The 59,234-nt window shown below is 53.6% G+C and overlaps 2 protein-coding genes across 2 annotated transcripts; both read left to right on the top strand.

Annotated features, from left to right (window-relative positions):
- The first annotated feature begins 5,419 nt into the window (after positions 1–5,419).
- Positions 5,420–18,952, top strand: WNT6 (Wnt family member 6). The gene is made up of 4 exons (XM_032355610.1): positions 5,420–5,889; positions 15,726–15,946; positions 16,172–16,506; positions 18,153–18,952. The coding sequence occupies exons 1-4, from the start codon at positions 5,810–5,812 to the stop codon at positions 18,612–18,614; spliced, it is 1,098 nt and encodes a 365-aa protein (XP_032211501.1). The 5' UTR covers positions 5,420–5,809; the 3' UTR covers positions 18,615–18,952.
- A 6,469-nt stretch (positions 18,953–25,421) lies between these two features.
- WNT10A (Wnt family member 10A) lies at positions 25,422–38,297 on the top strand. The gene is made up of 4 exons (XM_032354830.1): positions 25,422–26,008; positions 27,040–27,302; positions 34,147–34,526; positions 37,056–38,297. The coding sequence occupies exons 1-4, from the start codon at positions 25,896–25,898 to the stop codon at positions 37,551–37,553; spliced, it is 1,254 nt and encodes a 417-aa protein (XP_032210721.1). The 5' UTR covers positions 25,422–25,895; the 3' UTR covers positions 37,554–38,297.
- Positions 38,298–59,234: the final 20,937 nt, after the last annotated feature.

The raw sequence follows: 59,234 nt of genomic DNA on the forward strand, positions 1-59,234 counted from the left end.
AGCCCGGGCCTCCCCTCCGAGCTCTAGAGCCATATATCCATCTGCTACTCAACGGCTGAATATTTCGGAAGCATCTTTAATTCATGTTCCAAACTCCCCACCCTGCCTTGCTGGTCCTTGCTGGTCTTCCTGGCTGAAACTTGCTGGTCTTCCTTACCCCCTCTTCCAGCCTCCCTCCAAGTCCACCTGACCCTACTTCCTCAACAGGGACCGGAACTGTTCACTCTATCTATCATCGCTTCCATTCACCCAGCTTAAGGCTGCCGTGGCCTTTCACGAGGGCCCCTGCCAAGCCTCCCCTGAGCTCGGCCTCCCCTGCCATCTCCCCTGCACACCATGGCCAGGGCCATCTTTTCCCAATGTACAACTGATCATGTCACTCACTGTCCCAGGGGGGAGGGGGAGGGGGGATGGAGATCCCAACTATGGTGGCTTCCCGCTCATGCTCAAAGGGAGTAGTTTTTTCCTTAACCCTTTTATTGTTAAGAAAATGAATACAGAAAAGAGCATAGAACAAATGTACAATTGAACACCCTCAAAGCCAACTGCTGTGAAAGGAGAGAGAACCTTGCCTGCTATCCCATTCCAGCTGCTCCTCCAAACAGGACTGCCTCCCTCCCCCACCCCTAGGAACTCTCTCCTGACTTTCATGGGAAGCATCTACTTATTTTTGTCATCTGACCACAAGTCTCTAACTACTGTAGTTCAACTTTGCCTGGTTTTGTTTTTTTTTTTTTTAATATGTCTGTTAGTTCTCCTTTAATCCAGAGGCCCCCACATCTTTTCTTCCCTCCTGTGGTGTATTTGTCTTGTAGAGTTCCCACTGCTTTTAAAATAAGAAAAATACTCCCATGCCTGTAAGGCTTTACTTGGTTTGATCCCCCTAAATCTCTCTAGGCTCATCTTCCACTGCTGCTTTTCACTCTCTTTCAACCCATGCCAACCTTAGCGCAGTGCCCCATGCCTTCTCCCTACCCCTGTGGGCCTTTTGCAAAGACTGTTCCCTCTGCCTAAAATATTCTTCCTTCTTTTGGGTCCCCCAGCTAACCCCAACTGGGTTTTGTATCTCTGAAGGAGCAAGCTGTCCTCCGAGAAGCCTGCTCCTCCTTCCCTGACTCTGTGAATCCCCGCAGCCACAGCCTCAGGGCCCTTCCCTTCTTCTGGACAACATAGGTCAAGCTTGTGGTATTCCATTTGTTTGTAAGAGCGTATGATTAATGACCAGGAGTTTCATGAGGGTAGGGATTAGGTCTGTATTTGTTCACCCTTGTTTCTCCACTACGTGGTTGGGTGCCTGGCACATAGTAGGTGTTCAATTAAAAACGTGGTGGCAGCTGCCCAGCAGACACAATGAGGAGAAACAGACCTGAGACTTGAAAGCCATGATCCCCTCTGAGATGGGAGCAGAAGCAGTGTGGAGAAGGATGGAGAAGAGGGTGGAGGCTCCTCCCGGAATACCTGAGGCCATGCCAGGGTCCTTCTGCCCACCCCCAGGCCCAACGCAGGAGCCAGGCCTTGACTGGGACCACTGCAGAGGCTCCTGGGGCCAACCACTCCCACTCAGGGCCACTGGGGCTGAGCTAAGTGGAAACAAATGTTCTCTGGCCAGTTCTTAGTCCAGGCCTGGCGAGCAGCCCCTCCCTCTCAGCCCCTGTTCCCCTTCTCCTCCTTAGGGCCCCTCCCCATCTCCCCTCCAGTTCTTTCTCCCTGACTGATGGGGTGATTGGAAGCTTAGGGCATAGGTAGGGTTGAGAACTATGGAAAATGTGGGGAAGGTGGGCTCTGTGGGGAACTGGGACCTGGGGTGGGGGGGATCCCTTGGACAAAGGCCCAGAGGGGATCTCAGAGGAAACTTGGCTTGTAAGGCAGGGATCCCCTGGGCGCAAGTGGGAACCAGTCCTTTGAGCTCCTACCCTTGGCTGGAAAGGCATCCTCTCCTGACTTCAGGTGGGCTGGGGAAAGCTGGAGTACAGTGATACAGAAGGGAGAGGAAAGTGACCATTTTCTTTCTCCTTCCCTCCATCTCTCTAGAGGGCTAGGCTTTCCTCTCCCTGTTCCCTGGGGACTAGAGATAGAGGCCCTTAGGAATTCTCAAGACCCAGTCACCACCCAGAAGGAATGGCAGTCAGGTCCCCTTGCTGGGGAGAGGGGAGGGAAGACGGTGCCGAGGGAGAGAGGGAGGTTACTGGGAGGGGAAGGGTCACAGGCCCAAATTCCTGGGCTCCTGCAGCTTCAGTCATTCTGAGAAACAAAGAAGCAGAGAAAGTGATTTAGAGACAGACACAAATAGAAACCGAACTATGGAGATGGGCGAGACGTGAAAAGACACAGAAAGACAGCAAGAGAGGATCCAACAGACAGAGGGCTCTGCTCTCCCCTGCAGGGACTCCGATGTTATCTCTCTCCAGCTGCCTCTCTCCCCCTCCCCAGTCCCCACCTCTGCTCCTCCTCCCTCTCCCATCCCACAGCCAGACATCCCCGGGCTCCTTCTCCCTCCTTCTTCTGCACCAGGGCCCCCACATGGAGTTAAAGGGTTCTCAGCACTAAAAGGCAGAGCAACAGAGGAAGAAGTGGTGGGGGCCCAGTGCCCAGAGAACAGACAGAGCCTGGGTCTGAGTGGCAACACTGCTCTCCATGCTGCCCCCTTCTGGGCTGCCGAGTTCCAGTCTTCTGTGATGGTCCCTCCACAAGTGTGTCTGAGCAGAGGTGGTGTGAGTCCGGTGGGGGGTGGGGGGGGTGCGCGTGTAATCTCCTTGAAAGCAGGCACGCGTCTCAGCCGGAGCCAGCCCATCTGTGTCTATCTGTACCTGCGCATGAAAAATGACTCAGCGTTGTCTAGGGCAAGGGTGTCCTATGGTTTCTATGGGGTCATCTGGACGCCAGTTGCCCAGGTGTGGGTGTATGCAAACGTGCACATGTGTGCACGCATCTTGATCTGTGTGTACCTCCGTCTCTGTCCCCCAGCCCCGCTCCGTGAAAAGTCTTCTAGGGTGATAGTGGGGGACCGAAGCCTCAGGAACATCTGAACTCGTCTCTCTAAAGGTTTGGAACACGTAAGGACAGAAGTCATTGCTCTGGTTTCTGCCCAATGCCAGCCAACCCCTAAGTGAAGGTGCAGAGAAGGCAAAAGAGAGTGAGCAGAGGAACCGTCATCTCACGGAGGGCAGGGCCCATGGATTCTGCAACAGGACCCTGGGGGATGGGGAGGTGAGGGCTTGGTGGAATCGAGGGATCGCCAAATATTCTGAAAGATTTGGCCAGAGAGAGGGCTGCAGGAGGGGTGGGGCGATCTGTGTGTGTTTGTAGGAAAGGTGGGGGGTGGGGTCAGAAGGGCCGCCTGCGGGGGAGAAGGCTTCTTGGCAAACGCCCCAGTTTCCTGCGCTGATCCCCGCTCCCTGCCACTGCTCCCAATTCTGTTGTTTCAATAACATCATTTTTATCCACCCCACAGAGAGACTGTGTCTTTGGAGAGGGAGGCGAGGGGCCGGGCCAGGGCATGAGGGGGTGGTAATGGAAAGAGGCTGGGGTCTGGAGACAGCAGGGACTAGATTTGGGGCGCTCCCTCCTCAGGCAGAGGCAGGGCGGTCCCAGAGCCCTGGTCCCCTGATGACAAAGACAAATACATTAAAATTCTTGCCTCGGAGAAGAATGCAGGACAGGGAGAGCATTTCATAATCTGCAATAACAGTAGCAGGGTGGGGGCAGGGGTGGGTAGGGGACTCAGAACCCAGGCAGTGGTTCCCAGGGGTCTGGTCACTGGCCACCTGCAGCCTATAGGAACCCCCAAACTCTCCAGATGCCTGTTTAGTACCATCCGGCCTGAGTGTGTGTCCAACCTGGGTATGTCTTTGAGTGTGCTGTGTCCAGAGTTGGCCTTGCCCTGCAGAAGCAGTAACTGTGTACACAGTTGAGGTGCAGAGGCCACGGGTGACAGCCGGATGCCAAGAAAGGCCAAAATGGGAGGGGGCGACACCTGGGCCCCATGCTCCTCATTGGCTCGCTCCCGCCACTAGGGTGCTTCAGCTCCCTCACCAAAATTCTCTGTCCCCAGTACAGGGGATTAGACTGACACAGCCAGGACACCTCAGGCCTTGGGGCTGGACTCACAGAAAACCTAGGAGCTTCCCCAGGTGCTCATCCACCCTTCCCCAGGTCAGCCTCACCTCCTGGGTTAGGGTATCTAAGATCTTCTGTGACATCCCCTTTGTCCCCCAGCTTCATCACTATTCACTTGTCCTCACTCTCTGGGGGACTCAATCTTGCTTCCTCTCTGCTCACCAAGGATGTTTATCTCTCAGGGCAGCAGCCTCACTCTCAGAGTTCAGGTGCCATCTCCACCCCCAAAAGACCAGGAGCTTTCCTCTGTGTGCCTAAAGTTTCTACCGCTTAGGAGATCCACCCCACCCCGCCCCCCTTAAAGGTTGATGCTACTCTAGATGTTGGCAATAGGGAGACTGGCCCTTGCTGTGGAATGTCCTGCACCACCTGTCCCTCGGCACCCTTGGGGCAAGCAGGCGGAGGGGCGGAGCAGGGACTGCAGCCATGGCCAGTCCGCTGGGTGTGATGAATAGAGCTGTCCCTCCTCCCCACGGGGCCTTTGATCTCCCCCCCTCGTTGGGGGGGGGGGCAGGGGCATCAAAGACATTTTTGTGGCATTAGAGAATCAGATAAACGCCATCTCACCTGCAGCTGGCTCTTCCACCCTTTCTGGCCCCGGCCAAGTTGGGGAAAGAACGCGAGGCAGGCTATGCGCGGACACGCGAGGGCCGGCTGTAGCGAGATCTGCCCTCCTACTCTCTTGTAAGTCTGCAACCTCAGCTCTATCACTCGCTCACACGTGCGAGCGCTGGAGCGCAGACCATTCAGGAGGTTCCTCTGGCTGTCTAATCTCCCCCTTCGCAGCCCTCCCCCGAACGCGGGCTTGAAGAGGCGGGGTGGCTGGGGAGCGAGAGTGGAGGCCTAGGGCTTCCTCCTTTCCTCGAGGAAAGACTGAGAAAGGGGCGTGCAGCGCGGAGGCGGGGCCGGTAAGGGGTGACCCCTCCTGGGTCCGCTGGTCCAAGGATCGAGTTCGGCACCCCTCCCTGGAGCACCCAGCGACCCAGGAGGACTTCCTCTCCCGGCCCCCGCTCCAGCATCTCCCTCCGAACCTCCCCCCCCCCCAACTCCCTCATTCCTGGGAAGTTTTCTCTCTTTACAGTCAACAAACCTGTCAAACGTCTCCCTTCCAGCCCGTCCCCCATTCCCCAGCTCCTCTCCACCACCCCCCACTCCTCTCCACCCTGCTTCCCCGCCCCTCCTTGCCCCCGACTCTGGGCGGCGGCGGGGGGCTCCCAGTCCGCGAGAGGGGAAGGAAAGGGGCAAGGCAGGCGGGTCCCGCAGCCACGGGCGCTCTCGGGCCCCGCCCCGGGACCTCGCACCCTCCCTCAGCAGAGCTCCGCGCCTGCAGCCCCGGGGCGCACGGCTCTCTCCCGAGAGTCCCGCCGCCTGACTGTCGCAACTGCCACCCCACGGCCCCCCTGCCCCCCGCCCCCGCCCGGGCCCCGCTCCCCTCCCACCCCCGCCCCCGGCTCTGATTTCTTCTCCCGAGCGAGCTCGGCGGGAGACACAGGCGCTGGCTGCCCCGTCCGCTCTCCGCCTCCGCCGCGCCCTCCTCGCCCGCGATGGGCCCCCCCGCCGCCGCCGGAGCCATCGCCTCCCGGCCGCCGCAGCCGCCACCGCCGCGCTCGCCCTGAAGCCCGCGCCCCCGCGCGCACCGGCTGGCCCCGCAGCCTCGCCCCCTACCGTACCGGCCGGCGGCAGAGTGCTCAAGATGCTGCCGCCCGCGCCCTCCCTCCTCGGGCTGCTGCTGCTGCTGCTCCTGTGTCCCGCGCACGTCGGTGGACTGTGGTGGTGAGTGCTGCGTCGGGCTGTCTGTCCCCGCGCGGCTCCCGAAGCTCAAGGGTGGGAGCTTCGGGACTGACTGGGGGGTGGGGGGAGGCTCGGAAGCGGGCTCCAGCTGCCTCCGGATCTACCTGTGAGCGGAGCCCAGCTCCTGGCAGGGGAGGTGCGTGCCGCTTTCCTGCCGGCCCCTGCCTGGGTCATTTCTAAACTGCCACTCAAACGTTCCTCAACCTCTACTCCGCACATTCTGTTGTTATTTCCTCCTACCTTTGCCACACACCCTTTCCCATCCTTCCCTTTCCCCCTCCGGTTATGCGCTCAATCCAGGTCCTCAAGGAACTGGCACGTGGGTAGGAAAGAGCTACCGAGCAGACAGGGGAAAGATCTGTAGTCAGAGATCCGAAGAAAAGAATGTGTAAGGAAGGCCCTGGATTTAGGGGAGGAGGACTGGATTTGTGGGAAAGAGAGGAACAAGGTGGGAAGCCACGAGGCAAGGAGGGTCAAACAGCTGTCTCTTCCCCGCCTTACTTTGCTCAACAACCCACCAGCTTCTGAGTGCTACTTCAAAGTGGACAGTAGTGGCGGGAAAAAACGTAAAGGGAAACTGAGTCAGGGCCCCCGCCTTTCTCTACATCCTCCTTCCGGAGCAAAGAAGAGGAAGAAAGACAGGAAAGGGACCCGGGCTCCCGGTCCTTCCAGATGTGGGGGTCACGAATGAGAAAATACAGCCTCGGAGGTACCGGAATCGTGAAGGGTCCTCGTGGAAGTGAGGGAGGCCTGGCCAACTAGGGAATGGGGACGTAGCCTCCAGACCTGGCCCTACCTAGAGCAGACACCTACGGAGCTAAGGTCTCGGGAACTTTGAGTCTTGGGGATGGAGAGCAACTAGGAAAGTGGGTGCCGGGTCGGGACCTCTCAGAGATCTGGAGTCCGTAGACCTTTTTTTTTTTTTTTTTTTTTTTTTCCTTCCCGGTTTTTCCAGAGCTGCAAAGACCCGCCCGGAATAGCTGGGTGTTTAAAGAGGGGGGACTTGGACAATATCACTGGTGCATCAGCCAATCCTAAGAAAGCAGGGTCTGGCCTATTTGCATAGCGCCATATCATTGGCTGGATTCTCTATCCTCCACTCCTCCCCCACCCCCCGATTTCGAAGGAGGGGTGGGGCAGGCAGATCCTTCTCTTCCAGTGAGATAGGGAGCTGGATGCCCACACAGGGAGCTGCTGGCTGCGATCCCTGTTTCGTGATGCGGGAGAGATGTCCCTCGGGGGTGTCAGGGAAGGAGCAAATCGAGGATGACCCAGGTCCGGGCTAGGGGACTTGCAGCTTTAGATCCTGGCTTAGCATAATTTAGCATAATGATAGTATCGGTCTTGAAATAGCTCTGAGATCCAATCTCGGCCATTTGTTAAATCTGTGACCTTGGATAAGTCAGTTCTCCCTACACCTCAGCGTCTCAACTATAAAAGTGAGAAACAATCCCCAAATGGGACGGAATAGGAGGATTTGATGCGGGGACCTACAAAATGATCTGACGTTGGGAGGTGTTCTGTAAATATTAAGTCCTCTCCTTCACTCTGCGGGTTCTCCTGGCCAGAGTCTGTAGGGGTGAAAAGGAGGATTAATTTAAATTTAAAAATCCAGTGGCTCTTGGGTGGTTCAGTCGTTAAGCATCTGCCTTCCGCTCAGGTCTAGATCCCAGGGACCTGGGAAGGAGCCCCTCCTAGGGCTCCCTGCTCCGCGGGGAGGCCTGCTGCTCCCTCTCCCACTCCCCCTGCTTGTGTTCCTTCTCGCTGTCTCTGTCACTCTCTCTGTCAAATAAATAAATAAAACTTTAAAAACAATCAATTTAAAATCCAGAGTCCCAAGCAAAACTTTGTTAAGGGATCTCTGTCTAGTGTCACAGACTCATACTTTCTCATTTTGCCGTTTCTCAAGGCATGGAGACCGGTCTCTCCCTGATGGTGGTTGTCCTCCTACTCCTTTTCCACTTCTCCAAATCATTCTTATTCTTCCAGGTAAAATACCACATCCTCCATAACACTGTCTCTTTGTCTTTCCTCTTTTGCCTTCTGTGTGCTCCCACTGCGCGCACGCAATGGGTAACTATGCTAGTTACTTCATTTTACTGACAACCATCCCCTCTGTGGTCCTTCTTCCCTGCTCCTGGAAGGCAGAGTCTTTGTCTTTGGGCCCTGGAGGCTAAAGGGGCTGGGGAAGTTGCGGAGTGTTGCTGAATTGGTTGATTCCCTGAGACTTGTGTCTGTGGGGGTTCCTTTGTTCAGGAGGGGCTGCTGCAGGGGTGACAAGCCAGAGGAAGAGAGGCCTGGTCCCTTGGAGACTGACCCTGGAGCTAGGAAGCCAGGAGTGGGGGAGGAGGTGAGGAGGGCAGGTGTAGGAGAACACAGGGGCCTTCATGGCTGCAGCTGCAGGGCGAGCTGGGTGAAGAGTGAGGGGCTGGGGTGATAAGGTGTCCAGCAACTGCCACTCTCAGCTGCTTCTCAGAGTGAACCTGCCTCTCCCACCTGCACAGGCCCCCTCACTCTCTTCTGTCTGTTTCTTACACTTCATTCCTTTGGTCTGATCCCAGATTACTTTCTCAGGATCTTTGACTCTACTTGCTTCTCTCTTGTCCCCACCCCACCATCACTCTCCAAGATCTGGTTTGGGCTGGAGGGGTGGACCCAGCATCCCCAGTGGCCTAAGGCTCCTGCCACTCCTTGCACACCCCTCACCCCCCCCCCAGCACTGCCCCCCATACCAGCTTTACTTTAGCTAGGAATTTTATCAGGCCTGGGGCTTCCAGGCTGTTCCCTGATGTCTAGGATCTAACTGCTGGCCCTCTTGTCCTTGCTTCTCAGAGAATGCTAGCCAGACCGGAGCTCTAGCAGACAGAAAGGCGGCAGCCATTGTAGTGCACTCGGACATTCTGGTAGCAACCAGGCTGGGGACAGAGAGGACCCCAGGAACTCTGAGTGACTGGACTGCCCAGTTAGGAAAGGCAGGTCCTGTAGGGGAGTGATCCAGGTCCTGGAATAGGCTTAGGTACCCAGCTCTGGATTCCAGAAAAGTTTCCCTTCCACCTTGTTTCCCCTCCTTCTTCCCGCTCCATGCAATGCATGCTTTTTAAACTCTGCCTCCAGCGTCTCAGTCTGTGTCTTTCCCATCTGTAACCATATCTTTGTAAATCGCAGAATCCTAGATTCCAAGACACTGGCCAGGCTCTCTTGAGGTCATCTTGTCCAGCCCACTGCCTCCAGGCCATCCAGCCTGTGGTCTGGCCCTGACGGATCCCATTCTGAGAGTGAGGCAGAGAGGGAAAGTCTGGCTTCCGGGGGCACCCTTCCAGCCTGCTCTGAGCCCCTCCCACCCTCCCCCAGGAAGTTCTTCTCAATGTCTGACCCATCTTTATTTATGCCTTCAATCAGTGGTTGTGGAAAATAGCTCACAGAATAGCCATATCAGTCTCCCTTCTTCTCCCTTCCTCTTTCTGTTTTATATTTTCTTTGAAAGAAACCAACCCTCCCCCTTGTTCCACAAGCAAAACAGCACCCAGTCTCACTCCCTTCCGCCATCTCATCTTGCCTTTCTCCCCCTCCCACCCCTTATGGAAAGGAAATAGGAGCCAGAAGCCTAGGACAGTCTCATCTCTGGCCCCACAGGGAGTCAGGGAAAGGACCCAGGCTTCCTCCTGACACCCAGGTTTTCCAGCTGAGAGCCCCCCACCAACAGCTCCAGGCTGGGCTTGGCCACCCTCTTCCACTGCATCTTTAACTGACCCTTTGTGGGCAGTCCAGTAGCTGGCCCCCATTGAGCTCAGGGTGGGGTGGAGAATGGGGGTGGGGTGGCCATCCAGTACCCCCCTCCAGCCTCCCGCCTTGGCAGCTTCCCCTGGAAGGAGACAATGGGGCTGTGAGCAGAAAAGGGCAGGGGCAAAAGGAGGCTGACTTGATTCGGCCCAGAGCCCACCAGAGGGCTGGCACTGGGGCATTTCCTGGGTGTGGGGGGGGCAGCCCCCTCCTGCCCCATTCTCATCAGAAGCCAGGAGTTGGTGGGGGGAGAGGTCAGTGGGAGGTTTGATCACCAGGGCCCAGTAAGGGGGGATTCCAGAATGTGTACTTTGATGGAGAAATGCAGCTGTGGACGGGATGAAGCGAGGGCGGGGGGGTGTGGGCAGCGAGGCCCTGGTCAGTCTGGCAGCAGGGCTCCCAGCCAGCAGAGGGGCGGGGGCGCCAGGGGACACAGTATCCTGTGCCTGGGGACTGGGCAGAGCGCCCTCTAGCCTGTGTCCTCCTTCCTGCCCGGGGCAGGGTGGGGGGAGACCTTGGGTGCTTCCCCTGATGTGCCTGAGGTGGAGCTGAGGGAGGGAAAGGTCGCTGGGAGGGATCTTCTGTTTTCCACCTGGCCTCCAAAGATGTTTCCTCTCGTTCCAAGCCCCTGATTTAAGCCAGAAATGAGATCGAGGAAGGACTTGGAGATCATCTAAGCCAATCTTCTCACTTATGTTTAGAAGTCCAGCAAAGTCCAGGGACAGGAGGGGACTTGCCTCGGGCCACCCAGGAGCAGCAGTGAGGATCGGGGCTGGGAGTCGGCCACCTGCGCAGTAGCTCTTCCCTGCACTCATTCAGTGAGGGGTGGGGGTCAGGAGAAGGGTATAGGGCCATTCTTCCCATGCTTATTCCCCACCTCAGCATGGGAGAGCAGAGGGACATGACAGATTCTCCTCAGAGAACCCACTGGAGGGTCAGTGTGTCCATTCCGTCTCCTTCCACGGCCCTGACCCGCAGGAAGCCCTCTTGGTGGGTGAAGGCCTTCAGGGAAGGGAGAGCCCCTGCCTCTCCCAAGAGCTACAAGAAGGGGAGCGGTGTGAGGAGCCGGGAAGGGCAGTGTCCAGGATGGGGCAGTGGGAACCAGATTGTGGGAGAGGGGTGGCATGGGGTGTCTGGTGGAAGGGGCGGTGGGGAGGTAGGGGTTAAAAAGGAGCTGGGGCATCACTGGCTTTGATGTGGGGGTGGGGGTAGGGGCTGGGGGAGAGGGAGCAGTAATTACCGAGTTAGACAGAGCAGGACAGGACGGGCGGGCGGGCACAGGCCCGGGCCCAGCCGCCTCAAGCAGCCGTCAGGCAACATTTTTCTGCCCCTTCTCCACCAACCACCTCCTCCACCCCCGTGCAGCCCCCACCCACAGCCCCAGGGCTCAGGGCTCCCTCTGCTGGCTTCTAGGAGGTGGGGGTCAGACTAGGGACCCTGAGGGTGAGTGTGAGGAAATGGGGGGGAGGCATGAGGCTCTTCAGAGGAGGCTGGGCATAAAAAGGGTCTGTGATCTCCTCAGCCTTAATAACCCACACAGGATTGCTCTCTGGGGGAAAGGGAGGGGTCCTGGTGGGTGCTTCTGGTCCAGGGGCACAGCCGGCAAAAAAGGACATAAGTCAGGGAACCTAGCTGAGGATTAAGGGCAGAGAGTTGGTGAAAAGGGTGTTCTCAGGAGCCCACAAAAGCTGCCTGGGCTTCGACTCCTTGTCCTGCACTGGGCAGGCTCAAGAGATGAACCCAGGTGTGGCCGGGAAGGTGACACCCTCTTGCTGGAGCTCACGGTTGGGACAGACCCCTTCCCTGTGTACCAGAGAAACAGGCAGGTGTCATTTATTTCCATTTCATAGTTGTGGAAACTGAGGTTCAGAAGGTTAGGACTCATTCATTCACCAAATATTAAGTTCCAGCTTCACGTGTGAGGGACTCGCTAACATCTTAGAACAAGCAAATGTCAGAGCCCAGATCCAATCCCCAATCGCAGACTCCCCAAACTCTGAAGGTGTGCTATTGATGACATTATACGACCAGAAAACAAGACAAAATAGTCAAATGAGCGACACCGGGGTGATACCAGAGGGCTGGCACTGGGGCATTTCCTGGGTGTGTGGGGGGGCAGCCCCCTCCTGCCCCATTCTCATCAGAAGCCAGGAGTTGGTGGGGGGAGAGGTCAGTGGGAGGTTTGATCACCAGGTGCAGGAGAGGGAGGTCAGTGAGGGCTGGGGCTCAGGGGTGGCTCCTTGAGGCAGTAAGATCTGAAGTGAGCTTGGAGACATGGTTTCAATGACTGCAGGGTTGGAAGGGCGTGGCTCTGAGTCCAGAAAGTTAGAGGTGTAATCTGGGATGAATGCAGAGTTAGCCAACCCTGCTAAGAGTGAGGAAGGGCAGCAGGGAAGAGGACAGGTGAGGGCCCCTGAGGTCTTCTGATAATCTCATGTGCTCATCACCCTCCAGCCCCTTTGGTTTCAAAAATATTCACCTCGGGCCACCTGGGCGGCTCAGTCGGTTAAGCACTTGCCTTCAGCTCAGGTCTTGATCCTGGGGTCCTAGGATGGAACCCCGGACATGCTGGGCTCCTCGTTCAGCATGCTCCTCCCCCTGCTCATCCTTTTTCTCTCTCTCTTTCTTGCAAACAAATAAATATTTAAAAATTTTTTTTTAAAAATATTCACCTGAATTCCTTGCAGTAAGGATCTGTCCATTGAGTGGCCTGAGTCTCACCTCCCTCCTTGGATGTCTGTCTGTAAAATGGGGGGTGAGGTGGTTAGAAGAGGGCTAGGTGGTTTCCGGCGTTCCCTTTGGCCCTCTGAATCTGGGCATGAGAAGGTAGTTTAGGCCAGAATCTGGGGCCCCCAGGGCTTAGATCTACAGATGTTGCCAGTAGGAACTGGCTGGTCCCCTAAAGCCACCTCACTTGGCTATTGATTCTACCAATCAAGGTCCCTGGGAGGGATATCTTGGCACCAGCCAAGCCAGTTAGAATGGCCAACCCTAGGCTTGTCCCTTCTTGTCTGCATACTGATTTCTCTTGGGATTAGCCTCATTTTTTTCTATGCCCAGGAATGGCTATTTGATTAGGATCTCAGATCCTACATACTACACATTCTCTGTTTCCTACCACCACTGGGCTCCAGCCCCGCAAACATCCAGACGCTCCCATATGGGCCCATCTTCCCTGGGCTGACCCAGGGCCGATGCCGACTCCAAGACCAAAAAAGCAGAGTGGATTCCCTAAGGTAGCAAAAGGGAAGAAAGGAGGATAAAGGAAGAGGGGAGATGGGGAGATTCCCCCCCCCACACACACACTCTTCTGGACTTTTCTTTCCTGTGACTTGGGGATGGGAGCGAGGACAGCAGGGCAGGGAGGAAGCTGGTCCCTTGGGATTCTAGCTGCTACTATTGCCCATCCCTCCTCCTGACCAGCTCGTAAACAAGCTTCTTTCCCAGGCAGCCAGCCAGCCCGGGGAGCCAGACCCGGACCAGCAGCTAACTCTGGGGCAGCCCCTCAAAGGGCTGGCCCCGCCTCCTGGAGGGCCCTACCCTTCCTGCTCCTCCGGATCCTCTCCTATCTCTAGCCCCTGGCAAGCAGACAAGGTCTGGAGCTTTTTGCTTTTCTCCTGGCATACCCCCACCCTCTCTTGCTTCCCCAGGGTAGGAGGAGTGAGAGGAGAGGGATGGGGTCAGAGTAACCTTGAGAGGATAAGGCCAGTCAACCTTGGGAAAGTAGGGAGTTAGCAGAGGGCAGGGTTGGGATGGGGAGGCTGGGGAGCTTGGTGGCATGGGGTGGGGGGGGGGGCATGTGGAGGGGAGGGAAGATGAGTTTGCAGAGCTCCAGACTCCCAGGTGGCAGGCCAGGACCTGGACAGCCCCAGGGAGGCTGATTCCCTGCCTTTGCATCCAGTGTGGGGGGAGGGGCTGGGGAGAGAGGAAGCTAATCAGGAGTCCTGAAATCACATGTGGACAGGGGCCTGGTCTCTAGTTGAGGACGTTGTCCTTAGACGACTCATTCATTCATTCAAAAGCATGTATTAAAAGGTTTCATTGTGTTATTATAGTGATCATTCATAACATGCAAACTTTTGTAATAAAAACTGGGGGAAATACGAAGTAAGCACCTAAAAATCTGCTATGGGAAGCAAAAGAAAATGTCACTTCTAACTCCCAAGGTGCTCATTGTCTTATTCTCTGACCCTATACAGCCATGCTGGAAGCTGCCTCAAATTCTTGTTGTAATGAGGTGGATAAGTGGATTGGGGCAGGGGGCGGGATAGATGATCGTGGATAGAGAGAGAGATAAGGACTGTCTACACTTGAAGGTCATTGGGCCCCTGGGAACCAGCTTGGGCTGCCCTACCCCACCCGTGGCCCACTCCCCATCACTCCCTCCATCACTTCTCTAGGGTCGGGAAGGGGTTGGAGCTGGACCCTTGCAAGCTGCGGTGGGAATGTGGGAACGCAGTGATGAGCAGGTCTTAAGCATGGAGGAAGGAAGGTCTGGACTGTAAGTCTCTTCACTGAGAGAAGAATCACCACTTCAGGATTACTTGGGTAGGGAGATTGACAATGATCGGACAGGGTGAGGTCTGGTGTGGCGGGAGAGTAGGAGACCTTAGAGGACAGAGCTTATACATTTTCCTGAAACTCTCTCTTCAAGCATCTCACTCCCCAGAGTTAAGAAGTTCGATCTTAAGACCTAAATTCCACTCTCTGCTGCTCAAGCCCATTATATCTCCTTGTCCTGGGGCCTGAACACGCCTGGGCAGCCTGTACTTTTGGAGCAGATGGGGGGGGGCACAAAAGCTGAACTGAAAAGTAGGCCACCTTGACCTTTGGCACCTAGCTCCCACTTTCCTCTACGTTTTCTATCTCTTGGTGCCACTTCTCCCCAGTGGGGAGTCTTTATCTGCCCTCTGCTGAAGGGTTTTGGGGGATCTTGAATGACGCTCAGGTCCAAATGCTCCCCCCCACTCATTCCTATAGCGAGCTCCAGGATCCCAGCTAGGCAGTCAAGTCTGAGCAATCAGATTAAAGCTGTTCACTGGGTTCCCTCTCTCCAAACCAGTCACTGCCAGAGACGTCAGGGTTTGGCTTGCTGCCCTGCTGCTCTGAAGAGGTCGCAGACCCTGGAGCGGAAGGGTCAGTGTCACTTACTTCACAGTCATGCTTCAGAGTCTCGTTCCCCAGCTACTTCCTCCTGCTCTCCGGTTCAGGGAAGCAGGCTATCATGGTGCCAGGGGCCCAACCTTCCCGTTTTACAGAACAAAGCTGACCTGGCCAGGGAGTTGTGGCTGCCTGCAGAGCTCCCCTTCCTAGCCATTCTAAAATCCTATGGCCTTCCATATCCTTGGGATTGGCCCTGTCTTTCCTGCATCAGGACTGTTCAGCAGCCAAAATCAGCCTGTTGTCCACTAAAACCAGATCCTTATTTGATACTGCCTACTTTTCTCTGCATCTCTTTATGATTTATGACTGTTTTTTACTCTGACAGTTTTCTTGATCTTCTTCTGTTTATTTCTTCCTTGCCTGCCTTTTGGCTCTCCTGGTGCCGTGTGCCTTGACCTTGAGTCAAATTCCTATAAGGATTTATTAATGAAGATATGCACAGAAGGATAAGACTGAATCATTGCCTTATTGCAATTTTAGTCTAAAATCTAGTTAAGAGGGGCCCCTCAATCCTTAAGCGTCTGCTTTCAGCTCAGGTCCTGATTCCAGGGTCGTGGGTTTGAGCCCCACCTCCGCTCTCTGCCCAGCGGGAAGCCTGCTTCTCCCTTGCTCACTTCCCCTGCTTGAGTTCCCTCTCTAGCTATCTCTCTCTGTCAAATAAATAAAATCTTTTTAAAAAAATGAAATAAAATCTACATAAGAGGGAACATGGAACCGTAGGAGAACCAGACAGGACAATCTCAAACACCGTTCCGGTGGGGGAGACAAGAGCCGCATGCCAGCCCTTAGTCCTGGGCTGAGCCGGGCTGGTCTCCCTCCCCATCGCCCCAAGCCCTCTGAGTCATACCCTGGACCTTCCATTCTTTGCTTTCCAGGGCGGTGGGCAGCCCCCTGGTCATGGACCCCACCAGCATCTGCAGGAAAGCACGGCGGCTGGCAGGACGGCAAGCCGAGCTGTGCCAGGCCGAGCCAGAAGTGGTGGCGGAGCTAGCCCGGGGCGCCCGGCTTGGGGTGCGAGAGTGCCAGTTCCAGTTCCGTTTCCGCCGCTGGAACTGCTCCAGCCACAGCAAGGCCTTTGGGCGCATCCTGCAGCAGGGTCAGTGGGGGCAGAGCAACCAGGGAGCGGCTTTTGCTTCTCTGGGGGATCAGTGGGGAGGGAAGTCGGAGGAGCCTGCCTGAGCCCCACCCGTCCCACGAGTCTGTGCGCACCCTGTCCCGACCCTGTCTCCCAGCCACGCAGCCTTGCCCCTCCCTGCATCCCGCACACACCCCCCACCCGGCCTCGGTTTTGCCTGCTGACTGCCCTTCCCTGCGCCCGCAGACATCCGGGAGACGGCCTTCGTGTTTGCGATTACTGCTGCGGGCGCCAGCCACGCGGTTACACAGGCCTGCTCTATGGGTGAGCTGCTGCAGTGCGGCTGCCAGGCACCCCGCGGGCGGGCCCCGCCCCGCCCCCCGGGTCTGCCGGGCACCCCCGGGCCCCCGGGCCCCGCCGGCTCCCCGGATGGCAGCGCCGCCTGGGAGTGGGGAGGCTGCGGCGACGACGTGGACTTCGGGGACGAGAAGTCGAGGCTCTTCATGGATGCGCGGCACAAGCGGGGTCGCGGAGACATCCGTGCCTTAGTGCAACTTCACAACAATGAGGCGGGCCGGCTGGTGAGTGGGGGCAGGGCTGGGTTAAGAGCCTGTGTGGGTGTGAATGTGCGAGTATGGGTGGGTGCGAGCAGACGTGGGTGAGGGTAGCGTCTGTGGGAGCGTGTTGGTGGACGTATGTGGAAGTGGTGGTGTGCGCAAGGTGTGGGAGTGTGTTGGGGTGTGGAAGCCACGTGGTAGAGAGGGACCACTTGGGGAGGTGGGCTGGGGGTGTAGAGGGGTGCGTGGGAGGTAAGGGGGCCTGCCTGAAAGAAGGAGTCCCTTGGGAGGCTGGGAGGGCCTGGCGCGGGTGGTCTAATGGGCAGGGTTGGGAGGGGACTCCCAGGAAAGAAGACTCTGGGCCTTTAGGGACCTCAGGTAGGGCAGACAAACCTCTGAGACCGAACAGATGGGACAAAGCTTGGGCTAGGTAGAGACTTAGCTGCCCCAGTAGGTGCAGAGGAGGGTGAAAAAAGCTGGGTATGAAAGAAAAGATAGAAGTTGGGGCAAAGGTATGGGGTCTGGAGGTGGAGGAGTCTGGTGAGGCCCCGAGGGGCTAGAACGGGCCCAAGAGGGAAGGGCTTGGAAAGCTGTGAAAGACAAAAGAGTAGAAATTGGTGAAGGTAGGAGAGAGTCAGGCAGAGTCCAGGAAAGCTGTGACCGAATCTGGGTACTTGCCAACTGGCTACCCATCAACCCCAGAGTGGGTCCTGCTCGGGATCCTGGCAGCCTCTCCCTTTCCCTCTGCAAGGAGGAGGGCCCCATGAGCTACTTTTTAGGGACAAGAAGCTGTCTGGGTCAGAAGTTTCCAGCGGGGCGTGTGAGGAAGGACAGAGGCCTGGGGGTGGGGGTGAGGCATGGTAAGGGGACGGGTCTGTAGATCAGGTTGGCTTCAGGACTCTGAGCTTCCAGAGATGATCTTCCTGGGTCGTCTGACACCATACATTTCTAGAGGGGTTGTGACTCTTAGACCTCAGCTTCAGACACAAAATAGCAAATAAGGGGCAGGAGTTCTGGGTTCCAGTTCTCAGTAATGCATTCACAGTGGGCCCTCCATCACCCTACGCCTCAGTTCTAGGGTACTCTGGGGATGCCCCCACACACATCCTGTGTCCTCCAGGGTTCAGGCCTGAGGCATCAGGCAGGGGCTAAGAGGGGGCCCAGAGAGGAATGTCCGGACAGGCCCACATACCTGTCAGAGACGGGTGGGGAGGGGTGGCAGAGACAGACGCCCAGGAGGCCGGCTCTGCGACTTTGCTCAGCCCTGCCCGGGGCGGGTTGGTAGGTTGGTAAGAGGAAGAGAGTGCGACAGCTGCAGCCCTTCCCCACCTCCCTCCAGGGAGAATCTCACCCTTGCGGTCCATTCTCCTTTCTCTCCCATTCCCTGACTTTGGATCCTGCGGTCTTTGTGCTACTCGGTACAGCGCCCCACTCTCCCCACTTCTCTTACTCTTCCATCTTGATCATTTTTCCTTCTCTCAGAGCTTTTGCTCCCTGGATTTCCTCCTCTCCACCTGGCGCTCTTTTTATCTTTGGTCTGCTCTTTTCTCTCTTCTGTCCACCCCACACCTTCCCACCCTCTCCACCTTATTCTAGGTCGGTCCTCTGGGCCTTTGCAAACCACGCACCCCTGATCTGTCCCCATCCGCCCGCTCCTTTGCTCCCCGCAGGCCGTGCGGAGCCATACGCGCACCGAGTGCAAGTGTCACGGGCTCTCGGGCTCGTGCGCGCTGCGGACCTGCTGGCAGAAGCTGCCCCCGTTCCGCGAGGTGGGCGCGCGGCTGCTCGAGCGCTTCCACGGCGCCTCGCGTGTTATGGGAACCAACGACGGCAAGGCTCTGCTGCCCGCGGTCCGCACTCTCAAGCCGCCTGGCCGCGCCGACCTCCTCTACGCAGCCGACTCGCCCGACTTCTGCGCTCCCAACAGGCGCACCGGCTCGCCCGGCACGCGTGGCCGCGCCTGCAACAGCACCGCTCCGGACCTCAGCGGCTGCGACCTGCTGTGCTGCGGCCGCGGGCACCGCCAGGAGAGCGTGCAACTCGAGGAGAACTGCCTATGCCGCTTCCATTGGTGCTGCGTCGTTCAGTGCCATCGCTGTCGCGTGCGCAAGGAGCTCAGCCTCTGCCTCTGACGCGCCACCCGGCGTCTGCGGGACTTCTGGACCCCAGCGGGGGCTCTGCCCACCTTCTCCTGGCCACAGGCCACCTCCCATGCCTCCGGAAGCTGAGAGGCGGTGGGGCTGGAGATACATGGCTGCCCAGGAAGGCCCAGGGGGCTGGAGAACAGCACACCCCCGACCCACAGGGAGCGCTCTGGAGGGCTTCCGGGATGAGGCTACGCAGTCCCTCTCGCCCTTTGGCCCCTATATGGAAATCAAAGAGCCAGTCTCTAGGCCTCTGGATGCAGGACTCCTTAGAACTATTGGCCATGGGGTGGGTGAGTGAGTTTCGTATCAATAAAAGTATTTAAACCAATAGGACTGGGCCCACAGTTTGGGAGGGGAGCTGGGCTCCCTGGGGGGCTGCCATGGGGCCAGGCTTCTGGAGGAGTGTGTAAAGGAAGCTGGTTTTGACAGAACTAGCATCCTTAGGTCCCTGTCTTCTCACCTATTGGATTAGGCTCTCCTGGTCACCTGGTGATGAGCCACTCTTGTCACATTTCTCAGCCTGGATCTGCAAGCTGGGGAAGACCTAAGCCATCCCTCTTTAAAGGAACAGATTGAACAGGTCTAGGAAAGCAGACCAGAAGCCTCCAGTAGTGTACTTAGCCCTCAGACGAGCCCTCATCTTAGTTCTGGGGGACTGTGACACTTTCATCTGCCCTTCTGTTTCTGTGGCCCCTGGGGAATTCAAGGGTAGACACTTAGGGCCACCCAAGCCCATAGGATTAAAGCACTTTATAAACTGTAGAATGTGATGAAAGGATGTTATTAGTGACATCAGACTTTGTTACCATCAAAACTACTTCACCTGCATTAGCATCCAAAAGGCAGCCCTGAATAGCATTTCTAATCACACTCAGAGGGAGATGAAGCAAAGTTGTCCCAAGCTTTCTCTTGGCACCTAACCACATTTCCTTCCTTCTGGTTCTTTCTCAGGAAGCTGATGTTGAGGCTGAAGAGACAGAGAGGAAAGGTTTGGGGTTCTGGGTTCTCCAGAACTCAATCTCATGCCTCCATCTTCCTCCAGAGGATGGGGGAGGGCATAGGCAAATGGCTGGGGTTCAGGGGCCCCCAATTCACCCACCGTCCAAATACTGTAGTGGAGAATGACTGTCCCACCAAGGTATGTAGGCAAAGCATGAGCTCTGGATTGAGGCACTCTGGGTTGGAAACTGCTGCTGCTTAGAAGGTGACAATATAGGCACGTTAGCCTCAGTTTCCTTAGCTGTACAATGGGAACACCATCATGTCTCAGTTATCTATTACTGCATAACAAACAACCCCAAAATAATTACTTCTCATAATCCTGTAGGTTAGGGATTTGCCAGATTTCAGCTTGGTGGTTCTGCTCCTTATGGCAGAACTATTGGCTGTGGTCCTTCACTTAGCCACCTCCTGCAGTGGCTGGGCTGGGCTGGACAGTCTAAGAGGCTTTCCTCAGATGTGTCTAGTGCCCCAGGCCTCCGCCCTGGCCTCCTCCTCTCTGTGTAGCTAACTTGGGCCTCCTCACAGCATGGTGGCTTTGGCAGAGTTAGACCTCTTCTCCAGACTGGCTTTCAGAATAGGTAGTGCTGCGTGTGAAGGCAGAAGTTCCTTAAGGTCCAGCTTTGGAAGGTAACACAACCCTGCTGTCACAGAACCAGCCAAAATTCAAGGGAAGGGGAAATCGACTCCACCACTCAGTGGGAAAGCGCCAACACCATCATAACCCATTCACCTTCTCATAGAATCATGAGGAGAATTTTTTTTTTTTTGAGATATGGAAAGCACTTAGCATAACCTTGGGCATCTGAGTTTTCCTTCCTGCCTCCTCCTGGCTCCCTTAGGTCAATATATTGGGCACAATAATTTATGTCAAGCTTATATTTAATAAATGGCAGTTAGTGTGGGAGTGGGGATAGCTGATGTTCTCAGGGAAGACCCTCATTGCAAGTGAAGATACCCAACTCAAACTAGCTTAGATCAAAGGAATGAATTACTGGAAGAATAATGAAAAAGGGAATTAATTAACTGGGTAGTCCAGAGGTAAGATGGAATTCAAGCACAACAGAACCCAGGGGCCCAAACGATGTCATAGGTCTTTCTCCCTTGTCTTCTTCCCTCATTACTGTGCCCACGTCCATAGTTTCTACCTTATCTCTGCTCTTTTCATACTGTCCTCATTACCTGCTGCTACAGATAGACTTTCTCTATATGCCAGCCCTATGCCCACATTCTTAGAGCTGGTGGTCTAAAATAGAACGGTTTTTCCAGCAAAAGCCCTAAGGAAGACCCTGATCTGGCAGCTTGAGTCACTTGCCCATCCCCAAACCAATAACCATCCAGGAAGATGCATTACCATGACTGGGACTGGTGCCCCCCAACCCCCACCCAAGATCGCAGGTATTGGGGGCACAGAGAGGAGAGAAGAGTGTTTCAAATGAAACAAAAGGAAGGGGGAACTCATCCTGGACGTAACAGACCTAACCCACGCTTTCCAGTGCATCTGTCCTCTCTCCCCATAATGCCTCTGCATGGACCTCTTGACACAGCCTGGTTCAGTCCTCGAGAATCAGAGAATCACGTTCCGACCCCAGAGGGAAGCATGTATGGAGAGGGGGTATCGGGTGTTAGTGGGAAGGAAAGGGCATCTGCGTTTTCCTTCCTGCCTCCTGGCTCCCTTAGGTCAAAGGCCCCAGGCTTCTGGGAAGTGTCATGGAGAATCTTGACTCAGCACCTCTCTACTCAACAAAGTTTGTATAACTTACCAAGGGAGAGAGTAGAATTAGCGTCGTGGGCCACATAGAGAAAAAAAGAAGCTCCCTCAGGAGCTTATATCCACAGCTCTGCCTTCCCCAGAGCTGGGTTCAATACTCAAAATACGTAAATTATAAATAAATAACAATCTCCTGCACTTCTATCAGAGACCACTAGAGGGCGCACAGAGTCCAGCTTCCCTATTAACAGAGCCCTATAGACAAGACCTGCAAGACATTTGGGGAATTCAGAGAGCCGTAGGCAGGAGAGGGTGGGATGAAAAGAAGCAAGGACACCCACAGACAGCTTGGGTCAAGCTGTTAGGGTTCCAGACTGTCTGGGGCCTCTGGGGCTAACCCGGACGTAGGGCTGGGATGCTTGCTTCCCGATCTCTACTGTCAGGTCCTAGTGAGTGGTACAGAGTGGGTGCTGCTGGACTCCATGATGCCACAGAAGGAAACCGAGGCAGTGGCATGAACTGATACCACCCAAACAGGTTAAAAGGAGTTCAAAGAAAGTGGTATGAACAAAAGGCTTACTGTTAGCTTGACCTTGATCAAGTCTATAAATCTCTCTGAGCCTCAGTTTTCCCGTCAAAAATGGGGGTGCCTGATAGCTTTGGAGTACCTGGTAAAAGGACATTGCAACCTTCAAATGGCTAGTTGTATGCTCTCAGTCCATCCTCTGGGACCAAGCTCAGTGGGAGTCTGGGCTTCTGTGCTGGGTGAGAGCCTTGGCTTGAAAGGCACCATTTTGACCACTATCTTGGCCATGTTTAAGCTCAGAGACAGCTCTGTGCCCTTGCACTGCTGCCTTGGAAGAAGGTTGGATGCAGAGCTCAGAAATGCCCCCTCACCACCAAGCCTTGCTCATCTCCTGCTCAGCCCCAGGCACAGTCTGAGCCATGAAGGTTCCCTGCTGGCTGAGTGGTGGGGGGGACATGTGGTACCGGGGAGATGGTGGAAGAGCACAGAGGCACCCCAGATGTGTGCATGACCACATCAGGAACAGCCAGAATGCAGGCAGCTGGGTGGGGATGCAGCTGGAATAAGGCCAAGGGCTCATTTTCCCCTGCTTCTGATGACCATCTCATCTGGAGGGGAGTTTGGGACTAAAACAGCAAGTTATTCCCCTTACCTTGCTGAGGTGTGCTGGTCCCTGAGGCCTGAAGGATAAGATAAAGGAGCTCCCTTATGGGTCTGGGGCTCCTTCCCTTTCCACCAAGACAGACTTCTCAGGACTGAGCCTGGCCTGGACCAGGTTGGGGCCATGAGGGGCCCACCTGTTCTCACCCTGATGCCTCCCCTTGCCCTCCCTTCCCTGCAGCCTCCTCCAGAGTTGCCACAGCTGGAACCATTCTCCAAGCTGCCTTTAATCCCTACTGCTCCCCCCACCCCCATTGGCCCCTATAATTTTGGTCTCAGCTGGCGGCTGCGGGGGCTGGGGCTGGGCTGAGGGCCAGGGCCCAGGGCAGGGCCAGGGCGGGGTCTGGGGGCTGCTGATAGGGGCTTGCCCACTGGCCGGGGGTCATTTGGGATTCGGGCTCCAGTTGTAGACCCTCTTTCTGGACCTCATCTCTGCATATGCCAAGGTCCTGTGCCTACATATGCCTCTCCTTGTCCTGAGAAGTGCCCCAGGCTTGGGCACATTTAGACCCTCATAACATCAGGCCAGAACTATGCCCAAGTGCAAATGAGACTTGAGAGTCATTATTTGCTTCCTGGGGTTTTCTAAAGAAAGGGTCTTCTCCCTCTCTTTTACACCTCTATATTTCATGAACTGTAGGGGGTGGGGGACAGAGAGACCTTCCCTAGGCAGAGGCAGGTCAAAGGGGGGAAAAATGGCCTCTCAAGCAGCTCAGTAGAATTCCCCAAATTTGGTCCTCATGAAAATCACTTGAGATAATCTAGGCCTTGCCCCTGGGCAGGCTGATTCTGCTGCCTGGGACCCAGAATCAGTATTCCGCACAACGGCCTATCCCAGGGGGTACATAGGATGCATCAAGCATGGAAGACTGGTGTGAGCTCTACCCAGGGAGTAAGGAGGTCATGAATGCATTCCCTGTCCCACCTTCGGCCTCTTCCTAATCCTTTCTGCACCTCAGTTTCCCCAACAGCCAATGGGTACATGACTCCCAGGCTGGCTTGTCCCTGTGGAGCCCTCTCCCAGCCCAGACTCACTGCCTCCTTCCTGTACTGAGTCTGGTCCTGCTGTACCTGCCGCATACTCTCCTCAAACTCCAGACCCAAGCTGTCCTTGTCCCTGCAGCATGGCGAAGGAAGAGTGGGGAGGGCAGGGGGCGGCTGGGGTCAAACAAGGCTCTGGCTGACGCAGACTGCTTCCTGCCCCCGGCTGTTTTCCTGCTGTCCAGCCAGACTGCTTCCCCCCCCCCATCGCCCCACCCCCACCCCCAGCAGCCTCAAGCCCTTAATTCCTGACAGCTGCGGTGGCTGCCGGCAGAGATGGGGGAAAAAGGGGGGTGGGAGGATGCCGTCAGCCTGCTGTTGCTCAGGCTGCCCCTACCACCTGACAGTCTGGGGACAGGGAAGGCCCCACCCCTTTCCAATTCCCCAGGGATGGGCAATTCCAGGAATGGGCCCCTTTTGTCTCAGAGCCCAGAGTTTGTCCTTAAACCAGGAGAGGACAATGAGGTTGGGAGGGAGGTGTGTATATAGACTGGAAGCCTTACACCCATTTTACAGAGGAGGAGGCTAAGGCCACAGGGTCCAGGTTGGAACCAGAAGCAGAAGCTGGAGCCTCTGCCTCCAACCTTCTGATTTCTCAGGCCCTTGCCTGGGTCTCCTATACTCACTCCATACTGAGATGAGCTCTGTGTTCAGCTGGGGTGGGAGGGCAAGAGGAAAATCCCAAAGAGGAGTGGGCCTGAGCCAGGAGCCTGGGTTGGGGTAGCTCCCAGAGAGCCAAGTACAAGTACCGGGGCCAGTCAAGAGCCGGAGCATCTGCAGGAAGGCCCGGGGCAAACAACACTCAGTGTTGGGGCCACTGCTACTATGTGCAGGGTCAAGGGAACTGGGCTCAATTCCAGCTCTTGGACTAATTTGCTGTGTGACCTTGAGTAAGTCATGGCCCTCTCTGAACCTCATTCTTTTCTTCTTCTTCTTCTTTTTTTTTTTTAAAAGATTTTATTTATTTATTTGACACACAGAGAGAGAGATCACAAGTAGGCAGAGAGGCAGAGGGACGCAGGCTCCTCGCTGAGCAGAGAGCCCGATGGGGTCTGGATCCCAGGACCCTGAGATCATGACCTGAGCTGAAGGCAGAGGCTTAACCCACTGAGCCACCCAGGTGCCCCTCATTATTTTCTTTTGAAATAAAAGGGGGCAAAATAAGATGACCCCCAAAACACACTTTGAGGATTAAAGAGCTCACTAATCCCTCTCCCAGGGCCTGTCACCCCAGGGAGCTCTGCTCCCAAACAAGCATTTACCTTCATTGGCTCACCAACTAGATGACTAGGTGAGGTGGGCTTCTATAACCTCCTTTCACAAAGGGGCAGAGGGTGGGTCAGTGAGCCTGAGGCACCTGTTTAAAGTCACAAAAAGAAGAAAAGCAAAATCCAGAGGCTGTCAAACCTCTTCAGGGGACCCCCCACACCTGCCACACCAGCCAAGCCCGGGAAGTCCCTCCTGAGGTGGGAGAGGCAAGCAGGGGGACCAGCCCCTCCCCTCCAGCCCCTGCAGGTGTGTATATTGAGAGGACACCTCCCGGGCAGCTCTGTCTCCGCCAGACACATAGGCCTCGCAGTAACACACAGCTTCTTACACAAACCAGCGCGCCCCTGGCGCTGGCACCTCCACGTGCACGCGCGCGCACGGACCCCCCCAACACTTCTCCTTCCTCTGCCCTCCGCACCGCCGCTTCCACCCCGAGTCCTGAGCGGTCGCGGTAGCCTCACGACCGGTACACACTCCCCCGTCGTGACGTCACCTGGGGTAGAGCCCTGAGACACATGGGCGGGGGGGGGGGCGGGGGGGAGGAAAGGGGAGGCGGCCGAGATCCCTGATCCGGGACAGTCACTCACTCTCTGGGCGGTGGGGCCGGGCACAGACAGCGCCGCCCCCCCCACACCCCACCCCACCCCACCCCCCCGCCCGCCTCGCACGCCCTCGGAAGCACGCAGGCTTGAGGCGCTGCTCTGGGGGGCTCCCCGGCACCCCAACCTCTCGTCCCCAGCCCGCAGCACCTCCGGCCCCCTCCTTACCCTCGAGAGGCACCAGGAGTTGTCGCAGGGGGGTCTTGGGAAATTCCCTGGACCCCTGTGCCAGGAGGTGCCCGGTGCGCCCGCCCGCCCCCCCCCACCCCGAGGGCGGTGCCCGGGGGCGCTGCCCCATGGAGCGGGGAGGCGGGCGCCGTCTGCTCCCGGAGCCGTGACCCGAGTCGGAGCTCTGTGTCGCAGCCGCCCCGACCCCTGCGGATCATGCGCCGTCGCCCCTGGCTCGCCGGTCCCGCCGGGCTGTGAGCCCCCCACTCCTGGCCCGTGACGGCCTGCGCGCCATGGGCAGCACCCACCCTTGCCCCTGGCCGCGGCTCCGACCTCGGCCCCAGCCGCGGCCCGCGCTCTGCGCGCTCTTCTTCTTCCTACTGCTGCTGGCTACCGCCGTGCCCAGGTGAGCCCTCACCTTCCGCCCCGCCCTCCTTGGAGAGCTGCGACCCCCAGCCGCGGGGGGCCTCTGGCGCTCCCGCTGGGGCAGGGGACCCTGGAAGGAGGGAGGGACTGTGTCGCAGGAAAGTGCTGGTGCCCAATGAAAGACACTGCCCTCATAGGTGGGGGCTGAACTGGTGACAGAATCCGGGCAGTCCACGGAGACAAGGCTGTACCCAGGAAAGTGAAGGCTACTAGCAGACCGGGTGTGTGTATGTGTGAGGGGGAAAGTGCCAACCTGGAGTCCGCCCCAGGCTCGGGGAATGCGTCCCCACCCCCAGGAAAGAGCTCAAACTGCCTTGCTCCACCTCAGAGATGACTCCCCTGGCAGGGGCACTGGGGGTGGGGGGTGCTGGAAGGGAGTAGTTCAGGTGGGGTCACTGAGACAGCTGCAGCCAGAAGGGTTCTCAGTGTGTGTGTGTGTGTGTGTGATTTTGTGAACCCTGGGGGTTAAGTTGTAAACAGCAGTCTGTGTGTGCACATGTGTGCGACTGAGAGTTTACAGATCAGATACATGTTAAGATGTTCCTGTGTTCATTCTTGGGTCTGTGTGTGCGCATGTATCCCTCTGTCTGCAGTGTGCATGTGTGTAAGTGTTCTTGGGTCTGTGTGGCCCCCTCAAGGGGTGAGAAATGTGTCAGTGTGATTGGGACGGTCTGAAACAGGCATTGGGAGTGGTGTCCTGGGGAATGCTACGGACGTGAGCATCAGGGCCTCAGCAGGTCCTTATGAAATATGTGCGCAGGCATTTTGGATGTGTGTGCATTTACACGTTAACTTGTGTAGGTGTGCAGCTGGGCAAGCGGCGTTGGAGGCAATGATGATAAGAGGACCAAGGACAGGAGAAGGCTTTAGGACTCTACCTGTAAGCCTAACCTTTAGAAGCAGAGGTTGGAACAGGGGGACTCTGGCCTTTGGGACAGAGTGTGGATTGTTAAGTGGGGCCCTCCTAGCTCCCCCAAACGCTCACCCACACCCACTCCTCACTTCCTGCAGGTCTGCACCCAACGACATTCTGGGCCTCCGCCTCCCCCCGGAGCCTGTGCTCAATGCCAACACGGTGTGCCTGACATTGCCGGGCCTGAGCAGGAGGCAGATGGAAGTGTGTGTGCGTCACCCCGATGTGGCCGCCTCGGCCATCCAGGGCATCCAGATCGCCATCCACGAGTGCCAGCACCAGTTCCGGGACCAGCGCTGGAATTGCTCTAGTCTGGAGACTCGAAACAAGATCCCCTATGAGAGCCCCATCTTCAGCCGAGGTAGCTGCCCCCTCCCCCCTCCCCTTGCCCTTCTGTGCACCCATCCAGCACCTTCATCAGGAAAGCCAACTACCCCCAACACACTCCCTCAAGCTGGCAACTCGCCCCCCCAGGTGCCCATCTACCAGCCAGACTGCTCCTATCTGGTCTTGGCTGGTCTACCGGGGGCCAGACAAACGGGGCAGATGTGTCTCCAGCCTGAGCTGCTTGGGCTGAGGGTAGCGGGTTCCATGACTGAGAACTGACTCCTGGTTTAGCCTGCTCTGTCATTGACACTGTATATCTCAGGCTCAGGAAAGATCCACATTTGTCACCTTTCTCAATCTTCCCTCTCCCTAGTAAACAGCATTTAGGTTGGAGAGCCTGGGATAAGGTGCCCAGAGCCAGCAGGAAGGATTTTTCCCGAAAGGTGTGGGTGAGGGAAGCCCGGGCAGGTAAAATGTCTGTACTTCTGCAAAAGCTCTTCCCGGCAGGCAGGGTACACCACCAGCCTCTGTGTCATTCTCGCCGCCCCCGAGAACCTTCTCTGAATCAGAGGCCCTGGGTGTGTGCATGCCTCCCGCCCAGCAGGCCTGACAGCTCTGCCAACCCCTCTTCCCCTCACAGCCCAGAGAAGCCCCAGCCCACTCCCTGTCCTCCCCTGGGACTTCTGGGTGACCCAGGGTCCATCGAGACAACCTCTAGAGGAGCTTGGGCTGGAGATAGTTTCTGCTCACACCCACCTCCTGCCTTCGTACCTTAGGTCTTGACTCAGATTTTTGGGGGAAGATGGGGGGTGTATCTATCTTTGCCTCTCAGCTACCTGAGTGGGACAGTGTGGGGACCTGGCTCCTTGGGACTTGTCCAATTCTCAGTTGACAGTGGAGGAAGAGGGGTATCCCTATACCCTGTGGCCTTGGGGCCCAGAGGCTTCTGGAGGAGTCCGACTCCGAGGTATCCTAATTTCAAAAAGAACTCGGCCAGCTGAGGACAATCCCCTTTTCACTAGGACCCCTCCTTGCATCCCCAGGGGCCCCCAGGGAACAAGTCCGGGGCCAACGCAGCCTCCCCCAGCCCAGCTCCAGGCCGCCCGCCCCGCCCCCGCGCGCCCTCCCCACTCCCTCCCCCGCGCGCCCGGGGCGCTGTTTCTACTCGGCCGAGCCCAGCCCGACGCGTGTGGCGGCATGCAGCCGCGAACTAATCCCCGCGGGGCCGCGGCAGACGGCTCCCGGCCCTAGCCGCGCGGCTCTCCAAGGGGCTCCCCCCACCCCCAACCCACCCCCGCCGCCCCTGCCCCGCGCTCCCCGCCCCGCCCGCGCGCCCCGCTGCACCCGAGCCCCGCAGACTCGGCAGACGGCGGCTACTGGGGGACCCGGGCCTAGCGCCCAGCCCCGGCCGCCTGCGCTCGCCCACGTCACGGTACAGGCCTGTGCCTCTGTCCTGCCCTGGCCGGGCGGGAGCTCTCCCCAGCCGCCGAGCGGCAGCTCCTACTCCGGGTTTCTAGGTGACCCGTGAGTTCCCCGACGCCACGTGTTCCCTCCAGCCCTCGGGCCCACGCGATGAGGAACCCCCCCACCCAGTCCTTGATTTGGGTTCTGCTAGCGTGGGCGGGGGGCGTTGGACAGGCGCTGAGGTTCTCACCCCAGCCGCTTCTGGTGAGGCAAGGCAAGCTCTTCATCCCTCTTGCCGGCCTCGGTGTCCCCTCTTCCCCTCTGGGCCTCCTGTTCCCTCTAGATAGAGTGAGCCCAAGCGTCTTGATTACTTCGGCCGCGAGAGGTCTGTGGGGCCCGGTAGAGGACGTGGGGTCTTTGAAGGTCAGGGGTGAGTTCGGAGCGGTGGAAGCGCGCGGGCTTGGCGCGGCGCCAGGCGCTCCCGGGTTCACCTGCAGTTTAATACGCGGGAGGTGAGCTGGGGGGACGGGTAGGGGGTAGCTTAGGGGTGGAGGGGGAGACTTGCCGGGGCTAGCCAGGGCGGGGCGGTGCGCAGTGCGGGGGGAAGGGGCGGGACAGCGGCTCCTGGGCTCTGGCAGTGGGGCTGGGCTCCTTCCTTCGGCCTTGAAACACTGTCCTACTAGGTGGCTTCTGCTCCCGCATTGCGACATCCTATTTTCTACCTCTCCCTCCTCGCTGGGGACTCTGGGCTTCTGGAAAAAATTGCCACTTTCTCCTGCCGCCGGCCACCATTACAACCCTTCCCTCACTCTGTATCTGGATTCATCCTTCAACCTCCTGTGGGGTTATATCCCCTGCCCATCACCACAAAGACTGGCTAAATTTGACTTCTGTGGGACCATTCTTGGTGGCAGCCAGTCCCTGTGCTGGGTCCTTCCCCCAGTGTCCTTTTCAAATTGTGAATTGTCCCATGTTGGGTCAGGTGACCTGTTTCCCCCATGTGGAAGACGGGGCACTGACCCCTCTTCCAACCCAGATTGCCAGTGGGGTTCTCTTAAAGGTTCGTTCTGTTATATCTAGAGTTCAGAGACTGCTAGGAAGAGGTGGTCCCTTGGGACTTCCACCTTAATGCTGTTACTGCATCTGATTGTCCTGGCACGTCCCCAGAAATGGGGTGGGTAAAGGGATGAGGTTCCAGTGTATATAACAGGGCTTTACCCAGTCCAGGAGAGGGCATGACAGGGTGCTAGAACCTGGGTGGGTAGGGACAGGGAGAGAGGCCTCTCGGGGGCTAGAATCCAAAAAAAGCTGTGGGAAGGTCCCCGACCCAGGGGTGGCTCTGACCTAAGGTCCAGGGCACTGATATCCCCAGGTTTTTGTTTTGAGGATCCAGACCATTGGAATCTGCTGGGCAACACATCTGGAGGGAAGCCCCTCATCGTGAGTACTAGAACACCTATTCATCTGTCACTCTGGATACAGGGGACAATGGAGTGGAAAGGGGGGTGAGGGGCCAGGGAGAGACTGGTGGAGGCAAATGTAGGAGATTCCAGCAGCAGGCTCTAGGAACACCCACACAGGTTAGTCTTGCCCTCTTCCAAGGCCCAGACCCATCTAGAATGGATGGAAAGAGGGGGCATGAGGCCCAGCAGCCAGCCAGGCTCTAAGCCCAATCGAAGCCCAGTTTGGGAGTTCAGGGTCTGCTGTCCAAAGCCCTGGCTTTTTCTTCTCCCACCTCCCTTTTACGGCCATCCTTGAGGAGGCTTGGTTCTATGCCTGGGCCTGCAGGCTTGGGGTTACTGGTACAAGCAGATAGAGAGACAGAGGCTTGGGCAATCATATACCAGGATCACCTAATGTTCCATTATTCTAATAGCTCCCAATAAGTTAGCTAATACATATTAAGTACTTGCTGTTTGTCTGACACTGTTTTGTTTTTGTCTTTGTTTTTTTAAAAGATTTTATTTATTTGGCAGACAGAGATCACAAGTAGGCAGAGAGGCAAGCAGAAGGGGAGGGGAGGCAGGCTCCCCACTGAGCAGAGAGCCTGGTGTAGGGCTTGATCCCAGGACTCTGGGATCATGACCTGAATGGAAGGCACAGTCTTAACCCACTGAGCCACGAAGGCGCCCCTGTCTGGCAGTGTTCTGAAGCACTTTTTCTGTACTTTAAGATCCTCAAACAGTTCCCATGCAATGGGTGCTATTAGTATCCTCATTTTACAAATGAAGCAATGAGAGGTTAGGTAACTTGCCATTAGTCACACAGCTTCTAAGGGAGCTATGGAGCCAGGACTCAAATGTGGGCCAGCTGAGTTTAAAGACTGCTCTCAACCACTGCCTCCCTGAAATACCAGGCAATGAAACTGACCCGTATAAACACACACACACACACACACACACACACACACACACACCTACCTTTGTTTGTGCAAACGTGTAGCCACATTCAGTGTCACCCCTAAGTGTTCCCACATGCACACAACCCTCTCTCTCCCTCTTTCTCTCTCAGCGCAGGCACAGGAGCAATGCACAGATGATTTGCATGGAGGGGATGGAGACCAGATCTCTCCCCTTCCCTCCCTCTTTGACTCAAATAGGCGGGGCTCAAGCGTCTCTGATCCCTCCTAGTTCCCACTGGCTCCTGAACCCTCTCTCATCCATGCTCCCCTGCCCTCCCATCCTCCTCCCCCAGCCCCATCCTGGAGCAGCAGCTGACTCCACTTAGATGCTGGCAGTCCCTGTCCCAGATCAAAGGCAGGACAGCTAATTGTGCGTCTTAACAAGCCCCCACCTCCCTCCATGCTTCAGGCAGGCCAGCTGGCCCCGGCCCCACCCCTCTCCCCCTCCAGCTGGCCAGATGGCACAGTGCCTGTGACTGCCCCAGACAGTCAGGGCCAGGACCGAAACTGGGGCCCTGAGTGGGAGCTGGGGGCAGACCTAGGAGGCTGGATGTCTCTGAATCCTGGATGCTTGCAGCAGAGGGTGGTCACAAGGGTCCTGCCTGGCTGCCCCTGCACGTGGCTGTGACAGCTGCCAGAGGCCATGGCGTGGCATCTTTGGCTGCCTGGGTTAGGTAGGGGTGTTCTCTGTAGATTGTGAACTACATTTTTCCAGACTTCTCTGGACCTGCTTCTGAATGTCACAAAGCCCAGAAGATGGTGATTGGCCCAGCACGTCCCCTTGGACCAGCCTCTTGCCCTTTCTTAGTAGCATGCATAGACAGGGCCATAGGAATTGGGACCGGGGACACTTGGGTTTCTTACTCAGGAGGATGTCTTCCCTAGAGCCAAGTGTCCTTTAGCAGAAAGTTACCAGGCCTGGGAGCTGAGAGAGCTGGGGCTGGTGGGCTACCTAACCCCTGTGACCTTTTGCACTGTGTGTGTTGAAGCGGGGGATGGCTTCTGAGGCCCAGGTTGCTTCTGGAATCTGAGTATTGCCATTTGGCCTTAGCAGTGAGCTGATGAGCTCCCTAGCAATAGTGGAAATGCTGAGAGTTCCACAGCTAAAAGGCAGTGGGTAAGCACTTTCCCTTGGGCCCTACCTCCCATGTCAGTGTCTACTCCTCTCCAGCTCCCACCAATTCCCAACATCCCCTTAAAAGGCTTCAGGCCAATCCTCATCTCCTCCTGGGAGCTGAGCTCCTTACAGAAAAGGTCCTGAGATGATGGAGAGAGAAGATAGACAGGGATGGCCTGCTTCTTGGGCTTCTGGTGGCCCATGTGATTGATCCTAAAGTAGGTCATGAGCCGCTGGGCTCTGTCCCTGATTGGGGAAACAAGAACCAATGGCCTGGAACTACAGCTGTTGTGAGTGGAATGAGACAGCATGAAGAACTTCTCAAAAACAGCTAATGTTTCTGCAGTACTCACTATGAGTAACATACTCTTCTAAGTACTTGAAATTTACTAATTCTTGGGACAACAATGAAGCAGTTCGTAACAGTCTTGTTTTACAGATGAGAAAACTGAGGCACAGAGGTCAAGTCACTTGGCCAAGGTCATGTAGCTATTAACAGCTAATAAATGGGAGAGCTAAGATTTGAACACAGACAGTTTGCCTCCAGAGTTCATACTTTCAACGACTACACATCTTGTTTTTTAGGGTGGGTGAGTGGCTAGCTAAGGACAGGAGGACAGGACCCTGTGATGCAGAGGGTGAGCATGGAGGGTGCGGGATTGGGCTAGGGTCTCTGTCCAGTCCTCATTGGCTCTCTGAAGTCTGTGGGAACTCCCAGAGCATGTCCTTCCAGTCTTTGATGCTAGGGTGGAAAGACCCAGAGTTCTTTCCTCTGAATCTCTGGTCTCCTGCAAGCCTCTGGTCTCCTGCTAGGGTCTGGCCTTGGGTGCAGGTGAGTTCTCCTGATTGCTCCTGGCTTCTTGTCCCACTGCCCACACTCTCTCGATTTCAGAGGTTGGTCAGAGACTTGTACCAGAAAATGCTGCTAGCTGGTCCCTTCTAGATGCAGAATAAGCCAGAAGTTCCTAGTGGGTCCCAGAGCCAGAGCATCCTCTGCAAGTAGACCTCCCCCTGCCAAGGAGGCCCAGACCTACCAGGGCCTTCCCAGAGGATGGGTTGGACTGGGAAACACCGAGGAGAACAGTAGTGGAGACCAGTCCTGGGCTCCTGAGAGTGGTTCATCAGGGTGTCCGTGCCCCTGAGCATCTCAAGGAAAGTGTCTGCCTTTGTTCACCCTTTCCTCTCAACTTTCAGCACTACGAGCAGGGCACTGGGCTGTGTTTCAGCATCCCTCAAACAACCCCTTCAGCTGACCTAGACCCACAGCAGGACAGGTGGTGGAATGGTGCCCTTTTCTCAGATTTTCTGGGATGCCTGTGGACAGGGAAAGGGAAAACTCATGGGGTCTTTTCTCTGGCTCTTGAACTTGACCGTCAGAGAATGTTCTGTAGTCGGCAGAAGCGAGTGACACCAGGAAGGCAGACTTGGGACCAGGAGCTTTAGGCCGACACCATTTCCTCTTACTTGCCCTTCTGCACCTTTAGCATCCTCTGGGGCCTGGAAGTCCATCACAAATGATATATATATATATTTTTTAGGTTAAATTTTGTCTTCTTTCTGCAGTCTTATTTTTTAAATTGCAAACATAGCATGAGAGATAATAGATTCAGTCCCTGGTTTTCAAAAGAACGTTTACCAGATACTTTCTGTCCAACAGGAGAGAGGTAGACACAGACTCTGAGCTTGCTAAGGGTGATGTTAATGAAACCAGGAATGGAGTGTCAAGCGAAAAGAGGGCTCTGGGGGAGGCCTTCCCCACTCCACTCTGCACCCCAAACTTCTGGGGGGTGATTTCTGCCCCTCTTTGAGCCTGTATCCCTGTACCAGACCTTCCCCCAACACTGGGCCTCGGTTTCCTCCTCTTATGGTGAGAAGGTCGGGCAGGGAGGGCGGAAGCATGAGACATCTGAGACATCGAAGCCCCCCAGAGTCTGTTTCCTGGATCTCCACCCTCAGGCTTTCGAGAGAGCGCCTTCGCCTACGCCATCGCCGCAGCCGGGGTCGTACACGCTGTGTCCAATGCCTGTGCCCTGGGTAAACTGAGGGCTTGCGGCTGCGACGCCTCCCGGCGCGGGGACGAGGAGGCCTTCCGCCGGAAGCTGCACCGCCTGCAGTTGGACGCGCTCCAGCGTGGTAAGGGCCTGAGCCACGGGGTCCCCGAACACCCGGCTCTGCCCCCTGCCAGCCCGGGCCTGCAGGACTCCTGGGAGTGGGGCGGCTGTAGCCCCGACGTGGGCTTCGGGGAGCGCTTCTCTAAGGACTTTCTGGACTCCCGGGAGCCTCACAGAGATATCCACGCACGCATGAGGCTCCACAACAACCGAGTTGGGAGGCAGGTGAGAGTCCCACCCGCCCCGCCCCGGGCCTGTTCCAGACCCCTCTGCCTAGGGCTCCTCCCCTCCCCCACCCCAGGCCGACCTCTCCTCTAGGGAACACAGCCACTCCACCTAGCTCAGCAGCTTTCTCATTGCCCCCTGCCTAATCCAGTCCTCAAACCTGCATTGGAGGCCCACTGTGTGCCAGGCACTGGACTAGGCGGGGGAGGCAGGGATGAGACCTGCCCTGTCCTGGATCAGCTTCCCCCTCTGCTGGGCAGCCCGGTCCTCTCCTTACCTTGCAGTGAGCGGTGGAAGGGGCACTGGGCTGCAATCAGGACCTTGGGGGCCTTGGCCCTGCTCTGCCACTCTGTCACCTCCCCTATAAAACAAGAAAGTTGAACTGGATCACCCAGTCCCCTACATCCCCCCAGCCCTGGCCCAGCTCTAATGTTCCACGATTCTGTGCTATCCTATGCTGTGATCTTTGACCTCTTGCAGCCTTTCTGTGCAGAATGAGGGATTCCTGCAAGGGGAGGTGCCTGGGGGCCACCATGGCCCTGTGTGGGGGTTGCATGGTTGCTTTTCTTCTTTACCTCCCTTCCTTTGAACGTTCATACTACTCAAAGATCATTCATTAAAAAAAAAAAAAAGAAAAAGAAGAAGAAAGGAAAGGAATAATCTGCATTTAGGGAAGGGAATGGATAATCACCTGCATTTATTTTGTCCTTCCTATGTGTCAGGGACTGCCTGGAGCACCTTAGTGCCTAGCAGCCTATTTAATCCTTACAACTAGCTCTGAGGGTCCTAGTATTAGCCTCGTGTTCAGATACGGAAACCGAGGTACAGAAAGATGGAGGAGCTTGCCCAAGGCCATGCAACCTACGAGGAAGTGGGAAAGGAGGATTGGTCTGCAGGCAGCTGAGCACCAGGCCTGTGCTCTCTCGAGCTGAGCTGCGGCCTTGTCTGCACTCTGCGTCTGCCTCCACTGAGACGCCCCCTTAGCCCTCTCTCATAACTCCGCACCCTCCTTTCCTGGCTGCTCAGCCCCCATCCCTTCTCTCTGGCTCTGCCTGGCCTGCCTTCGGGCCTTGTTTCTGCCTTCCCCTCGCTCTGGCTCGCACCTGTCCCTCCGCATCCCCTTTTCTCCGGGCCTCTCAGCCCAGGCCATTCGCCTTTTCCTTTCAGAGACTCGGAGCTGATTCAGCTCTTCCAAGCCTGACTTAGAGGTGAAGTAAACTGAGGCATATGCACCCTCAGGTCACATCCAGCTTCCACCCAGCCCTGCCCTGCTCACCCAGCTTCTTTCCCAAGCTTCCATACTATCCCAGCCCATACCAACAGTACCTCCCCCTCCTTGTTAAACTGCTTAATTAATGGCTGCTGCCTGTGGGAAGCAAACGTTCTGGAGCTGTTGGTAGGGGGTGGGGTGGGGGGGCTTGGGCTGGTTCCTCCATGGTGCTGACACCACAGGCTGCACCTACCAGCAGAGGGGCCTTTTAAGACTCAGAAGGCATGGTCTCTGTTTTGTGGCCTTAACTGCCCAGGTTGGAGGGCCCCAGATCATTGCTTTCCCCACCAGACGGTGTGTTCTGGAATGGAATCTGGGGGTGGGGGGAGAAGATGTGGCCAACTGCTTCTGGTGTCTCTAGTGAGGATAATAATGGCAAGGGGTTCTTTGGGAGGGGATTCTAGAGCAGGCTGAGAGCTGGGCAGAGGCAGTGGGTAGGCTGTATTCCTGTAACTACTTCCCTTGGAGGCGTGGGGTCTTGTCCTCATTTTCATTGCCGGGGGGGGGGGGGTCTGGTTCTCTGGGACTCTTCCCATTCTGTAGGCAGGTAGAGCCTTTGGCCCCTGTTGATGCTCACTCTCCCCTAGGAGGAACCGTGGCATTCAGCATTGAGCAGAATAAGCCCCAGCCATTATAATGGAGGAGAGAGGAGTCTCCCCAGCTTCTGTCCCCTCCTTAGGCTCTCTGCGAAAGGGCTGCAGGGCCAGAGGCTGAGAGGGGCTTTCTCAGACTCTCCGCAGCCCCAACTCATGCCTGGATAGAGGCCAGAAGCTTTGGGTATGAGATATATTGGGGCCAGCACCCACCCCTGCTCCTGGCCCCCACCTGAGGGGTGGAAGGAGAGGGAATTTCCCTGAGGATCTGGGATCCCCCCTCAGGAAGCGAGAGCCTCCAGCCCCAAGGGCCCCCTGCAGCTGCTGGAAAAGGAGAGGAGGGGAGGAAGGAGGGAATTCCCCCAGGACCTGGCCTGGTGGGAGGTGGGATGGGAGGACAGTCCTGAAGAGCAGGCGGGGAGTTGTTCTCGGGACTGCCTGGCTCAGGAGCTGTGCGGCCCACAGCCCACAACCCTACACACACCCACACACCTCCCCCCGCCCCGCCCCCCTCGCCCCGTTCTGTTTCGGGCCTCAGCTTTTGCCTGAGTTCGATGGGAGTCAGTTTCAGAATTCTCCGAGATTCTGGAAGGCCAGTGTCTGCGCTGGGAGGAGGGCCGTGGGGCTGGCCGCGGGCGTCACCCCTCACCGTGCCTCCCTCCGCAGGCGGTGATGGAGAACATGCGGCGGAAGTGCAAGTGCCACGGCACGTCGGGCAGCTGCCAGCTCAAGACGTGCTGGCAGGTGACGCCGGAGTTCCGCGCCGTGGGGGCGCTGCTGCGCAGCCGCTTCCACCGCGCCACGCTCATCCGGCCGCACAACCGCAACGGCGGCCAGCTGGAGCCCGGCCCCGCGGGGGCCCCCTCGCCCGCCCCGGGCGTCCCGGGGTCGCGGCGCCGCGCCAGCCCCGCCGACCTCGTCTACTTCGAGAAGTCGCCCGACTTCTGCGAGCGCGAGCCGCGCCTGGACTCGGCGGGCACCGTGGGCCGCCTGTGCAACAAGAGCAGCGCGGGCCCCGACGGCTGTGGCAGCATGTGCTGCGGCCGCGGCCACAACATCCTGCGCCAGACGCGCAGCGAGCGCTGCCACTGCCGCTTCCACTGGTGCTGCTTCGTCGTCTGCGAGGAGTGCCGCATCACCGAGTGGGTCAGCGTCTGCAAGTGAGCGGAGGGCTCCCCAACCGGAGCCCGGCCCTCTGCCGCTTGCCAGCTTGGCGCTCCGGACAGCGTCGTCGTCCAGACTCCTGGGAGAGGAGTTTGGACCCTCTGATCGGAGAGGGACCTCCAGGCTCTGAGGGTCAGATCGGCAATCAGGAGGCAGTCCCCACCTGCCTGGACGCCACCCCTCACTTCTGTGGGCTCCCGGTGTGCCTCAATGCTCGTTGCCCCAGGCTCAGTCTGGGGCTGGGAATTAACCCACACCCAGGGCGAGGGCGATTGTCATGGGGCAGTCTCTGGGCCTTTCCCGTTTCCTGTCTTCACCTCTTCCCCCTGGAGAGAGAGTGAATGGAAGCCGATGGGTAGGGGGCGGATGATTAGAAAAGAAAAAATGGACATTACTGAGCTGAAGTGATTCTGTAGAGGCCGCCGATGCCCTCCCCCAAGGGCCTCTTCTCCTCATGTTCATGTTCATTTAACAAATATTTATTTTGCACTTTTTTGTGGCCTGGCACTCTGCAGGGGACGAAGGGTGCTGAGGATACAGATGTGAATAAGAGAGACACAGCACCTGTCCTTTTGGAGTTTACATTCTGGTTGGGGGAGAGGGACAATAAACAAGTAAACACATGAACGAGGTCATCTCAGAGGATGCTCTGTGCGGTGAAGAAAATAAAGCTTGGGGCTGGAGGTAGAGTGATTTGTGGGGAGTGGGGCCCCTTTATTTTTTGTTTGCATTAAAAAACCTTTTTGAATACAGTTGACACACAATGTTACATTAGTTGCAGATGTACAAAATAGTGATTGGACAAGTCTATCCATTAAGCTGTGCTCACTACAAACAAGCTACCATCTGTCACCATAGGACACTGTTACAATGCCAGTGACTGTATTCCCTATGCTGTGCCTTGTGTTCCTATGACTAATTCATTCCATAACTGGAAGCCTTCCTCTCCCACTCCCCTTCACCCATTTTGTCCATCCCCCTAGCCCCTTTCCCTCAGGCAACCATCAGCTCATTCTCTGTATTTATAGTTCCATTCTGCCTTTTGTTTGTTGATTTTTTTTTTTTTTTTTTTTTTTTTTTTTTTAGATGCCACATGGGAGTGAACTTCTGTGGTATTTGTCTTTCCCAGTCTGGTTTATTTCACTCTGTGTAATACTTTCAAGGTCTGTCCATGTGACTGCGAATGCCAAGCTGTCTTCCTTTGTTACCGCTGCATAATATTCCATTTGTGTGTGTATGTGTGTGTATCTACACACACACAGCCCACAGCATTTTTTTTTAACTATTCATTTATTGATAGATACATAGGTAGGAGTATGGCCCCTTTAGAGAAAGACATTGGTCTGGGAAGGCCTCTCTGAGTTGTTTTGCTCATGCAGAGACCAGTACAATGGGGACAGCTGTGCACAGATTGAGGGTACGGGCTTTTCAGGCAGAGACAAGAGTTCAGTAGTGAGAAAAATGTCCTCAGGAGAAGCAGCAAAGAAGCCAGTGTGATGGGAATGAAGGAATCAAAAGGCAGGTTAGCAGGAGAGGAGCTCAGAGAGCAGGTGAGAGTCCCATCACAGGTCCCTCTGGGCCAATGTAAGGAGTTGGGTTTTTAAGAGGAATGAGAAACTTCAGAGAGCCTTAAGCAGGTGAGTGTCTTGGTCTGATTTCCACATGGCTTGCTATACAGGGAACTGAATGAAGCGGGGACAAATTGACGGGGGTGGGGGGGCAGTTAGGAAACCGCAGCCGTTTTCCGGAACCAGAGACCAGAGACAGGGCCCAACTGGATGGAGGCCATGGGGATATTGACGAGAAGCTGGATCAGGAGCTTCTAATGCCATAGCTCTAGCTGTCCACCTTGTGCCTGAGCCTTCTGCCACAAGCCAGGACGAGTGGCTGTGCCCAGCAGCTCCCTTAGGCAGAGACAGGCGCTCTGAGAGGAGTAATCCTGGGCAAGACCCAGCTCAACCCAGCCAGCCCAGCGCCCCGGGGAGCAGGTGGGGCCAGGAGGTGCGGCCAGAAGGAGGGTGGCGGGGGAGGGCTAGGAGACTCACTGTCTGGATTCTGGTCTCTCTGAGTCCATGCAGGGTAGGTGGGGGATGTAGGTAAGGCCAGAGGTGGAGCGGCATCCTTGCTACACCTCTTGGGCACCCAGATCCCCAGCTCAATGTGCCCTGTAGTAGGTGGGCAAGCCTCCTCTCCCTACACCCCTAAGAACACCGCTGAGCTGGCAATCTCACTGTACTCTCCTGGCTCTCAGGTCGGATGTTTTCTTGGAATAAACTTTCAAGGAGGGTGGTAGAGATGGAAGTAGGGTCAGGATCTCAGGGAAAAAACACTTCACCTACTTCCTCCAGACCTCCTGTTGCTCATAGCTGAGGATCCTGCTGCCTACCTCAGTTTACTCAGAATGTCATCCTTCTCAATGAACCAGATGGGGATGAAGTTTTGTTCCTTTTCTCAACGGCTGGCCTACACAATTCCCCGTATTTCCCTAGCCCTCTGGGCAGGAGAGAGAAGGGAAAAAAGCTCTCATGATGGTGTACCCCTGTAGGCCCACCAGCTGGGTGATTTGCCCCCACTAGCTCGCCTTCAGCTTCTTTGCCTCCAACTGCCTGCTTCCCAGCAGTTCCTAGACACGCCTAAGACAGCGGGGCCTTCCGCAGGCTCAGCTCTGCTGCTTCTGCGGAGGACAGGGTTTCTCTCCCCAACCCCCAAAAGACAGCCCCACAGGCAGGCGGGTGAGAGTCCCCAGGGGAGGAGGGGTAAGCAGGAGCCGCCAGACACACCTGCCTCATTCCTTTCCTCTTGTTCACCCAGGAGAGGGCTGTGGGGGCTGGGTTCCCCGCCCCCTTGCTCCCTCCCATCCCAGGGAGGAGGAGAGAAGAGGTGTGTGTATGGGGTGGGGGAGGGAAATGAAAGTCTGGGGGGGGTGCTCCTACCCCAGGAGTGTCCACCACACAGCATTAGCTCCAGTGTCACCTTCTTGTGCCTTCTAGGCTGAAGGAGGACACAGCTGGGGGAGGAAAGACCAAAGAGGAGAGCTACAGGATCAGGGTTGGGATAAGGAGGTAGGAGCAGGAATCCTGCAGAGCATGCTGCCCCCAGAGGGAGAGATGGGTGGTGGGCTGGGGCAGGGGCTTGACACCATGTGTGGGGGAGGGACATGTCCCAGACAAGTCCTGGTGAGCTGACATAGGCTGGCCTGGCCTATAAAGGAAGAGAGGGAAAGTTGGGAAGGGAACAAACAAGGTGCGGCGAGCTCCACATCCTCTCTCTGGGCCGGAAGGTGACTAGAGTCTGAGAATCAAAGCTGGACCCCGCAGCTGGAAAGGGGAATGTGGGATTTGGCAAAGGCCCTAACGGGCCATGTGGAGGTGAGGAAAGGCAGGAAAATAGGAGGCAAGGGGCACCCGGCTTAGGCATACTGGCTGAAGGGTGCACCAGGAATCATTGTGCTGATTGGAAATAGGGGTTGGTGGAGGTAGATGGGAGGAAGAACTTGCTGGGTTGCTTGGGGGAGGACTAGGGTTCCAATTTGGGAATAAGAACATGGTGAGACATAGATCAGAAGGGGAGGGAATAGTCCTGGTCCTCAAAACCTTTCACCCTGATGGACTGTGGGTCACCTCCTTGCAGGAGGAAAAAAACAGAATGGTTTAATGGAGCCTGGATGGCCGGATCCAGAGGGAGGGAGAGAAGGAATGGAGACAGAGAGTGGTGAACACACCTGCAGGCAGCGGTAGGGTCAAGGGTCAGGGAGAGGCAGCCAGACTGGGGCGGGGATCGGAACCCAGGCATCCTGCTTGTCAGTCACCCAAGGTCGCGGGGCTGAAAAAAGAGGAGAGAGGCAAAGGTAGGGGCCCTGGCAACTGGAGGACCCTGGTGAGTGAGAAGCAAGGTCAGCGGCATCCAGGCCCTCCTATTCCCAAATTAACGCGCTCCCAGCTAGCCCCCCGGCAGGGGGCCTTCCACGTTGGAGTTTGTCCAGGCCCTAGTCGCGGTCCCCCTCTCCCCCTCCCAGCCCCCCTTCTCATGTGGTTGCCGGCAGCTGCCTGCGGTCGCCCCAACCCCTGCGCTCAAGGCACGGGGACTTTCCAACAGGGGAAAAAATGACTTAATGAGAGTGGGAGCCGGGGGCGGGAGGGACAGGTCCCTGTAATCACCGCTCCACTGTGGGCCCTGCGCGCCTCCGGGGCCCTTCCCGGCTTCCTGCTGCCAGCGCCCCTCTCGGGCTCTGCTGGGGGAGGGAGGCGGGCTGGGGACAGGGGGATCCCTTTTCAGGTTTTAGGCTCTCCGGGTCCTCCGGCCGCCTTTGCCCCTAGGCTTGCGGTGCGTGGAAGCTGGAACAGCCCATGATCCCTCTCTGGACTTTGTCCTTGATGTTGCACTGGGGGTGGAGGAAGGTGGGCGGCAGTCTCTGCTAGGAGCCAGGGTCCTCTGCTGGTGGGTTAGAGGGGTGAAGGAGCGAGAGGAGTGCCCGGTGCCACTTTGCGGCTGCGCACTTCGAAACGCCCCCGGTTACTGTGGCAACCGGGGCAGTCGAGGTGTGTCCGCGGGGCTGGGAGGCGCCCACTCCCCCTTTTCTCGCCGCCCTCCGGGCCAGGCCCGGCCGCTGCGGTGCGCGGGGGTGGGGGTGTGCCGTTACCATGGCAAGGGTGCGCAAGGAGGGCACATTCTTCCCCAGGGTGGGAGCGCCCTGGGGATACGAGAAGGGGGGTGACGGGGGCGGCAGAAAGGGGAGCGGGGGGGTGGTGGTGGAGGGAGGGTCAGAATGAGGGAGGAGTCTCGGACAAGATGAACCAGGGCTCCATGGGGCTGGGGTGGGGAGTTTGGAATCTGCCCCCCACCTCCTAGCTCTCCGGAGACGTCCCACGCCTCCTCCCCCCTCCACCCCCCCATTCTCCCTAGGGTTCAAGACCCTCGATCCCGCTTCCGGGGTAGGGATCCTCGACCACCGACTCGGAGGTCTTTTAGCTTCCTCTGAGGCCAGGCTCTCCGAGCTTAGAGTCTGTCCCTTTCGCCCCAAGCGGAGCTGCAGCCCAGACTGCACCCGAAGCCCTGCAATTAAGCCCCTCGCCCGCCCGTGCGCCGCCCGCCGGCTCTCTGCCAGACAGGGCCTGCACCGTCAATTACAGCCGCGCGCAGCAGCTGATTACTCCGGAGTCGGGGAAGCGGCCAGGGTGGGGACGGCAGGCAGGCCAAGGGGGCGGGGTCCTTGGGGTTGTCCCTAGCCCGGGATTCTTAACAGGAACTTCGGACTGCCGCCCTCCAGCCCAACTCTTCTCCGCTCCAGACAATATGGGGAGGAGGGGTCTACTCAGTGCTCCGTCCTGCTGTGCCTCAGTTGCTCTCTTCTTGAATGCACACCGCATCCAGGGCAGAAAAAGCGCAGGGAGGCTGTTCGTGGTGTGGTGTGGGGTGTGTGTGTGTGTGTGTGTGTGTGTGTGTGTGTGTGTTGGCGCGTCTGGACTCGAGGGCTGGGTACTCAAGAAACTCAAAGCCTTCAAGGCCGGCTCTCTTTCCCGCCGCAGACAGTCGCGTGGGTCTCCCCTGGCCGGGAGCCCCACCCAGTGGACCTGGCTCTGTATTGCTGAGCCAGCCCCAGGGTGGCTGCCAAGCCCTAGCCGTACTTTTGTGGGAATCAGAAAACGGCGCCCCCTCTGGGCGGGAAGCTCCTCCCGAATTCTGCCCCACAAGGGAAGGTAATCTTGGACCCTGCAGAGCAGCAATGGGCATTCTGCCATCGCCATTGCCCCTGCATCCCATCTTTGCTCTCCCCCTGCCTGCGGGCCTGCAGCGACGGGGGTAGAGCTCGCGTCTCCCGCGGTCCAGCTGCCCACATCTGGCGGGCAGCTGGGACCCGCCCTCTGCAAACTGCTGCGGCCCCCCGCGCCCTCTGTTGGTGAGAAACAGCGCTGCACCGGCTTTTAGGCCTGGATCGTCAGCCGCAACCGCTGCTAAAGCCGCCACCGCCACCCGCCTAGGGTCTCGCTTCATTTCCGTGGGTTTCGGAGTCCACTCATTCCGCGCGCCTCGTCCTGTGGCACAGTTTGACTCCTTCGGCCCTTTGCTTCCTGCCGGCCGTGGCCTCGATGACCTTTCCTTGGTGTCTGTGTACTTAAAACCTTGTTAGGTGACCTAGCAGTCCCCCAACCTCCCATCTTCTCTAGGCGTCCGTGCTCCATGGGCAAGTTCTGCGGCGCGATCTCTCTGCGCCCAATGTAAAAATCCGCAAATAGGAACATGATTACATAAATCATCGTCCATCTGCTCGATGGAATTCTTCGCAGCGTCCTTAAAAATGAGGTGGTTGAAACATATTTAGTGACTGAGCCGGTGTTTGCTCTATATGGGGGGTGTGTGTGTGTGTGTGCAAGATACAAAATAGCATAGGGCAGGATCCCTCCTTTAGTGCAACAAAAATTTAGAGACGTGATTTGCATTTTAAAACTCTAAAATAAGCAGCAAATTGGTAACGGAAATTATTTTGGGATGATGGGATTATAGGTGGTTTAAAACTTGTTCTCCTTTTTAGCTACATTTTTCATTAGTTTATAATGAACATGTATTACTTGGACACAATAATAATTTCATATCCAGAATATTTTTGGACCAAAATGTGAGCACTGAATTATATTATTGGAATACACTACATTTAAGAAAGAACCCTTCTAAAACTAGGAATTACAGAGACCGACCATCCTGACAAGAGCTAATATGATTATGGCAACGAGATTTTCTTTTCAAAGTTGTGATGGTTTGTAGTGAAAGCAGGTTTCCAACCTCGGAATCCCAAGGCCCAGGGATAGAAATCCCTATGCACATTCATAGGGCACCTGGGTGGTTCAGTGGGTTAAGCCACTACCTTCAGCTCAGGTCATGGTGCAGGGGTCCTGGGATAGAGCCGGCATCAGGCTTTCTGCTCAGCGGGGAGCCTGCTTCCCCCCTCTTTCTCTGCCAGCTTCTCTGCCTACTTGTTCTCTCTCTGTGTGTGTCAAATAAATAAATAAATAAATAAATCTTTAAAAAAAGAAAAGAAATCCCAATGCATATTCAGTGTTCTCATGATAAATGGCTGATTTATATTCCAATGTACTGCATATGTTAAACAGATTTTGCCATGATTGACAACATAGGAAAACATTTGTAAGTTTAATACCTTTATCTCAGTCTTGATCTCTCCCATCTCTGCAACATTGCACATCCCCGACTGTCCTCTCCTTAGGAATATTCCATCCATTTGGGAAACTGGCTGATCCTCCTGTCTCTCTCCACTCTCTCAGGGACTTCATTCATTCTCTCCTTGTCTTTTTTGTTTTTATTTGATGTAGCAGAAAAGTTACAGTATGCAAAGGACTCTCCCCTTCCTCAAACCACTTGAGAGTAAGTTGCCCACATGATGTCCAATCTACCCCTTGTACTTGAATGTAAATTTATTTTTTTTTAAAGATTTTATTTATTTATTTGACAGATGGAGATTACAAGTAGGCAGAGAGACAGGCAGGTGGGGGCGGGTAAGCAGACTCCCTGCTGAGCAGAGAGCCCGATGGGGGGCTGGGTCCCAGGACCCTGAGATCATGACCTGAGCTGAAGGCAGAGGCTCAACCCACTGAGCCACTCAGGTGCCCCTTGAATGTAAATTTCTTACAAAAAAAGGGCATTCTCCTACATAACAATACAATGCTTGAGATCAGGAAATTAACATCAATACATTTATACCATCTAACTCCCAGACCTTATTGGACTTTCACCACTAGGCCTGATGATGAAAGGATCAAGTCCAGACTTATGTGTTACATTTGGTTATCTTGTCTTTCCAGTGTCCTTCAGTCTGACCCAGTGCCAAGGTTTCCTTCACTTTCAGTATCAGGATGATTGAAAAGACTGTGGCCCGACTATATTGCAGGGAGTCCCTCAGTTTGGGTTTATCTATTGTATCCTCATGATTTGATTTGGGTGATGCATCTTTGGCAACATTATCATAGATGTGAGTGTTTTACTTGTTGCATCATTATTGATTTTGATGCTCAAAAATTTCCTACTTTTGGCCAACTGCCAAGCTGGCTTCTATCGCCATGATTCTTTGAGCATTTCCTTATTTTCTGGCACAAGATATACCGGGCTCATCTTGTACTTTCTCTGCTCCAGCCCAGCAACCTGCCATTTCTGAGGCACGTTTGTTCTTTTTAATGGAGAGTGATATTTAGAAAACAAGATCTGGGTGCGAGGTGTGCTCATTGTTCTCGAGGTGTCACTGCTTTTGGTTGTCTCAATGGATACTGCTAGGAAATGTATGTATAACTGTACACATACATTTCCATTTAGCGAATGATCAATCAATCAATCAATCTCTTTCTATGTAGAAAACCACGAGTGCACACCATACCTTAAATTCCAATCCAGCACCACAAGATTTATTATAATTACCCCCTTTCTATTTCTGTGACTTCCTTGTCTCTTCATGTTGGAAGGGTTATTTAATCCCTCCATAAATAACCTATTCCCTGCCACTGCTAACACCCCCTCCACTTCCCCTGCAGTCTTCACCTTCTCCCATTTTGGCCCTGATAACCTATGCTACCCGAATATCTCCCCTCCCACCCCCTACATGGGTGTTTTGCTTTGGCCCCCTACCATGGCTTTGGAGTCAAATTATTCAGAAAGGCAGGTAGGCAGGAAGGCTGGTGACAATTTTACTCTTTCTCGAAGCCCTAGATATAATTCTCAATCCTCTCTTCAGTAAATGGCAACTGCTCTTCTAGCAAGTCCTATTAAAAACTCTGGAGTCCCTGTACTCCTTTATTTCTCTGACACCTCACAGCCAATCTATCAGCAGATCCTGTTTGTTCTCCTTCTGTTTACTTCTAGAATCTGATCACATGTCCCTTCCTCCATCGTTACCATCCTGCTCCATGTCACCATGGTCTCTTGCCTTGAATGACTGACTGCAGCTGTCTCCTAGTTGGTCTTCCTGCTTCTGCCCTCACACACCCCCAGTCTATTCTATACACAGAAGCCAGAATAATCCTTTTAAAGTGTTAGTCATGTAGTGTGCTTCCTCTGCTCAAAATTCTCCAAAGTCTTTCTATCTCATTCAGAATGAGAGCCAAAGTACTTGCAATGACTTGCAAGGCCCTACAAGATCTGGCTCCCACTCCCACTCCCACGTTCACCTGTTCTCCTCCTACTCCTGCCCTTATCCATTTAGTTTAGCTGCACTGGTCTCCTGGCACTTCTTTGAAGGAACCAAATTGTCCTGCCTCAGGGCCTTTGCACTTATTATTCCCTCTGCCTGAAATAAGTTTCCCATAGTAACCACATGGATGTCGCCTCTCCTCACTCAGGACTTCACTCAAATATCCCCTTACAAGAGAAGCCTTTGCTTAGAACAACCTATCTAAAATAGCAAACTTCCTCTTACTTTTCCCTTGCTTTATTTTTCTTCTTAGTACATACCACATATCTGACATTTTTGTGTATTTGTTTACTGTCTGCTTCATACTCTAGAATGAAAACTCCATGAGAGCCAAGACCCTCTTTTATTTCTTTGCTGTATTTCTACAGGGAGAATGGTACTGAGCACATAGTAGGTACTCAATAAATATAAGTGAGTGAAGAAATGAATGAATGTCTGTGGGAATGATGGTCAGTTTGTTTTCAGATTCAGCCTTGCTTCCTAGGATTTTTCTTGAAGGCCTGCTGCCAGTTAGACATGTTTTGGTGTGTGTCTGTGGCACCACAAACCAAAGCTTTATTATAGCAGTTTCATCCTCTTGTGTACATATTTGTTAATTTAGGACTGAGACTTTATTTTGCTCCTTGCTGTCCTCTCAATGCCTAGAACAGAGACTGGCATACAGCAGACAATTAATATTTGTTGAATAAGTGAATGAAAGACTTCCCCCTCCAAAAGAGTTCTTCCTGACTTGTTTGTTTCTCTTTGTGACATCATTATTTTCCTAGTTGCTAAGATTCAAAACTCTGTCAGCGTGGACTTTCCCCCTCTCTTCTTTTTTTCCATATTCACTCAGTGGCCAAAAGCTGCTGTTTCTCCCACTTCCTTGGCACTGGCGCTATTACAGTTCACCATATACCCTAAACATCACAACAACCTCCCAACCAGCCTCTCTCATTCCTGTTTCTCTCTTTTCAATCCATCTTTATCAGATTTTTCTATTTTTATCTTCCATAAAGTGCTCTGATCATGTCATTTCCTCTGGCTGAAGATGTCAGTGGTCTCTGTGTTGATTACATTTCTTAATTGCAAACAACAGAAATGGACTCTGGTTCACTTAAGTGGAAGAGGAATTTACTGAAATGATATCAGGAAACTCAAGAAATTGACATGAAGCCTCCAGCATCAGTCTCAGGAAGTGGGCAGGAACAAAGAGGAGCTAAGCAGCCAGAACCTCATAAGGTCTTGCCTTATGAACGGCCTCATTAGGGGGCTCCTGACCCTGGGCTCTGGGGGGCGGGGTCCTCTCTTGTAGACCACTATATACACTAACAGCAGCTGGCAGCGGCTGCCACTGGGATGATTTATAAACAGTCCTCTGCTTCCTTGGGTCACTTACTGATCAGAATCGCATGTGGGATCATTGATTTGGCACACTTCTGATGACCTCCCTACCAGGGGTCAAGAGTGCGGATCCTGACCTCCCACTAATACCTTCACTAAGGAGGGTCCTCCAAAAAAGGAAGAAAGCCCAGATGTGTAAGGGGTGGGACCCCGTGGCTTCCCTCTGTGCCTCCAGGCCACTGAGGTCCACAGCTAAAGGTCCGCAGCTAAGGACCCTAGAAGGTCCCCACTTACAGGTTCCTGAGCATGTCATCGAGCCCCTCCACCACATGCCACAAGCCATCACTTCCAGTTTTGCTCCTTAGCACACCATGTCCCACTGAAACAGGAAAACAGGCAGTTCCTGAGTTGATCCTTCCCTCCTTAACCCCCTGTAGTAGTTAATCTCCAATGATGGCCCCCATTGAACTATGCATGCTTCTTCATATCCACACCTATGAATTGTCCCTTCCTCTTGAACCCTGGCTGGCCCTATGATTCATTTTCACTCATAGCATGCTGTGGAAGTGATGCTGTGTAAATTCCAAAGAGAGGTCATAAGAAGTCTTGCAGCTGCTGTCTCAGCCCGTTGGAATGTTCACTGTGGGGAAAGTCAGCCACCACGTATGGGGGGCTGAATACCTGAGATCCCCATCTGCAAGGAAACCGAGGCAAGCCACATGGGAAGACAATCTGGAGAGAGGGAGGAATGCCTGGTCAGTCCCCATCTGGTCCAGCCAGTTCAGATGAGGTGCCAGGCTTGTATTTTTAAAAAGCCATCTTGGATATCCAGCCCGGATGAGCCTTCAGATGACTCTAGCCCCAGTCTCCCATCTGACGGCGATGGCATGACAAACCCCTCCATGAGAACCGCCCAGCCAACCCATAGGACTGTGAAAGATAAAAATAAATTATTTTAAGCCACTAAATTGTGTGTGTGTGTGGGGGGGTGTTACACATTAATAGAGAAGCAAAACTGTCCCTTTGCGGTATGTGTTTTGCTCTCTCTGGAATGTTTTCCCACTGTCCTATCTTTCTTTCTTTTTTTTTTTTTTAAGTTTTTTTAATTTAAATTCCAGCTAGTTCACACACAGTGTAAAAATTGTTCCAGGTGTACAATATAGTGATTTAACACTTCCATGCCACACCCGGTGCTCATGATGACAAGGGCACCCCTCTGTCCCCATCACCTCTTACGCCCATGCCCCCACCCACCTTTCCACTCGTGACCAGCAGCTTATTCTCTATAGTTAAAGAGTCTGTTTCTTGGTTTACCTCTGTCTCTCTCTTTTCCCCCCATTTACTCATCTATTTTGTTTCTTAAATTCCACGTATGAATGAAATCATACGGTATTTGTCTTTCTCTTACTGACTTATTTCACTTAGGATTATGCTTTCCAGCTCCATCCTTGTTGCAAATGGCAAGATTTCCTTCTTTTTAATGGCTGGGTGATTTTCCATTGTGTGTGTGTGTGTGTGTGTCACATTCTTTATCCATTCATCAGTTGATGGAACTGGGCTGTTCCCATAATTTGGCTATAGTAGATAATGCTGCTGTAGACATCAGGGTGCATGTACCCCTTTGAATTAGTATTTTTCTATCCTTTGGGTAAATACCTAGTCCCCACTGTCCTATCTCACCCATGTACCCACTCAAATCTGCACTTGCCAGAATCCCTTTGGTGAGTGTGGCAGAGCACAAAGGAAAGAGCCAGGCTTTAGGGTCAGTCTGTGGGATGGGAGGTGCTGAATCCTAGTTTAGTCTCTATCCCTGTGACCTTGGGCAAAATAATTAATTTCTCTGAACCTCAATTTCTGTATCTGCCATCTGGAAATTTAAAAAAACAACCTTTCTCCTAGAGTTGTTTGAGAGCTAGATACGAAATATGTAAAATATCCACGTTTAGTTTCACTGAATGATGGCCTTTAGCAGATACCAAGCCTTCTAGACCCGCGTCAAACAGCATTCCCGAGGTCTATTTGTCATCACTTATGAATTATATGGTTTTGGACAAACCCCTTAAACTTCTCTGAGCCTTATCCTCCTCATGTATAACATGGGTTTGGTAATATCTGTGAAATGGGGCATCTTGACTGGGCTAAGGACAGGGCTGTCTTGTGGTGTTAGGCGACACTGCCCCCTCGAGGCAGAATGCCCAGAACCCGCACGCCACATCCTTTATTCTGCGTGGCATCAGGAATCCTTTTGTAAGAGGACAAAAACCGGGTTCTCAATTGGGGTTTGGGAAAGAACAAACATGTCTAGTGGGCTGAGAGGGTGTGGCAGATGCTACATGGCAGGGAGGAACGGCAGAGACCTTGAGAGCTCATCTCCCTGAGCTGAGAAACAGTTTTTGGTGGAGGGGGAAGGGGCACACAGAACAAAACAAAGGGAGGAGTGTTACTTGGAATGGTGTGAAGCTGGGCATGTCTTCCTTGTGGCTCAGCACATCCCCATCCTCCACTCTCCTAAGGCCTTCCTGGTGGAGGAGGAAAGATCTGGGGTGTAATGACAAAGACAGGGGTCACCAGGAACATACACATCTCTACCATGGGAACCCTTATGAAAGAGCTGAGAAGAAGCAGCAGAAGATGCTTTCTTACCTCAGAGACAGAGAGGTATGCCAGGAGTCCATGGGCACAGGGATCCATGGGCCAGCGAGCAGGTAGAGAAGCTAGCTGTGATGTCGAGGTGGATGGCATCGGGCAGTCACCCTGATCACATGGGAGTCAACCCCATCGGGCTTCTTCTTGGACTCCCACTGGAAGGGAGGGGACATGGGAATCTGGGAGTTACAGATTAGCACATGCTATCTGATTCCAGTCGCATCCCATGCAAAAATGAGCACTACTAATGTCTATTAGTAGAAGGCAAGATAGTGGTTACCCCAGAGGGATATATGCCTAGGTGGAAACATGAAGGGCCTTCTGGGGGCTGGTAATGTTTTGCTTCTTCATTAGGTGGCTGGTTATACCAGTATGATCATTTTATAAGAACTTAAGTGCACTTAAGATTCCTGCATTTTTCTTTTTTCTTTTCTTTTCTTTTTTTTTTTTTTAATATTTTATGTCTTTGGCAGAGAGAGAGAGAGAGCAAGAGCGTGCACACACAAGCAGGCAGAGCTGCAGGCAAAAGGAGAGGGAGAAGGTGGCTCCCAGTGGAGCAGAGAGGCCCAATGCAGGGCTCATCCCAGGACCCCGGGATCATGACCTGAGCCCAAGGCAGATGCTTAACTGACTGAGCCACCCAGATGCCCCTTGATTTGTGCATTTTTCTGTATGCTACTTTAATAACAAGTGAACACATAACTGTTGGGTAAAGGAGGATGAATAGTCATTTCCCACTTCAAACCCTTTAAGGTGTAGCCACATCAGGGAAAGGGATAAGAGATTAGTGGACTGGAGGCAGGGACCACCAGGTGTCTGGCCAGACTTACTCATTTCTCCCTCCATTCATTCACTCATTTACTTAGGGTTTATTAAGCATCTCCTACACATTGAACACTGTACAACATGTAAGGGGATAAAAAGATTATTAATAACAATAGCTTCCATTTATTGAGTGCTTGTTTTGAAGTAAGCCCTGAATATACATCCGATCCTCATAATCCCGGGAGGTATTATTATTCCCATCTATCACTTGAGTCTCAGAAAGGTTGAGACAGTTGCTCAAGGTCACACAGCACGGGAAGTGTCTGGATTTTCATATGAACCCGAGTGGGTGTGAACCCAAAGGTGGAATACTTTTCACGGAGCTACACTGTCCTCTAGGAATCTAGGGGTCAGAGGAACCTGTTGACAAATTGCTTTACCAAGTAAATGAGGCCTTAACCGTCAGACTGTCTGTCCCGTCACATCCTCTCCCGTGACTCCCGGCATTCCTCCCCTTTTGACCCTCAAGTCTCCCCATCTCTATAACGAGGGTGAAAACCACGCCTTTCTCTCGGGGTTACTGTAGGGATTAAATGAGATGACGTGCGTAGAGCCCAGAGTCCTGCAGTCATTCATACTTTTGAGTCCTTATCACCCATTCGCGCACAACCAGACCAGGGTCAGGTTGAAGGCAGACCCTCGCCCCTCTGCTCCTGATCTGAACCTTGGGCCCGATGGACTTAAGTGCGGCTTAATAGCCTGGTCCGTGCTGCTAGAAAACATGCCGGGCGAAGAGCCCTGGTCCCAAACACCAGCCGGGAAAGTCAGCACCGGGAGACCGGCGGGTTCTGCAGCGGCTCTCCGGGGTCAGCTCCGGGAGCCGAGGAGTTGGCGATATCGCGAGACCCGGTGGGACCGAAGGGTTTCCAGGCCGGAAGTGAGGGGCGGGCCGAGGGAGCGCGCTTCTTTTGAAACCGGAGGTGGACGCCTGCGCTGCGGAAAGAGGGGCTGGGGGTAGCTGACACTCGTGAGCCTCTAGTGGGGCCGCAGGTGGGGCTGGGGGGAAGGAGGGTCAGCGGGGACCTCTGCGTGAGGCTTGGCCGGCAGTGGCCGCAGCTGCGTTCACTGGGACACTACCGTGGGCCGCCCACGGGCAGTGAGCCAGGCTGGCGGGGCCGCTGTGCTTCCCTCCAAACGTGAGTAACGTCCCCTGCCAATGGCTCAGCTTTTTAAATAGTCTTTGTGACCACGGAGGTGATTTGCCCCAGCGCTAACGCAGCTTCACCTTCTGGACCCTGCCTCGCCCAGGCCCCCTGGATGGCCATGGTAGAGGTCGTGTTTTTATAAAATTAGCAGAACTGGGACATTTTATTTTTTTTTAAAAGAGTTATTTAATTTGTTTATTTGAGGAAGAGGGAGAAGCAGACCCCACCCTGCTGAGCAGGGAGCCCCCATGCAGGCCGATCCCAGGACCCCGGGATCATGACCTGAACCGAAGGCAGAGGTTTAACCGACTGAGCCACCCAGGCGACCCAAAACGAGGATATATTAGCCCAAATCTGTTTAGATCACGTCTCTTTTCACTAGGACTTCCCTATCTGGGGGCACTGAAGGAGCCAGGAGCATTTGTAGGCATTTTGGAGTAAGGAATACTCTTAATTTGAGTTAAGCGGGATAGATATATTTGGTTCGTGTATATAGTTAAATTATTGCTGCCTTCCATGTATGGCTTCTAGAATACTCCTGATTCCCGCTGTGCTGAATTACAAGCGTGGTGATCTGAAGGTGCCAGAGGTCCTTTGGTCCTGGTGTGTCCAGCACCAGAAGAATGAGGAGATCTAAAAGATTAATCATGGCGTAAGAAAATGTGAAATTCCTTGAAATCTTATAGCTCATAAAGAAAAGAAGTTTGATAGACATTTCCCCAAATTTGAGAACAATTGTAAAATAATGAGTTGGGATGCTGAAAGTATTTTTTTTGAACTGTCGATAATAACAAATTTTGATCAACCATGAAAGAGAAGGACTGAATTATCTTCCTGTTCTCTCTATAGAAAATATTACAAAATTGTCTTTGACGAAAGCATTAAAGAATATGTAGCCAAAAAATGTAGTGGGGGAAAAAAAATGGATAGTAGTATGCCAGGCAATTAAGTGAACAAATAGGTGATTTTAAAAATATTTATTTGAGGGGGAGAGAGAGAGTGGATGTGTGTGATAGCTTATGCCCAGAGAGGGACAGAGGGGGAGAGAGAGGGAAAGAGAGACAACCTCAAAGGACTGCACTGAAAGTGAGCCAGACACAGGCTTGAACCTACGACCCTCATATCAAGAACTGAGCCAAAACCAAGAGCTGGTGCTCAACCGACAGCTGCCCAGGCACCCCAATAAATATGTGATTTTTAAAAAGTTTTGTTTTTTTATTATCTTCTTAAAGTTTATAGTTTGATATAATTTCTCATTATATATATATATATATATTTTAAAGATTTTATTTATTTGACAGAGATCACAAGTAGGCAGAGAGGCAGGCAGAGAGAGAGAGAGAGAGGGGGTAGGAAGCAGGATCTCTGCAGAGCAGAGAGCCTGATGCGGGGCTCAATCCCAGGACCTTTGGGATCATGACTTGAGCCGAAGGCAGAGGCTTTAACCCCCTGAGCCACCCAGGTGCCCCTAATTTCTCATTATAAACATATTAACATCCATACCTAATTTTGTTCTTACAATTTTATATTCTTTTTCTTAAAGAGGTCCCATGGAATGATATCAACTGCAGGCTCCACAAAATCTAGATACGCCCTTGCACGGCTGTCATTTTCTCCTGACCACTCTGATCAGGACAGATGTGTCCTGTGTTTATTATTATGCATCATGTGTTTATTCTCTTCATTTTTGACCTGAGCAAATGGAAGCCCAGAAAGGTTAAGTTACTTGCCCAAGGCTTTGCGATGGTGACTGATCGAATGAGAACTAGAACCGAGGCTTTTTGGTTCGCAGTTCAGACATCTGGTCATACTATGGTTCAGACATCTGGTCATACTATGGGCCCTATTCCAAAAGCTTTCACGATTAGTCTCCAGTGAACAGGCCTTGAGTGTGTCTACTTGGCTTACCCTTGGGTTCCGGGGTAGTACAGTCCGGGTGTGAGGCCCAGTGAAGCTAAATGGGGACAAGTTATGTTTCTAAAGTGTCCCCAAGTCTCAGACGATGGCAGCCTTCTCTGGCCATCCATCACTCCCAACAGTGAAAGGCCGCATCTGGTGAGAGAATATAAAGAACTGTGGCCATGGGTCCTCCCTCTGTGTCAGGGTGAGAAGTGTGGAATCCTTGCACAGAAACAGAATCAGCTGGTGAACCGGCTGTGTGTGAATATTCATGTGAACATGTCTTTTGTTATTTCCCAAGCCAAGTGTATTTTTGGTCGGTTTCCTTGGAGACTTGTGAATATGGAGAGGTCTTACCAAGTGTAGTATAATTTTGCCAGCTCTGCTTCCTTTCCAGTTCCCAAAATTAGTCACCCTGTCTCTCTACCTGGACTGATCTTGTCCAAGGTCACCAACAACCTCATTGTTGCTAAATCCAATTGTTCACTCCTTAGCATCATGACTCTCCTGTGCTGCTGGTGGGGTCTTCTAAAATGTAAATCTGTTCCACCTCCACTTAAAATCCCTCAGTGGCTTCCCATTGCTTTTAGGATTAAGATCCAAATCTCTGACCTGCATGGTCCACCCGTCCTCTTCAGTGTCATCCTGGTCACACACACACTGATCTTTTTCTCCAGAGGCCAGTACTCTTTTCCAGATACAGGGCTTTTTATTTTATTTTATTATTATTATTATTATTTTAAATAAACTGCCCCCACCGTGAGGCTTGAACTCACGACCCCAAGATCAAGAGTTGCATGCTCTACCAACTGAGCCAGCCATAAGACTTTTGACATTACTCTATCATACTTATACTGTATACTATAAATATGTGTGTGTGCACACACTCTACCTACTATTTACCAGACACTGGGTACTGGGAGTACAGTAGTGAACAAAACTGGCAAAAGTTGCTGCCATTCTGGAACTCACCTTCTGGTGGTTGTTTTTGCTGGAAGTTCTTCCCCTTTCCTCCTTTCCTTTCACGGTAAGGAGTTTATTTATTTATTCCTATTTATTTGTTATTATTTTTTAATAACAGCTTTATTTTGATACAATTCACGTACTTCAGAATTAACCCTCTGAAAGTATACAGTTAAACTTTGCATATTCCTAGTTGGGCAACCCATCACCACTCAATTTCAGAATATTTTCAAAGAAAACTTGTACCCATTAATAGTCACTTCCTCCTACCTTCCACAAAATCCCCAGCCCTGGGCAACCAATCTACTTCCTGCCTCTGCAAATTTGCCAGCTCTGGACATTTCTTATAAATGGAGCCATACATTATGTGGTCTTGTATGACCGACGTCTTTCACTTAGCATAACATTTTCAAGGCGCGTCCGTGCTGCCATGCTGACTCATGTGTCAATACCTCATTTAATTTTGTATTGAGATATAACTGACATAGAATACTATGTAAATTTAAGCACTTCCTTTGTTTTATTGCCAAATAATATTCTGTGGTGTGATAATACTACATTTTGTTTATCCATTCATCAGTTGAAGGACATTTGGACTGTTTCCACTTTCTGGCTTTCCTGAGTTATGCTGCTCTGAATATTTGTACATAATTTTTTGTATGGACATATGTTTTCATTTTCTTGGATATGTACCTAGGAGTGGAATTGCTAAATCATATGGTAACTCTATGTTTAACATGTTGAGAAACTGCCAGACTGTTTTGCAAAGTGGCTGCACCATTTTCCACTCCCAAAAGCAGTGTATGAGAGTTCCAATTTCTCCACATCCTTGCTGTTATGGGTTGAATTATGTCCCTCCAAAATTCATGCTGAAGGCCTTGTCCCCAAGTCCTTCATAATGTGAAATTTGGAAATAGGGCCATTGCATATGTCATTCGTTAAGATGAGGTCAAACTGGACTCCTGATCCAATATGATGGGGGTCTTTCATTTAAAGGAGAAATCTGGGCACAGAGACACACACAAGGAGAATGTCGTGTGAAGATTGGCGCAAGAAGCTACCAGAAACTGGGAGGGACGCCTGGGACAGATCCTGCCCTAGCCTCTTTGTGGGGAGCAGGGCCCTGCTGACCCCTTGATCTTGGACTTCTGGCCTCTGTTAAAAACAAGATAGCAGACCCACAATGGAGTCACTTATACTGAGCCCCACATCACCAAACTGAGGCTTACCTTAATTACAGTTTCAGCTCTCTCAAAAATGGAATCTTAAACTAGTCAATCAGGAATCACCTGATCAGCACCGGGTAGACCTCTGCCATCCCCTAAAGGAAAGTAACCTTGCAACAACCAGTCTGCTTTCTGCTGCTGTAACTTCCTTATTCCTGCCTATGGAAGTCATTTTGTACAGCAATTCAGATGTGCCTTCTATCTGCTAGATTGGATGCTGCCTGATTCGAATCAATTTTTGCTCAAACTCTTAGAATTTGTAATGTGCCTCAGTTTATCTTTTAACTCATCTAAAACTGAGTTAATAAATTTCTGTTGTTTAAGCCATACACTTTATGCTACTCTGTTATGGAAGCTTTAGCAAACTAATGCATTCACCAGTGCTTGGTATTTTCCACTTTAAAGGTTATTAAGACCATCATTTCGGGTGTGAGGCTGTAACTCATTATGATTTTGATTTGCATTTCCTTAGTGCAAATGATTTGTAGCATACTTTCACATGCTTATTAGCCATTTGTATAACTTTGGATAAATGTCTTTTCACGTCCTCTGCTCACTTTTAAATTGGGTTTTTTTTTCCTTCTATTAATGAGTTTTAGGAGTTCTTAATATATTCTAGGGATGCCTGGATGGCTCAGTCAGTTGCATCTGACTCTTGATTTTGACTCAGGTTGTGATCTCAGGGTCATGGGATCAGAGCCCTGCGTCTGGCTCTGTGCTTGGCAGAGTTGGCTTGAGATTCTCTTCCTCTTCCTCTGCTTCTCCCCCAACTCATGTGTGCATGTGCACACACACAGGCGCGCGCGCGCACACACACAGGCGCGCATATATATATATATATATATATATATATATATATATATATATATATATTTGACTCTCTGTCAAATAAATCTTTTTTAAAAAATTTAAATTAATATATTCTAAATAGAAATACCTTTTCAGATAAATGTTTTGCAGACATTTCCCCCTGTGCTCAGGGTGTGTTTTCACTTTCTTTTTTTTTTTTTTTAAAGATTTTATTTATTTATTTGTCAGAGAGAGAGAGAGAGTGAGAGCAAGCACAGGCAGACAGAGTGGAAGGCAGAGGCAGAGGGAGAAGCAGGCTCCCTGCAGAGCAAGGAGCCCGATGTGGGACTCGATCCCAGGACGCTGGGATCATGACCTGAGCCGAAGGCAGCTGCTTAACCAACTGAGCCACCCAGGCGTCCCGCTTTCTTGATGGTGTCCTTTGAAGCACAAAAATTTTTAAGTTTGATGAAGTCCAGTTTACCCATTTTTTTCTTTGGTTGCTTGTGCTTTTGGTGTTTTATCTAGGGTCCTCCTGTCTGGATCTTGCTCAGATCTTCCCCAGGATGATTGAATTCCTTTAGTATGTGCTCTTACAAAACCATCTTGGTAATTACCAGTCTGTTGGTGGCTTTATTTGGCTGACTTCCCCACTAGACTGTGACCAACAGGAGGACAGTAGGGTCTAAGTCTGCTTTCTCTCTCTTCCAGTGTGTCCCCAACACCGTGCCTGCTATGTAGCAGGTGCTCAGAATTGTTGAATGAATAAATGCCGACTTGACCCTATGGGCCTGTCCCTGCATGGAACACTCTCCAGTGGTCTTAACTATAGCCTCCCTCCAGCTTCTACGTCTTGACTCTCCTTAGGTTGCTCTGCTGGTTCCTCTTCCTTCACTCATCTCTCTTCTCACCCCCCACACTCTTTGCCTCCACTCTCAAGGCTTTGATAACCATCATAAAGCTAATGACTCTCAAGTCCCTTTCTTACCCAGATGGCTCTTCTAAGCTGCAGACCAGCATATCTGACTGAAAATAATGTTGCTGTTGTTGAGTGGAATGTTCTATAAATGTCACTTAGGTTAAGGTGGTTGATAGCAGTTGCTTATACCTTCTATATCCTTATGAATTTCTGTCTACTTGTTTATCCATTATTGGCAGAGGGATGCTGAAATCTCTGAATAGAACCCTGGGTCACTCCGTGCAGGCCTGTTAGCTTTTGCATCCTGAATCTTGGAGCTCTGCTTTCAGGTGCATAAACACTCAGGCTTCTCATGTTCCTTTGATGAATTGACCCCTTTGTCATTATGTAATGACCTTCTTTATTCCTGGTTATATTTTTTTCTCTGAAATCCACTTTTTCTGGTATTAATATAGTTGTCTTAGCTTTCTTTTACTGATAGCATGATATGTCATTTTCTATCATTTTGCTTTCTATCAAAATATCTTTGTCTTTATATTTGAAGTGTGTTTCTTACAGGAGACTCATAGTTGGGTCTTGTTAAAAAAATCCAAACTGACAATCTGCCATTTAATTAATTCATTAATACATTTAATGTGATTTAAAAAATATGGTTAGGTTGGTTATTACCTTGCTGTTTGTTTTCTATTTGTCCTATCTGTTCTTTTCTTCCCTTTCCTCCTTTTCTGCCTTCTTTTGGATTGAGTACATTTTATT

Source organism: Mustela erminea, chromosome 8 (genome assembly GCF_009829155.1).
Source record: "Mustela erminea isolate mMusErm1 chromosome 8, mMusErm1.Pri, whole genome shotgun sequence".
NCBI lineage: Eukaryota > Metazoa > Chordata > Mammalia > Carnivora > Mustelidae > Mustela > Mustela erminea.

Coding starts and splice junctions, on each gene's coding strand:
- WNT10A (XM_032354830.1), top strand. CDS start 25,896: ATGGGCAGCACCCACCCTTGCCCCTGGCCGCGGCTCCGACCTCGGCCC. Junction 27,303..34,146: donor GAGCCCCATCTTCAGCCGAG/GTAGCTGCCCCC, acceptor CTCCACCCTCAG/GCTTTCGAGAGAGCGCCTTC. Junction 34,527..37,055: donor ACAACCGAGTTGGGAGGCAG/GTGAGAGTCCCA, acceptor CTCCCTCCGCAG/GCGGTGATGGAGAACATGCG.
- WNT6 (XM_032355610.1), top strand. CDS start 5,810: ATGCTGCCGCCCGCGCCCTCCCTCCTCGGGCTGCTGCTGCTGCTGCTC. Junction 15,947..16,171: donor TGGGCGCATCCTGCAGCAGG/GTCAGTGGGGGC, acceptor CTGCGCCCGCAG/ACATCCGGGAGACGGCCTTC. Junction 16,507..18,152: donor ACAATGAGGCGGGCCGGCTG/GTGAGTGGGGGC, acceptor TGCTCCCCGCAG/GCCGTGCGGAGCCATACGCG.